The sequence below is a fragment of the Hyperolius riggenbachi genome, chromosome 12 (genome assembly GCF_040937935.1).
Source record: "Hyperolius riggenbachi isolate aHypRig1 chromosome 12, aHypRig1.pri, whole genome shotgun sequence".
NCBI classification, from domain to species: Eukaryota; Metazoa; Chordata; class Amphibia; order Anura; family Hyperoliidae; genus Hyperolius; species Hyperolius riggenbachi.
This window is the reverse complement of record NC_090657.1, coordinates 211,673,431-211,745,519: the sequence shown is the minus strand read 5'-3', so window position 1 is coordinate 211,745,519 and position 72,089 is coordinate 211,673,431. Positions and strand designations below refer to the sequence as shown.

At 45.9% G+C, this 72,089-nt stretch overlaps 1 protein-coding gene across 1 annotated transcript; it reads right to left on the bottom strand.

Moving 5' to 3' along the window:
* Positions 1–24,980: 24,980 nt before the first annotated feature.
* CHMP6 (charged multivesicular body protein 6) lies at positions 24,981–67,956 on the bottom strand. Its single transcript, XM_068263958.1, has 9 exons — positions 67,793–67,956; positions 52,630–52,739; positions 45,219–45,306; positions 39,577–39,663; positions 34,488–34,553; positions 30,779–30,859; positions 27,871–27,925; positions 26,351–27,126; positions 24,981–25,760 (listed from the first exon to the last, which is right to left on the bottom strand). Exons 1-8 carry the CDS (start codon positions 67,853–67,855, stop codon positions 27,074–27,076), a joined length of 603 nt encoding a protein of 200 aa, XP_068120059.1. The 5' UTR covers positions 67,856–67,956; the 3' UTR covers positions 24,981–25,760; positions 26,351–27,073.
* Between the last annotated feature and the right edge of the window lie 4,133 nt (positions 67,957–72,089).

Here is a 72,089-nt window from a genome sequence, read left to right as displayed (position 1 = left end):
AACATCGCATAGACCATCCCTAGTTGGGTAAGTGGGTAGCAAAGCCTGAACTACTCTACTGATCAATGGCTAGCACAGACAAGGCCAGAAGACCAACAGGGCACTCTAGGCGGGTGCCTAGGGGCCAGTAGGTGTTCAGGAGCCTAGCTGACAACTCCACTAAACCCTGTCCCCCAGTGACAAATTCCAGGGGACTGGTTTTAATACATCCTAATTCATCTTTACCAATGTGGAACATAAACAGATATTCTGCTTTCTAGGTAATAAAAAAATTCAAAAAAAATCCCTTTAATAGAATGTGCTGGAAGCAGTGTGAGCTGTTATTGGCACTGCGCTATACATAATACTGTACATTCAGGTGAGAGGCCTGCGGCTCAAGGCTGCCCTCTGCTGGCTGAGCTGGAAGGAGCAGACACCTATAGCAGGGGAGGCAGCACTGTGACAATGCAGCAGCTGCTGATGTTGTGCATCAATAGAGAACTAGAGAACAGTGCTGGGCGAGGGCGCCTCTTCTCAGCATCCCACACAATAAGGGGGGGGGGGGAGTGAATCACGGAGGGTGAGAAGCAGCTGAGTCAAGGAGAGCAGCCCACGCTGGCGCTACGTGGGAGAACGACAGGCAGCAGAATCAGCACCGCCGCCTGGCACAGCGACGCTACCGTGCAAGCGCTGGGCATCCACGCCGCTGCTAGGCTCATCACAGTGTTACTGTACGTGTGTTATTAATCAGCGGCCACATCCCTGTGTGATAATGTGTTTATTATGTGGTGCTGATTATTCATCCCCCTCCAGTGCATGTTTACATGTACTATGGCATTAATACCCAAACACCCCTGTGGTCACCCAGCCCCCTGTGACACCCCTGTGGCCCCTCAGCCTCCTGTGACGCCCCTGTGGTCACTCAGCCTCCTGTGACACCCCTGTGGTCACTCAGCCTCCTGTGACACCCCTGTGGTCACTCAGCCTCCTGTGACACCCCTGTAGCCACTCAGCCTCCTGTGACACACTTGTGGTCACCCAGCCTCCTGTGATACCCTTGTGGTCACCCAGCCTCCTGTGACACCCTGTGGATCCTCAGCCTCCTGTGACACCCCTGTGGTCACTCAGCCTCCTGTGACACCCCTGTGGTCACTCAGCCTCCTGTGACACCCCTGTGGTCACTCAGCCTCCTGTCACAGTCCTGTGGTCACTCAGCCTCCTGTATCATGCCTGTGGTCACTCAGGCTCCTGTCACACCCCTGTGGTCACTCAGCCTCCTGTCACACCCCTGTGGTCACTCAGCCTCCTGTCACACCCCTGTGGTCACTCAGCCTCCTGTCACACCCCTGTGGTCACTCAGCCTCCTGTCACACCCCTGTGGTCACTCAGCCTCCTGTCACACCCCTGTGGTCACTCAGCCTCATGTATCATGCCTGTGGTCACTCAGCCTCCTGTCACACCCCTGTGGTCACTCAGCCTCCTGTCACACCCCTGTGGTCACTCAGCCTCCTGTCACACCCCTGTGGTCACTCAGTCTCCTGTCACACCCCTGTGGTCACTCAGCCTCCTGTCACACCCCTGTGGTCACTCAGCCTCCTGCCACACCCCTGTGGTCACTCAGCCTCATGTATCATGCCTGTGGTCACTCAGCCTCCTGTCACACCCCTGTGGTCACTCAGCCTCCTGTATCATGCCTGTGGTCACTCAGCCTCCTGTGATACCGCTATGGTCCCTCAGCCTGCAGTGATGCCACTATTGTCACTCAGCCCCCTGTGACACAGCTGTGGTGACTCAGCCTCCAGTGACACCGCTGTGGTCACTCAGCCTCCAGTGACACCGCTGTGGTCACTCAGCCTCCAGTGACACCGCTGTGGTCACTCAGCCTCCAGTGACACGGATATAGAAAACTAGCAGGGATTTACAGTAATTGTTTTTCATTGATTTTTTTTTTTTTTAACAGAATTGGCCTCAAGACCACTCTTTTTCCAGGGCTGTTCTGTGTCATACCAGGTCTCGAATACACCCCCTTGTAGGTCTGAGTAATAGATAGCATCCTACAAATATCAACAGGAAAAATCGTTAAGTGTATGGCCATCTTTACTGTGCTTACTAAACCATGCCAGGTTGGCTTGCAGACTTTACTTAGAGATAGTGCACACTAAAATCTCTATTGCAAACAATAGTGCTTAGCAATTTTGTGAAGCGATTTTCAGAGCGATTTTTGAATGAAGGAGCATTTTTTGTTCATTCATTCAAGCTGAATCGCTCCCAAAAATGCTACATGCAGCATGTTTGCGATTTTAGAAAAATCCCAACGCTGCTGTGGGAGCACCTTCATAGGGTTTCAGTAGCCAAGCGCTTTTCAAAGCGCCGGTGATCTGAAAAGCACTCAGAAGCGCTCTTGGTGTGCACCAGCCCTAAGTCTGCAAGAAACGTGATCTCATCTAGAGACATGGCATTATGGAAAACTCACAAAAAACACTAGTGCACATAAGAAGCAGGGGCCCTGGGCTCTGCTACCAGCTGGGACCCCAACTCCGCATGCAGCACAAAAGGGCAGCACAGGTGGACCCACCACCACCAGGGAAATCAGCTGCCACAAAATCAGAATGAAAAACACAAGAAGCCAATGCTCAATCGAAGACAAGCAACTTGCCATTTAAATTGGTTCGCAGACAGCTTGTCAGCCAATAAAAAGATGCAAATACACCAGTGTTTGCCATACCAAATCTCGTAGCCGTGACAGCATGCGCATGTACAGAGCACTTCCGGCAATGGGCGTGTGATCAAGAACGGACGCAGCGTCTGCGCAATATTGCCAGGAAGTGGCTGCAGAGGGCATTTACGAGAGGTTGGAAGGGGACGGAGAACGAGGGGGAACAGTGGGCATTTTACTTTTTAATTCAGCTCTGGCATCCTTTAAATAGCACGTTTCTGTCTTGGGGTGAGCCATCGCTTCTTGTATTTGGCATTCTGATTCTGTGGCAGCTGCAGGTGATACCCTTGGTGGTGGGAGCCCCTGCGCTGCCCTGATGTGTTGCATGCAGAGTGGGGGTGCCAGGTGGTGGCAGACGGATCAGTAAATAATGGCGCACAGCGCCTATGCATAGAAATGGCGCCGCATTAAAAAGATACGCTTATCGCTATTTATCGTTAGCACTGCATAATAATGGTGCACAGGGGGGAAAAAAAAGGAAAAACGGCACACAGTAACGTTATTTATCAATAGCGCCCTACGTAAGCCAAACTGCAGCCATCATTTAACTGCAAAACGGTGAATGGATTTAATGTAACACTGTCAAAGTTAGGGTTAGGCACCATCAGGGGAGATTTAGGGTTAGGCACCACCAGGGGGGTGGTTAGGGTTAGGCATCACCAGGGGGGGGGGGGGGGTTAGGTACAGAGAGGGTTCTGTGTGTTAACGCTAAATAACGATAAGCCTTTAATGCTAAATAGCGATAAGTGATAAAACGGATTAGCGGCAACACCGTGTGCCATTATTCGCAGGCACCATTTTCAGATTGATCCGGTGGCAGAGCCAAGAGCCCCAGCTTCTCATGAGCACTAGTGGGTTTTGTTTTATTTTTGTAATTTCTAATTTTACATTTGCAGCTCCTAGTGTCAGTGGTAGGCAGGGGGGGGGGGGGGGGGGGGGGGCTTGGAGAGGGATACCTGCATACGGTGCCCACTGCTGGTCACAATCTACAATTGTGTGTGACTGAGCTCTCTGTCTGTGGACGTCTGTTTCAGCTCTTGCTAGGCTTGGTAATGCAGACACAGCTGCATGTATTTGCATCTATTGGCTGACAGGCTGTCTGCGGACCATTATAAAAGGACGACTGAAGTGAGACGAATATGGAGGCTGCCTTGTGTTTTGCATTATGGAAAACTCCCTTTTACAAAACTGAAGCCATGCAATAAAAGGTTTCTTAAAACTCTACAGATGACCTCTAAACCATGTACAGCAGATTTTCAAGGCTGACACAAACAATACAAATTCCTGTCAGAACGATGGGTCGAATCGATCATTTCCGGCATGTCCGATCTGCTCCTGATTGAGAACGGAATCAATTTTCAGATCAGTACTGCACAAAATCAATCCCATTCTTGATCGGGAGGCGGGAGCAGATCGGACAGGCTGGAAATGATTGATTCGACCAGTTAATCTGACGGGAAATTGATTCGTGGGCACCAGCCATTAAAGGTCCATGTCCAACAAGCGATTTTTCTGAGCAATCTTGCGCGTCAAACAATATTTTCCATGATATTGCGCAACATTCGCGATATCGCGCATCGTCCATTAAACAATGTTCAGTGACAGCCGATTGCGCAAGATAATCGTTCACTTTGAAGACAGATCCAATCATGGACATTAAAAGGACACCCGAGGTGAAAATAAACTGATGAGAAAAACAATTGTATCTGACCTCCTTCTAAAAAATTACTTTTTTTTAGATATCATGCAATTTTATTTTATAATTAACCGGTTCAGCACCACAGTGTCGAAAACCTCATGCATCCGAGTAACGTTCACCTCCCATTCATTCGCCAATAACTTTATTGCTAATTATCACAATTAATTGAACTATATCTTGTTTTTTCCGCCACTAATTAGGTTTTCTTTGGGTGGTACATTTTGCTAAGAATTTTTCTAAATCCATTTTAACAGGAAGATTAAGAAAGAAATGGAAAAAATTCATTCTTTCTCAGTTTTTGGCCATTGTAGTTTAAAATTAATACATGGTACCGTAATTAAAACTCATGTATTTTATTTGCCCATCTGTCACGGTTATTACACTGTTTAAATGATGTCCCTATCACAATTTATGGCGCTAATATTTTATTTAGAAATAAAGGTGCATTTTTTCAATTTGCGTCAATCACTATTTATAAGCTTATAATTTAAAATAATATAATAACATACTCTCTTGACATGCATATTTAAAAAGTTCAGACCCTTGGGTAACTATTTGTTGTTTTTATTTTTTTGTATTACCAATAGCCGAAATCAGACTGCGCTCCACAGATTACAGCACCAAAGATATAGGGGATCGCAACTAAACAAGAGTACCTCACTCCAAACAATTCAAATCCAAAAACCAGTTGCGCGTCAGATCCTGCTTATAGCATACAGCATGAAGATCTCCCTATAAAAAGAACAAAGGTGCGCACATAGTGCGCACATAGTGCCCAATACTGCTATTTTAACAGATCCTGACACCTCGTGCTGCACTCCTGAGGGATGTGCCACCACCTGGGGAATACAATGGGTCGGCCCCCCTCGTGAATTCACTCACCAGCTCACGACTTGCACTTCGCATATAGTATATAATTCTGCTGTCCAGGCGGTATATCCAGGTATAAATCCAGGCTTTATTAAAAGAATAAAAGGCAGTGGGTGACAGACCTCTCCTCTCCCTGGCCGCGGTACACAGGGTAGTGCGTCTCCACGATCCTGCCGATACTGTCCCGGTGACGTCAGCGCGCTCCAGGGCCCCTGAATGAGTCACTGAGACCAAACGCGTCGGGCGGAGCTTAGGAGCGCGCTGACGTCACCGGGACAGTATCGGCAGGATCGTGGAGACGCACTACCCTGTGTACCGCGGCCAGGGAGAGGAGAGGTCTGTCACCCACTGCCTTTTATTCTTTTAATAAAGCCTGGATTTATACCTGGATATACCGCCTGGACAGCAGAATTATATACTATATGCGAAGTGCAAGTCGTGAGCTGGTGAGTGAATTCACGAGGGGGGCCGACCCATTGTATTCCCCAGGTGGTGGCACATCCCTCAGGAGTGCAGCACGAGGTGTCAGGATCTGTTAAAATAGCAGTATTGGGCACTATGTGCGCACCTTTGTTCTTTTTATAGGGAGATCTTCATGCTGTATGCTATAAGCAGGATCTGACGCGCAACTGGTTTTTGGATTTGTATTTTTTTTGTATTGTATTTTTTTTTTTAATAACAAATGTATTTGGGTAATTGTTGGTGTGGGAGGGAAACAGCCAATTTTACATGTAAAATAATATCATTGTTTAATAAAAAAATGTATGTAGGTGCAGTTTACTATTTGGCCACAAGATGGACATAGTCAAAAAAGTCCTGGATGCAAACGATCTCCCATCCAGGAACTACAAAGAGGCTGGGAAACTTTTTTCCGGGCAGAAATACTGCGCTCTCTGAATAGAAAGCGTCTGTATATCTCTGGGGGACTTAGATCGGTGAATGGGAATTATATTCCCATTCACTGATCAGGAGGCTAGCGGCGGGGGCGTGCGCACCATGCAGCGGCAGCAGCAGAGCCTACCTGGACAAGTAAGTTCGTCTAGAAAGGCTGAACTGGTTAAATCTAGTTTTTATGTTTTTACTGTTTCATTGTCTCTGCTCAATGACTCCTTCATTGAAGCATGCCAGAGGTCAAATCTATGAATTATTGACCCTTTTTATCTCTTTCCTGCTCTCAGAAGTCATTTACTGACAGTAAAGTGTTTTGTGGCTGTAATTACTTATTAGTGAGGGTTATTATAGTCTGGCCCAGTGTGACCCAGACAGAAACTGTCACTTGCATACCTGGTGTTTAAAGGGATCCTGAGCGGGGGTGGGTTACATTTAAAATCTGTACTCACCTGGGGCTTCCTCCAGCCTACCATAGGCTGCGAAGTCCCCCAGCGTCCTCATGGCTCCATTCTGGATCCCTCTGGCAGCTCCATTACCGGCGACACTCCCTCTGAGTGTCGGGCCAAGGCTTCCTGATCCGTGACGCTCTTCGTCATCACGCCGTCCGCTACGCATCATCGCAGCAGCTGCCGTGACAGTCCTGCGCATGCCTAGTTTTCTAACTATGAATCGCAGGACTGTCGTGCCGGCCGCCGCGATGACGCATAGGGGCCGGCGTTATGACGAGGAGCGTCATGGATCAGGAAGCCTTGGCCCGACACTTAGCAGGAGTGTCGCTGGTAACGGAGCTGCCAGAATGGAGCCAGGACGATGCCGGGGGACCTTGCAGCCTACGGTGGGCTGGAGGAAGCTCCAGGTGATTTCTTTAAATGTAACCCACTGCTCAGAATCCCTTTAACTCTTTCAGACAGAGAAAAAAAAAAAAAAGGAACACAGCATAGTTATTAGTGTGCTTGGCACTGTACATACCCATGTCTATCTCATCATGTCACATCGGTTGTCCTTTAACCCCTGCACTAAACTGCAATCGGTAAGTTATACGTTTGCACCATCGTTTGTTCCCACATTCACAATTGCGAAAATGAATCAGGGAATGATTGTTTTTCGGATATTAGTCACCGCGTTACCCCCTGATCTATCTACCGTGGTCTTTTGTGGTATTAGTCTTTAGCGTTGCTTTCAGCAGTCAGTGGGCCTGACATCAACACAGGAAGATTTCTCCAGGAGGTGGGCTCAGTCATCTTCTGCAAGACTAGAGACAGGTGCTCTTCAGATATGCGACTGACAAGACAAGCGGAATCAGGCGACAGTCTGCATCCCACATGCAGCAGCTCCGTCTTCTCTCTATGCAGGGAAGGAAGACATATCTATGGAACATGATGTACGGAACACTGTGTGTGTCGCAGGAGACTTGTGAGAGCAGAGGATGACCCAGTGACAGGTGCGGAGAACTCCCACAATTTTTTTTCCTGCAAATTACATAGGGCACGCTTCTTGTAGGGTGACTCAATCTGTTCAAGGGAAATGTACAGATGCCAGGATTCCTGGAAAACGGATGGGGCTGTTCTCATCCGTCCGTGTCTGACTCCCCTCCATCCAAACACAACATCGTTCTGCCTGCTGACTGTGCTGCCTTCCGCTCCAAGATCACGTCTCCGAAATGCCAAGCGCCCTAATGGCAAGGCTTCAGTACCAGGTTATTGCAGAAAATCCCCTCCTATATACTATACCAGTGGCGTAGCTAAGGAGCTGTGGGCCCCGATGCAAGTTTTACAATGGGGTACCAGGGATGAGCAGAAACTACGCCAGTGCGAATTTACGCATCGTAGTTTGCATCTACGCATCGTAGTTCGTAGATGAAGTTGCAGAACTTACGAATTTACACGTAGCGAAGTACTGCTACGCGTAGCTTACTATGCGTAGTTAACATGTGTATTGTGTAGTGAACTATGTATGCATTACTCGCGTCCATTTTTCCGCGTACGATTGTATGCGTACAAATTTACGCATTGGAAAGGGGAATGTACGCATAGAAGAGCTCCCGGAATAATCATCTAAAGAGGAATTAATGCGCAAAATGCATACGTGTAGTTCCAGCGTAGTGAAGTTGGCTGATTACGACCATCCCTGCGGGGTACTCCCCCCCCCCCCCAACACTCTATACATAACAATTGATATAGCGCACCAAAGCCTGCAAAGGACAACCACAGTGTCAGAGCTGCAAAAAAGGGATGGGGAGTAGAGAGTTACTATTCAAAGTATCTATAGAAGTGATTATTACAAGCACAGGACCAATAGAGAGCTAATACTGTGATAGAGGGTGGACCCTTCGGGGCCCCGATGTGGTGGCTACCTCTGCACCCCCTATTGCTACGCCACTGTACTATACAAAGTAACAAGAGCATCCAGTACAAGTCCACCCTGTAACTACTGACTGTTTTAACTGAGATGGATATGGAGGCTGCCATATTTATTTCCTTTTTAAACAATACTGATTGCCTGATTGATCTATTTAGAGCAGCAGCATCTGAATCGCCCACCTGAAACAAGCATGCAGCTAATCCAGCCAGACGTCAGTCAGAAACACCAAACGTGCATGTTTGTTCGGGGCTCTGTGGCTAAAAATATTACAGGGACAAGATCAGTAGGACAGCCAGGTAATCTGTATTGTTAAAAGGAAATAAATATGTCAGCCTCTATGTTCCTATCACTTCAGATGAGCTTTGAATGATACCTGAAGTGACAAAATGAAGTGTGTGTCTGTACAGCCCCAAACTTCCATAGTACTATGCCTGTTTCTCACTGTAACGGTTCAGAATTCAGGTATGTAAATTATATACTCTCGCCAGTCAAACTATAGTGCAACTCTTAGGGCCAGTGCACACAAAAAAGCGCTAGCGCAATCACAAAAGGCTCAGCACCTTTTGTGGTGGTTTTTCTAGGCGATTCTAGGCATGTGACTAGTGATTTTCAAATCATGCCTCGCGATTTTTGGAGCGTTTTTGTGTAGTTTTTTTTATTTTTTATTACAGTAGAGCTGTAACTGGACAGCTTCTGTAACAAAACCGATTGGAAAATCACTCTGATCTGGCGCTTTTCAGAGCAATTTTCCACTTTCCTATAGTTAACATTGAGGCTGAATTGCCTCAGAAATCAGCAGAAATGCTGTAGGACCTGTGTTTGCGTTTAGGAAAAAATGACACTCTGGTGTGATCCATCCCATTCAAATACATTAGCCAAGCGCTTTCGCTGCTCCTGACGAGCTCGCTGCTGTTTTCCCATCTCTATAAGGGCAGAGCCCTGTGAGCAGGTCAGGAGCTGATTTCATTGGCTCCTGACCCTGTCTATCAACGTAACCCGCTCCCATTGGCTTACATTGATAGGCAGAGTCAGGAGCCAATGAAAGCGGCTCCTGACCGGCTCACATGACTCTGCCGTCATAGAGACGGCAGAGTGGGTGGCCCAGGTTCCCGATGTGCGGCGGTGACGGTGATTATCCATCAGGATTCCACCGTTTCTGGTACCAGCGGTCTCTGGTCCTTAAGGACCAAAGTGGTTAAACACACAATAAGACTGTAGGAATCCAGGAAAGTTCTATTTTGGAGTAGGACTTTAGATACAATTATTTATTTACACTGCAGGTTTCCTTTAAGGACAACTTAACCACTTCACCCCAAAGGGTTTTTTAACCTAAAGGACATGAGCGATTTTCACCTTTCAGTGCTCATCCCTTTAAAGGATACCCGAACTGACATGTGACATGATGAGATAGACATGGGTATGTACAGTGCCTAGCAAACAAATAACTATGCTGTGTTCCTTTTTTTCTTTCTCTGCCTGAAAGAGTTAAACATCAGGTATGCAAGTGGCTGACTCAGTCCTGACTCAGACAGGAAGTGACTACAGTGTGTCCATCACTAATAAGAAATTCCAACTATAAAACACTTTCCTAGCAGAAAATGGCTTCTGAGAGCAAGAAAGAGGCAAAAAGGGGAATTTCTTATCAGTGAGGGTCACACTGTAGTCACTTCCTGTTTGAGTCAGGACTGAGTCAGCCACTGATATTTAACTCTTTCAGGCAGAGAAAGAAAAAAAGGAACACAGCCTAGTTATTTGTGTGCTAGGCACTCTACAAACACATGTCTATCTCATCATATCACATGTCACTTCGGGTATCCTTTAATTTGCTAATAGTGAACCGCCAGACTAAAAATCGACTCAGCAGCACTGAAAAGGCCTGGTGTTTCTTTAACAGTTTCACAGCATCAGAACTTTGTTTCTCTTATACAAGCCTCATTTTTAGCTGCACAGAAGAAAACTGCCCGGGCTTTTTTCCCCTGATGCTGTGCAAAGCATGATGGGATTTCTGATGTTGTTGTTCTCATTCTGCTGCTTTGGTGCAATTATTTTTTTTTAACATTTTGAATTTGACATTTGAAGCCTAGCGTGTGCTGCTGGGAGGGGTTATCAGGACACAGGAGAGTTGGAACTGTGTCTCCTGCTCCTTGTCACCTACTTTCAACCAAAAAGATGGCAGCCCCCATGAATCACAAACATTTGCCTGTTCTTTTAAAACCGGGTAGGTAAAAAATTATATTACCTATCTATTGTAACATAACTAATGTAACTTAATGACAGTATGTTTGTTTAGGCTGAAGTTCCCCTTTAATCACTACTAATCACAATGAAATGATCTATATCTTGTTTTTTTTCACCACCAATTAGGCTTTTTGGGGTTGAGATTTGTTTTCAGTAATTACATTATATTCTATGCATTTCAAAGGGGAAAGCAAGGGAAAAAATACACAATTTCTCCAATTTTATCCCCTATAGTTTTAATATAAACACTGCTACCAGAGGCGGACATAGGCCCGTGCATCTGCACAGGGGCCCCACGTCCTCTGGGGCCCATGCAGCTGCACCAGAGCAGGATCATCCACAAGGCAACATAGGTAGGTGCCTGGGGCCTAGTGGGTGTCAAGAGGCCCAACTGCCATCTTTTTTGACCCCACTCTCTTCTTAGCTTACCATAAAAACTATCATAGGGGACTGAAGAAACAACTTACCTTGGGCCCCCATTAAGACCCTGTCATTCTCTGAGCTGCACCACAGTCAAGGCCAGATTATCCTCTAGGTTCATGTATGCATCAGGACCCAGTCAGTACAAAAGCTGCCTCTCTCTTCCTGTGTCACTCCACTTTATGTAGTTGTCTTTCCATCCATGTCCTTTCCCCCATGTGGTCATCTGTCATTTTAACTATGTACTTTTATGTCCTTAAAGCAGATCCGAGATGAAAAATTAACTATAACAAGTAACTTGTCTATATATCTTATCTTGGGCTTGATTCACAAAATGGTGCTAACTGTTAGCACGGCTGTTAGCATGGCTTTGCGTGCGTTTTTAGCGCGTTCTCGCTCAAAAAACGGTTATTGCATGCAAAAATTCGCATTCACGCAATGACGCACATTTATTGTGCGAACGCGTGTGTCAACGCGCAAAAAATTGCGATAATGCGCAAACAGGAGTTTTCTGCGCATGATAACAGTTATCACAAGAAATTTCGCATAGAGCACTTTTCACAGCATGCTAACAGTTAGCACTGTTTTGTGAATCAAGCCCCTAAAGTTTAGATAGTTTACACAGCAAATGTAGCTGCAAACAGCTTCAACAGTCTGATTATTTATTCCTGTGATACAATGAGGGCAGCCATGTTCTGTTTGTCACATTACACACAGGCAAGCTGATAGCATTTCCAGGCCTCAGCCTGTGACAAATTCAGTCCCCTCCCCTCCTCCTCTGAATTCTCTGGCTGGTAACCTCCTACTCCTCCTGCCCAGACTGAGCTCCCATAAGCCCTTGCTACAGTGCCAAGGCACTCTGAAAAAGCTGTGGGCGAGGCTTGTTTAGTTTATAGGGAATTAGAGTATTAAAACAAAAACAAACATACTATATGTAAAGAACACAATTATGAAATGAGTAAAAGTTTATCTCGAATCCACTTTAACAATTTTTGGATCCACCCATGCTCTGTTATGACCACATCCACTCGTATTGGGGCCCACTGCATTTATTTTGCACAGGGGCCCACTGCTGGCTTTGTCCGCCACTGACTGCTACTGTACATAAAACCCACACATTGTATCTGCTTATTTGTCCTGGTTATTACAAGATTTGAATTATGTCCCTGGTACAAAGTATGGTGACAATATATTATTTGGAAATGAAGGTGTATTTTTTTTTACCGCGTGCACATGCACACGCATACGTCACAGCGCTGCTTAACTTATGAAAACGTCCTGAAGCCGCTAAGAGGCTCCAGCAGGATGTTTTAATACGCCTGCTTGTCTTTAACCACTTCACAACTGAGGTGTTTTACCCCTTGAGCATCAGCGCAATTTTCACCTTTCAGCGCTCCTTCCATTCACTCATCTATAACTTTATTATTACTTATCGCAATTAAATGAACTAGCTCTTGTTTTTTTCGCCACCAATTAGGTTTTCTTTAGGTGGGACATTATGCCAAGAATTATTTTATTCTAAATGTGTTTTAATGGTAAAATAGGAAAAAATGTGGGGAAAAAAATTATTTTTCAGTTTTCGGCCATTATAGTTTTTAAATAATGCATGCTACTGTAATTAAAACCCATGAAATTTATTTGCCCATTTGTCTCAGTTATTACACCATTTAAATTAAGTCCCTATCACAATGTTTGGCACCAATATTTTATTTGCAAATAAAGGTGCATTTTTTTCAGTTTTGCGTCCATCCCTAATTACAAGCCCATAGTTTATAAAGTAACAGTGTTGTACACTCTTGACATAAATATTTAAAGCATTCAGTCCCTAAGGTAACTATTTATGTTTTTTGGTTTTTTTTATTGTAATCTTTTTTTCTTTTAATTACAAAAATAAATAAATTGGGGAGTGTGGAAGGTAATGAGTTAATTTATAGTGTAAAAGTATGTATTCGTATATGAAAAATGTTTTTGATGTAGTTTTACTATTTGGCCACAGTCATTTTTTGTTCCTGTAAGCGTCGGAAGTACGCTTACAGGAAGCGCAATGCGGCTGGGAAACTTTTTTTTTTCACAATGATCGTGTTGCTTCTCATAGAAGCAGCCGATCATTGCTGGGGGGCTGAGATCAACGAACGGAAAGTTTTTTCCCGTTCATTGATCTCTGGGCGAGCGGCCGGCGGCGTGCACGAGCGAGCGGGAGGTGCGTATATCTACACTCCTGGTGGGCAAAGGGTGTTAAAAGGAGCATAGATATACGCATGCGTGGTGGTAAAGTGGTTAAAGAGGAACTCCAGTGAAAGTAATGAAATAAAAAAAGTGCTTCATTTTTACAATAATTATGTATTATTGATTTAGTCAGTGTTTGCCCATTGTAAAATCTTTTAAATCCCTGATTTATATTCTGACATTTATCACATGGTCACATTTTTACTGCTGGCAAGTGATGTAGCTGCTGTATGCTGTTTTGGCAGTTGGAAACAGCTATTTCCCACAAGGCAACAAGGTTCACAGACAGGAAACTGCCAGAAGTACCTCGGTACTCAGAGCTTCTTGTGGGAGGGGTTTCACCACAATATCAGTCATACAGCGCCCCCTGATGGTCTGTTTGTGAAATGGAATAGATTTCTCACTACCCTGTTCAACCTCTCCGTATCCACAGGCACCTTCCCCTCAGACTTCAAGCAGGCCACTGTACTACCCCTGCTCAAGAAACCCTCCCTCGACCCCTCGCTACCCTCCAACTACCGCCCTATCTCCCTCCTCCCCTTTGCCTCAAAACTCCATGAGCGTCTGGTTCACAAACGCCTGACCCAGTACCTCAATGCCAACTCACTGCAATCTGGATTTCGGCCTGCCCACTCACCGAAACTGTTCTCACCAAAGTGGTCAACGACCTTGCCTTAGCTAAAGCTGAAGGTAAATACTCCATTCTCCTCCTCCTTGACCTTTCAGCAGCTTTTGACACAGTAGATCATCCCCTACTCCTCCAGTCCTTGGGCATTCACAATCTCGCCCTGTCCTGGCTTTCATCCTAACTCTCCAAACGCTCCTTCATGACCGCCTTCAATGAGTCCTCGTCCACCCCCAACCACATCTCGGTGGGAGTCCCCCTACTGTTCACCCTATACACATCCTCCATTGGCAAGATTATCTCCTCCATGGGTTTTAACTATCATCTGTATGCAGATGACACTCAGATCTACCTCCACACCCCTGACATATCCACCACTACCATGGACAAGGTCTCCTCCTGCCTATCAGCCATCTCCTCCTGGATGTCCGCTAGGTTCCTGAAACTAAATCTAGACAAAACTGAATTTATGATCTTCCCACCCAGGCCATCCACGAACCTCCCAGATGTGCATGTCACTGTTAACCACACTACCATTCGCCCTACCTCTCAAGCCCGCTGTCTGGGTGTCACCCTGGACTCTGCACTCTCCTTCACTTCCCACATCCAAAACCTCACAAAGTCCGGCAAATTCCACCTTCGTAATATCTGTAAGATTCGGCCTTTCCTGACCTCTGCCACCACCAAACTCCTTATCCATGCCCTCATAATTTCCCGCCTTGACTACTGCAATGCCCTGCTGTCTGGTCTCCCTATGACCCAAACAGCCCCACTGCAGTCCATCATGAATGCGGCAGCCAGAATTATCCACTGCTCCCATCGCTCCACCACGGCAGATCCCCTCCTAGAATCGTTCCACTGGCTTCCTATCCAGTCCAGAATCAGATTCAAGATACTGTGTCTGACCTACAAATCTGTCCACAAAACCTGTCCAACCATTTCCGATCTTACTCAGAGGTACACACCTAGCCGCTCACTCCGCTCTTCCAATAAACTTCGCCTAACCGCCCCCCGCATCACCCAGTCCCATGCACGCCTCTAGGACTTCTCAAGAGCTGCTCCAACACTATGGAACTCCCTACCTCCACCCATTAGGGAAGCCCCCTCCTTCAACATCTTCAAGAAAGCCCTCAAAACTCACCTTTTCACTCTGGCCTACTACCACTTACAAGTGCTCTAAACCCGCAGCTGAACTCTGGTCCCCTACCTTTCGTGTCCCTACCTCTCCCTCTAGATTGTAAGCCTTTGGGCAGGGTCCTCCTCCTTTTGTGTCCTACCTGATCATGTACCTCCATTACTGTGAACCCATGCTATGCATCTGAGTGAACCTAACTTGCCTAATCTCCATGCTCCATCCAGTGACTAAGCATTACCTGGTACTCATACTGTGCTGTGTGATCTGGTTTTCTTGTATTCCTGTATTGTCATATTGCTGTATGTCACCCCTAAATATTGTCTGTAACCTAAATTAATGTTCAGCGCTGCGTAATATGTTGGCGCTTTATAAATACAATAAAAAAATAAATATTCTCATGTAAAAGGGGGTATCAGCTACTGATTGGGATTAAGTTCAATTCTTGGTCAGAGTTTCTCTTTAAGTGGTTAAAGTAAAAGTCTTGACTGTCCTCAGAGAAGCTCACAATCTAATCCTACCATAGTCATAGTCTAGTTTCCTACCATATTATTATTATGTATTTATATAGCACTGACATCTTGTGCAGCACTTTACAGAGTACATAATTATGTCACTGTCCTCAGAGGAGCTCACAATCTAACCTTACTATAGTCATATGGCCTAATCTAATTTACTGTTTCTCCTAAGTTTTCTCTTAGGAGATAATTGGCCTCAATTCACTAAGCTTATCTCCTGTCTTTAATAACTCTTCTAGAGTTGTTACCATGGTGATAAGGCATGTAGTATTCAGGAAACATTTTACCTCAGGGAAACCTAAAGTTAACTCTTCTGTCTTTAAGTGAACTCTTTAATCCTTAAAATAACTCCAGAGTTAAAGACAGGCTGTTCATTAACTGCATGTGAAAATAACTACAGAGGAGGTAAATTAACTACAGAAGAGGTAACGTAAGGAATGAAGAAATAAGATAACTCTCTTACTAGTGGAGGTAAGTTTTCTCTTGCCTTATTATCTCCAGCATGATCTTAGTGAATTGAGGCCAATGTTTCATCTTTGGTTTAAAATAACTCTATATTACATCTTCAGCAGCACTTTACAGAGCACAGTCATGTCACCGACTGTCCTCAGAGGAGCTCACAGTCTAATCCCTACCACAGTCATAGTTGAATGTCCTACCGTGTAATTAAGATTGTCCTCAAAGAAGCTCACAATCCAATCCATAATACCATCATCATAGTCTTATATGCCTTCTAAAAAAAAAAAAAAAAAACCCAAACAGCCTCAGAATATTATTCCTTTACTATTTTTCCACCACCAGGGTTTACAGTTGCCACTATGAATGTCTTATTTAATCTTACCAAGACATACTAGACCATTGAGGGATCTCAATCTTCTTTTGTTTTTCTACAAGATATATAAACATAATTTTAACACAACTGTGAAACAAAGAAGAAACAAAGAAATCCTTTCGAAAACAATTATGCATTTATTTTAGAGAAAAGTTTATTCAAAAAGGGGGAGCATTAATCGCATGAAAAAAATAAAAAAAATTAAATATAATATTTTCCAAGGATGTGGATATTGTATCTGTAGCTTTGCTGTACACCTTCTGGTTGGGTCAGTGTATGATAACTCAGATATAGAAATAGGAATGTATATAAAGTTGTTGAATTTGGTAACGCCCGCACTGACATCACAACCGCGCCAGACGAGACTCCACCCAAAGTAACTCATGAGGAGGGGCTTACCAGACAAGGGGGCGGGGAGACACATACACACAGGCGTGTTCTTGATAGCTTCAGAGAATTCACATCATAGTAAAACATACACGTACCCATCGACAATACAATCACACAGACGAGTCATTGCCTGATTAGATTGTTATGATCAATTGATTGTGCTCACTAATGGACAAAAAAATCCTGCTAGCCAATTCCATCAGATTGATGTGATCAATCGGAAAAATGTTTTTAATTGATCATTATGATGAAATCAGATGATCAGTCAGTGGGATTAGAAACCTTCATTATCACCCCAAAAAGTCCCACGTGCACAGCTTATTTCATGTTCACATCAAAGGACACTAGTGCTTGAATTCTGGCTCCATGTACATTATGCGATTTTATAATAATTTTTCAAAAACTCTGTGTCTGTTTCTGCACAGCCCTGTTGTGAATGGCCAGTGAAAGGAGTACAAAAGCCCAAACAAAAGGTGGGCATTACATCTGCGATTCTGTCAGCCTCTGAATGTATATAGCGTGCATGGAGCTTAGAGAATACTTGAAACGAAAATTAAATAAAAAAAGAAATTAGATACTTACCTCACTAGTAGGAAGCCTCTAGATAGTGCTCACCTTCCTGCAGTTCACTGTTCCAGCGATGGGTCCCTTGACGAGGAACCATGCTTCTCATGGCTGTGCTCCTGCCGTGTACGAATTCATCTGTGCTGGGCATGCACAAGCAAGGTCTGCACATGCCCAGTAGAGCAAAGCCACTCATGCCTGGCTTGTGGAGCATGCTTCTCATGGCTGCGCTCCCGCAGTGTATGAGTGCATGCGTGCTGGGCATGCACAAGGTCTGCACATGCCCAGTAGAGCAAAGCCACTCATGCCTGGCTTGTGGAGCATGCTTCTCATGGCTATGCTCCCGCCTTGTACGAGTGCATGTGTGCTGGGCATGCACAAGCAAGGTCTGCACATGCCCAGTAGAGCAAAGCCACTCATGCTTGGCTTGTGGAGCATGCTGATCATGGCTACGCTCCCGCCGTGTACGAGAGCATGCGTGCTGGGTATGCACAAGCAAGGTCTGCACATGCCCAGTAAAGCAAAGCCACTCGTGCCTGGCTTGTGGAGCATGCTTCTCATGGCTGCGCTCCCGCCGTGTTCAAGTGCATGCATGCTGGGTATGCACAAGGTCTGCACATGCCCAGTAGAGCAAAGCCACTCATGCTGGGCTTGTTTCCTATATGCACCTGTGCTTTGTGCTAATGGGCATTTGCAGACCTTGCTAGCATATGTTACCAGCACATGCCTGGTACAGATAAGCTTCTCTGCAGCCAGGAACATGGCCACAAGACACAGATGGTGCCAACACTGGAGGGTTAAAAGAGGATCTGTGAAGCCTCTGGACCAGACTTCCCGTTGCTGAGGTAAGTATACAAATTTTAACCCCTTCCTCTTCACGGGTTTGCTTAAAGTGTCAAAACAAGAAAGGAGTTTTTGTAGAATAAACACCTCGATAATGGCATCTGCCTTGCAATGTTAAGGTGCCCATTAACGGTACAATTTCTTCACCAGATGTGAACTTTCGATACACTTTATGATCAAATTGTACAGAAAACTGTGCAGTATGTGGCAAAAATCAATGCAAAACGATTTTATGGTTGATTGGAACAAAAAATGTTATCTATCCAAAAGTTTGATCTTACGATCATATCTGGAGAGAGAAAATGCCCTAACTGACCCGATTATGGGAACAATCGATAATTTCAGATTACTTACGAATGTAAAAAGTGCGTTACAAGATCGCATTTGATGAAAAAATTGTACTGTTAATGGGCACCTTTCGCCAGAAATGATCAGATCATAGCAGCACTGCTAAATATCATTTATAAGGGCCTTGCTACAAACATGGGCTTAAAGGGAACCTTAACTGAGAGTGATATGGTTATTTCCTGTTAAACAATACCAGTTGCCTGGCAGTCCAGCTGATCTCTGTGGCTGCAGTAGTGGCTGAATCACACCCTGAAACAAGCATGCAGCTAATCCAGTCTGACTTCAGTCAGAGCACCTGATCTGCATGCTTGTTGAGGGGCTGTGGCTAAAAGTACTAGAGACACAGGATCAGCAGGAGAGTCAGGCAACTGGTATTATTTTAAAAGGAAAAATCCATATCCTTCTCAGTTTAGGTTCCCTTTAGTTTAAAGGGACTCTGAGGTGATAAGAAACTTACGATATAATGATTTGTATGTTTAGTACAGCTAAGAAATAAAACATTAGCAGCACAGATATGCACCTCATACGGTTTCCAGTACAGGAAGAGTTAAAGGGACTCCGAGGAGTGCCCGAATTTAAAAGAATACACTTACCTGTGGCTTCTTCCAGCTCACCCGGGCTTGGTGTCGGCCGGGTCTTCCTGGTTAATGACACAATGCGTCATCACGCCGTCCGCTTCGCCGCTTCGCATCATCACGGCCGCCGCATTGCGTCATTAACCAGGAAGACCCGGCCGACAACAGGCCCGGGTGTCGCTGATAACGGGGGGCGGGGGGGGGGGGGGGGGTGGCGGAGGGTGAAGGAGGAGAGACAGGAGGACGCTGGAAGAAGCCCCAGGTAAGTGTAATTGTTTTTAAATTTGGGCACTCCTTGGAGTCCCTTTAAGAAACTTCAGCTATCTATGCAAAAGAGCTTCCCTGAGCTATGACTTTATAAAGTCGTGGACAGCACTGTCTTTTGAAGCACTTATTTCAATTGTTTCTTCTCTGTTTATGGTTTTTCTGCAGAGAAAAGTTCAAAGGGTCAGAAGCCGGCTCTGTGAAATCATTTAAAATGCTGAGTGTATTGTGGAAACGGCAGTTATTAGAGAATGATGCAATGTTATAAAAAGCTATATACCTGAAAATAAAAGTAGGAGACCCTTTTCTTTGCTACTAATGTTCTATTGATTATCCGTACTACACAACCAATTCATTATAGCATGAGGTTATTTTTCTGCTTCAGTGTCACTTTAAAGTCAACATGAACCTATACAGATACTTGCCTAAGGAGAGGGAAGGCTCTGGTCCTATAGAGCCTTCCCGCTCATCTCATGGCCCCTTGTTACATTATATCATAATAATAAATATGCATTAATTAGCAATGCACAAAAATGTGAACACAACATTTTTAAATTATGCAGTGAATGCATTGAAAGTACCTGGCTGGTTAGCCTTGCAACTCCCTGCTGAGAGGACTGTGCAATTTTATTGGACAGACCGCTTTCCTTCCCATGTGTATAGTGCTGACTCCACCCACCTCCTTCTTGTGCTGCTAAGATATTAACGCTCTGTAGCCAGCACTCAGGCTACAGTTCAAAGCCCTCCCTGTTCACTGTAGTAGTGTTTAACCCCTTTACATCTTACCCAGTGTCCTTACAAATCGTTTAGATACAGGAGCAACAATCTTGAATGTTTCCTTATTATGGGCGGGGCAATGAGAGGAACATAAGCTAATATAAACACACTGGGGAGGGTGTGAAGCAGGTTCAGTAGTTTATTACACAATGATCAGAGAGGAAAATGGGCAGCAAGAAGGACTATGTGTGCTGTAGTGCTGGTCAATCGTGTTATTTCCTTAGCAGCAGAGGGAAGATGTGGGAGTGACTAGGTGATCTGCTCTGTGCTGGGAAAGCAACTCAAAGGCTTTTTGCAGCAGGGAGGAACAAGATGCTGACAGCCATGCACTCCAAATATATTTATGCATTGCTTATTATTGAATATTTACCATCATGTGCATTAAAGAAATGGGAGGGTTTAAGTAAGGGGTGCATGGTTAAGACAGGAAGGGGTAGAACTTATATTTTTGTCTTGGAAGTCCAAAGATACAGGGGGGGGGCCTTGTCACATGATCAGGGAATACAAGGTGCTGAATGTTCACATATTTCAAGTAGTGGCCATACATGGGCCAATGATTTTTCTCATCTGATTTATTTATTGATTTACTTAAAGGACCACTGTCTCAAAAATCTTAAAATTTAAAATGCATGTAAACACATACAATAAGTATCTTCCAAAGTTTCTTCCAAAATGAGACAATACTTTTCTCCTATGTTGCTGTCACTTACAGTAAGTAGTGTAAATCTGACATTACCGACAGGTTTTGGGCTAGTCCATCTCTTCATAGGGGATTCTCAGTATAGCCTTTATTCTTTATAAAGCCACTCCCTGAAAAAGATGTATACAAAGATCCTGGCCAGCCTCCCTACTCACCATACACTTTTTTTGGCAGTTGGATGGAGCAACTGACATTCACTAAGTGTTTTTGAAAATAAAGAAAAACCTGATAGCCCCCCATGAGTAATGGGCTAGTCCAAAACCTGCCGGTTCTATCAGATTTCTATTACTTACTGTACAGCAACATAGGAGAGAAGTAATGTATGGCTCATTTTAAACTGGAAGAAACATACTTCTTATTTGTATGTATTTACATATATTTTACATTTTGCGATTTTTGTGACACTGACCCTATAATAGTTATTATCTTATACAGAAAAGAACATTAAAAATAAAGAAAATTGCATTTGGCTGCTTTTAACCAGTTCACCCCCAAGTGTTTTTACTCTAACGGACCAGAGCAATTTTCACTTGTCAGTACTCCTCCCTTTTATTCTCTAATAACTTTATTACTACTTATCACAAGAAAATGATCTATACCTCGTTTTTTTCGCCACCAATTAGGCTTTCTGTGGGTAGTACATTTTGCTAAGAATATTTTTATTCTAAATGCGTTTTAATGAGAAAAAAAAACAAACAAAAAAAAGAAAAAAAATCATTATTTCTCAGGTTTTAGCCATTATAGTTTTAAAATTAAACATTCTCCTGTGGATAAAACAAACACATATTATTTGCCCAGTTGTCCCGATTATTAAACCATTTAAATTATGTCCCTATCACAATGTATGGCGACAATATATTATTTTGAAATATAGGTGTTATTTTTCTGTTTTGTTTTGTTTTTTGTTCTGGCCATAATTACCAGCCCCAATGTAATAAATTAAAATTAATTTTCCCCCATAAAATATAGATTAAAAAAAGCTGAGTCCATAAGGAAACTATTTATTTATTTTAAGCTGAATTTTTTTTTACAAGTGTTTTTTTTTGGGTGGGAGGGTTGTAAGTGTAATTTTGTTAATGATGTGTATGTAATTGTGTATGTATGTATTTTGTATGTGTAATATACTTTTTGGCCACAAGATGGCGCTAGTGAACACTTCGTTATAGGAAGTGATCACTTTTTTTTTTTTTTTTTTACACTTTATTGAAAAGTAACAATTTCCTGTTTTTGTGAATGGACGTAGCCGCTGTTCGCGGACACGTCCATTCACTCCAGGCACTGCGATTGGGTAGAGGACCGTTCAAGTCCTCCTCCCCAATCACTCAGCACGGGATCCTGGCGGAATCGGCGGCAGTAGCGGCGCACACACGGCGGTAGCGACGGCGGGAACGCGCGACGTATTAAAACTTCATGTTGCTGTTAATAGGGTAAAGCATGACGTTTTAATACGTTAGGGTGTCATTAAATGGTTAAAAAATCCTGAACTTAATAGCATAACCTTATGCAAAGGATTATAAACACCTGTTATTGGTTGAAAGCAAGCAATCACATGACCACCGCTGAGTTCTGGAGCTTACAAATGGCAGGCTCTCGCCCTCAGAACATGCCCTCTCCAATATTGGAAGGGTAATTGGGTGACAGCCTGGCCACACTCCCTTCATCAATCTGATTGGAAGCAATGGTATACGGCAATTCAGCCACACCTCTCCTTCCCAGAAGGCAATTCAGACAGGAGGAATGTTTTGCCAGCTTGAAAAAAAAAATCTTGATATCATCACAATCCTTTCTAAAGAGTTTCAGGTATTTACAGCAATTCTTATAAGTTGACACTATTAGTTACATTATTATACACTTAGATGTGTAAGTTTGTGAGGAGGAGAGGTTAAAGGGCACCTAAACTGAGAGGGATATGGAGGTTGTCATACTTATTCCCTTTTAAACAATGCACACCCCCTGGCTGTCCTGCTGATCCTCTGTCTCTAATACTTCTATACATAAACCAAGACCAAGCATACAGATCAGATGTTTGACTTAAAGGGAACCAGAGGTTGACTGATATGGAGACAGACAACAGGCCTGGCTGTCCTGCCGATCCTCTGCCTCTAATACTCCACGTCATTGAAGCTGAACAAGAATGCAGATCAGGTGCTCTGACTTAAAGGACACTTGAAGTGAGAGTGACTAAAGGAGTTAACAGCCAAATTATAAGAAAAGAGCTTTACTCACCTGGGGCTTTCTCCAGCCCCTTGCAGCCGACTGTCCCATGCCGACCTCTCCGCTCTGTGCCGCCGTCCCGATCTCCGTGCACAGTGCGGAAGTCGACTGAGAGGTCGTCTGCACTGCGCCTGCGCGAAACGCCACTGTCAACCAAGCCCACGTTGTGCGCGGCTTACTGCGCAGGTCCAGTATGGTCTGTGCCTGTGCAGTACGCTCCTGGTGACATCAGCGGGAGCGAGGACACGGCAACGCAGGCGCAGTGGTTTTCAGACTTTAAAGTCTAAAATGCCAGAAGTGAACCGGAGGCGGGGCCGGAGCATCGGTGATTGGCTCAGTGGGGGACCATTAGAAGCCCCGGGTAGGTTCAACTCATTTTCCCTCGACCCCCCTACAGTGTCCCTTTAAAACACGTGTCGAACTCCAGGCCTGGAGGGCCAGATCCATGCCAGTGTTTAGGATGGACTGAGAAAGAGAGGAATGAGCTCTACCTGATGGACCACACCTTTCCTGATTCAGAACCATCAATTAATTTGAGCTGTATCAAAAATGTGTGAGGACCTCGGCCCTCGTAGGACCAGTTTGATATACTTGCTTTAAAACAAGAATGCGGTTAATCCTTCAGACTTGATTCAGAGCACCTGATCTGCATGCTTGTTCAGAGTCTATGTCTAAGAGTATTTGATGCAGAGCATCAGCAGGACAGCCAGGCAACGTGCATTGTTTAAAAGGAAATACCGTATTTTCCGGCATATAAGACGACTGGGTGTATAACACGATCCCCCAACTTTTCCAGTTAAATTTTGCGATATACTCGCCATATAAGACTACCCCTCTTACTTTTGGACAATTTTATAATGTACTGATGCTATACTGTATACACAGGTACAGATACTGGTGCTGTACTGTATGTGGTGCCCAGTATACAACAACCAGCCAATCATGGCAAGCGATGTACCTTACCGGCGATTGGCTGGTTATATACAAAGCCTGCTTGGATTGGTCAGCTATCCCTGTCTCCAAGACTATCAGAGCGGTAGCACAAACACGCCTCTTTCATCCTTCTGGCCCGCCCTTGTATACTATTACCTCCTTAACTGCCTCACAGATCTTGCACATGTGCGCCTGCACCGCTTCACTGCAGTCCTCAGGAGTGAGATCTGAGAGGCAGAGAAGGAGGTATGGTAACAGGATACAAGGACGGGCCAGACGTGTGAAAGAGGCGTTTTCCTTTTTTTCCATACCCCAGGTGCCCCGGATCCCTGCAGCTTGCTCCACCCGTCACATACACCTTCCCAGTGAGGTGCCCCCTCACCTCGTCATCGGGACCGCGTTAAGTCACTTCTTTCCAGGAATCCTGGTGAGTGGATTTTCTTCTACCATTCTTGTACAGCACCGCCCTTGCTGCTTTCATGCGGTCGCCACATACGGCAGGGATGCAGCAGCCATAGATGTTTTTGAGCTCCCCCACCATATGCGGCAACCACAGATTCTCCAGTCCGGCTAGGAAGTTTCAGCACCCGCCCTATAAGACGACACCCGGATTATAAGCCGACCCCCAACTTTTGAAAAGATTTTCCTGGGTTAAAAAGTAAGTCTTATACGCCAGAAAATACAGTAAGTATGGCAGCCTCCATGTTCCTCTCATTTCAGGTGTCTTTAAAGGATTTTGTCCAGCCAAACATTCTCCAAGAAGAGAATGAGAATACTACATTTGTCAGGACACAAGCTTTAACTGTACTGTAAAGTAAGATAGATGAATATTTTACTTGTGACGAAATGGACATTTTGCTTTAGATATTTTTTCAATTTATTTATTTTTTACTATTATTAGGAAGAAAATTAAGAAGAAAGATTGCCCCGTGTATGACCACCATTAGCCCCATCACATATTATGACGCAACCCCAAAAATCGACGTCAGTCCATGATCAGATGTATGTAATATGTAAACAATCCAAAGAATCCAGGCTCATATGTAAAAGCAGCAAAATTCTCATGTGCAGAATGCACCAATCACAGCAACAGCCTTCAGAATACCGGTGTGAGGGGAGGAGTAGGGCAGAACGCACCAATCACAGCAACAGCCTCCAGAATACCGGTCTGAGGGGAGGAGTAGGGCAGAACGCACCAATCACAGCAGCCGCCTCCAGAATACCGGTCAGAGGGGAAAAGTAGGGCAGAACGCACCAATCACAGCAACACCCTCCAGAACACGGGTCAGATGGGAGGAGCTATTTGTAAAGTGAGTCTCTATATGAAGAACTGGTAATACTGCTTTCATTTTGCTGCAAATCTTCAATATTCTGCTTAAAAATAGACCGAAATTGGAAGCTGTGATAAAGCGTGGAGTGGGGCATTGTTTTTTTTTTTCTTCCAAAAATACAAAAAACTTTATGAATAAATCCCATTGTCTAATTGCTATCGGTTGAGCTTAAAGTAAAAAACCTGTAGTGAGGGAGATATGGGGGCAGTTATCTTTTAGGAAAAATACCTGTTTCTCGGCTGTCATAATGACCTTCTGGCTATAGTGGTGTTTATGTCATACCTGGAACCAGCATGCACCCAGAGGAGTCACACCTGCAACAAGCGTGCAGCCAGTGGAGTCACACCTGCAACAACAAGCGTGCACCCAGAGGAGTCAAATCTGAAACCAGCGTGCACCCAGAGGAGTCAAATCTGAAACCAGCGTGCAGCCAGTGGAGTCACACCTGCAACAAGCATGCCGCCAGTGACACCTGCAACAACTATGCCGCCAGTGACACCTGCAACAAGCGTGCAGCCAGTGACACCTGCAACAAGCGTGCAGCCAGTCACACCTGCAACAAGCGTGCAGCCAGTCACACCTGCAACAAGCGTGCAGCCAGTCACACCTGCAACAAGCGTGCAGCCAGTCACACCTGCAACAAGCGTGCAGCCAGTCACACCTGCAACAAGCGTGCAGCCAGTCACACCTGCAACAAGCGTGCAGCCAGTCACACCTGCAACAAGCGTGCAGCCAGTCACACCTGCAACAAGCGTGCAGCCAGTCACACCTGCAACAAGCGTGCAGCCAGTCACACCTGCAACAAGCGTGCAGCCAGTCACACCTGCAACAAGCGTGCAGCCAGTCACACCTGCAACAAGCGTGCAGCCAGTCACACCTGCAACAAGCGTGCAGCCAGTCACACCTGCAACAAGCATGCAGCCAGTCACACCTGCAACAAGCATGCAGCCAGTCACACCTGCAACAAGCATGCAGCCAGTCACACCTGCAACAACTATGCAGCCAGTCACACCTGCAACAACTATGCAGCCAGTGACATCTGCAACAAGCATGCAGCCAGTCACACCTGCAACAAGCATGCAGCCAGTGACACCTGCAACAAGCATGCAGTCAGCGGAGTCACACCTGATCTGCATACTGGTTCTGGGCCAGAGATCAGTATGACTGCTCCTTCACATCCCTCCCAGTTGAGTTTTTTCTTCAAGACATCATCATTCTGTGGAGTCAAAACAGGAGCCAACCAATACAACTGATACATAAAGGGCTATGTTTACACCCTGGAGCTAGGTAGAAGACACAGCCAGCTTGTGGAAGGAATAATGGAAACGCCGTAGTGTATTAACCGCTGAAAAAGTTCTTGAGCCATCGCTGCATTCCCATCGAGCCTCCTGCCGCTGCCAGGGAGGAAGTCTATCAGACGACAGGTACGACTGGACAATGTATCCCCCGCCAGGCTGGGGGGCGGTCCTCCTGGATCAGTCTGGGTGGAACAGCCAAAAGCGGGCTGTATAACGAGGGGTCTGGTGATCTCTCCATACGATAGGCTGCAGGGAATAGCGGCCCTCTGTGCACAAAGCACCCCAGAGAGTGGCAGACCACCAGTCTGACCGCGGAGAGCGGTGCGGGGTTAGGACGCGGCCACCAGCTGTGGTTTGGGTTTGTTCTTGACGGCTTCTCTCTCTGATGGAAAACAAAACAAAAAATCCAGGCACCATATTAATACCTTGGCTTCGTTTAACCCCACCCCTAAATTTAAGGGGGTACTTTAAGTCAGACTGTGGATGGTCAACAAGATGCAAATTGATGCAGAATTATGCAAAATGTCGTATGCAAACTTATGCAGCTTGAAAACTGACCAATCAAACCCCACCGAGATGAAATCAGACTGGTCCACTAGCTGCATTAATTTGTACACAGAATTTGAATAATCTTGCATCAACTTGGAATTATTTGCATTTCAACAAACATCTTTAAAAAGTAACTTTACTTAAAATAATGTAATTAATAAAATGGTGTATTTATTACAATATTACTTTATAAATGATTTTAGTCAGTGTTTGCCCATTGTAAAATCTTATCTCGCCCTGATTTACATTCTGACATTTATCATAGGAGGCCACATCTTAACTGCTGACAGGTGCATCACTGTGGAATGCCTGTTTACTGTATGTTCAGAATTGAGTAAAAACACTTGGTCTCCCAGAATGCTCTGGGAGAAGAATTCTTCATAATAAAGAGCCTAGGCTGTGACATCACTGGAAGGGTGGAATTATATACTGATATACAGAGATAGTATATAGTGTTTGTGATGCTGAAACCAGGATAATTACCATAGAAGTGGGTTCCCTGAATAATTTACTGCATTCTACCATATGTCACTACAGGGCCTCTTTAATGCAGACACAATCAGATACGCCAGTTTACCTGGAGTGGTTTCTGGGAGGGGCTCTTTCGGAGCTTCTGGTAATTCCAGATCTTCCTGTAACACAAAACACAAGATACTCCGGGTCACTATCTCAGAGGTCACACACAGGCCGTTCATCTGCATTCGTAAGAACATTATTATAAACTAGTAATAAGGCCTGCCCGTTAAAAAACAGGCACTAGGCTACAGCTGCTAACCCATGCCAACCCCCCCCCCCCCCCCCCCCCAAACAGATGTGTCACAGGTTCCCCACTGCTGTCCGAAGTATATGCACACAGGAAGATGTTGCTTGCTTGGCAGTTGGAAAAAGCTGTTATTTCCCACAATGCAATGAGGTTCACAGACAGCAAACTGTCAGCACGGACACAGGGACAAAGGACGACGCAGGGACACAGGGGTTTTATTATACAGTACTAGTAGACCTAAGCCCATTTAAAAACAGGCTCTAAGTCTGTCTCTCACCGCTGACACCGCCGCATGTCAGTGCGCGCAAGCGCACACCCTCCAAAGCCACGAGCGTACCCATCCGCCCGCGCCCGCCTGGCTAACTGGCCCCATCCTCCTGTCCCAACAGCTGTCCGTGCTGCGCACATGCTCAGTAGCAAAAGGCACGGACCCAAGGACACAGGGACAGTTAGGTGTTATTAGGTAGGATAGGATGAAACTATGCATGTAACACCTTCTGTGAGCAGGCTGCTGCGCAAGAGAATTAAAAACTGTACTCAAGACAGGGCCACATAAAAAAAAAAAAAAAAAAAAAAACATACCTGGGGGTTTCCTCCGGCCTGATGGCTCCAACGCCGTCCTCCTGCAACTTCCCGTTCCCCCGCAACTGGCTCCAACAAAAAATTTCCGGTAGGGGCCAGTCGGCGCAGGCAAAGTACTCTCAAGTCTTGCTCCCGCCGCCAGCAGTGTTGGCTCCTGCGCTGTAGTACGGTGCAGGCGCAGAACACTCCCGGCGATGTGAAGGCGGTAGGAGTGCACGTGCAGTTAGGCCCTGGACCGGAAGACTTTCCGGTGACAATTGCGGAGGAACGGGGAGTCGGAGGAGGACGGCGTGGGAGCGATCTGGTCGGAGGGGGATGGAGGAAGCCAAAAATGTGTATATTTTATTGTTTTATCCCCATCTCAGGTTCCCTTTAAAGTAAACCTGTACTGAAGGGGACAAAAGCCAACACAGATACTTACCCAAGCAAAGGGACGCCTCTGGATGCTCCATGTGTCTTCCCAGCTGCTGCCCAGGACCACACTCATACAGGCGCAGTAAAGCCATGCTGTAGGCGGCGGGGAGCGCAGCCAAACATATCAGACACACTAATTTTTGTCCTGCTTTCAGTACAGGTTTACTTTAACCACTTTTGGTTCTTGGACGAAAGTCTCACATCCAAATTCCAACGATAATAATCCGAACATTTGTATAGCACTTTTCTCCAGTTGGACGCCAAACACTCAAGAGCAGCAGCCACTGGGACACGCTCAGGAGGCCACCCTGCAGTGTTAGGCAGTCTTGCCTTACTGAATAGGTACTCACCCCAGCCATGATTCGAACCCTGGTCTTCCATGTCAAAGGTGGTGCCCTTAACCAGTACACTTTCCAGCCACTGGGGGGAAAAATTAACTACCAGTTCCTGGACGTGAGACTTACAACCAGCACTAAAAGCCGCAGCGGCAATAGAGTGCATGCTAGCAGCAGTCATTCACATAAAATTACAGGGGGAAAAAAGTTTTTTTTTGTTTTTTTTTTATTAAAATGACAGTGTAACATTAAAAAATAGAGGGTATTTTTGTGTGTGAAATTTTAACCCCTACCAAACTAAATTAACCCCTTACATCACCTTGGCATTAAAGAGAACCCGAGGCGGGGTTCTGAAAATAAAATTCCCATACAGAGGCTGGGTCTGTCTAGAGAGCCCAGCCTCTGTTGCTATTTAGATTGCCCCTAAGCCCCCCCTGCGCTCTGCAATCCACCCATAAATAACAGCCGCGCTGCTGACACGCAGCTTGTCAGAGCGGGCTGTGTTTTCCTTTGTAACGTCAGTCTCCGCTCTCCTCCGTCTCCTGCATCGCTCCGGTCTCCGCCCGCGTCCCTTCCCTCCCCGCTGATTGGAGGGAAGGGACGTGGGCGGGGTCCGGACCTCTGCAGGAGGCGGGGGAGAGCGGAGACTGATGTTACAAAAGGTAAACACAGCCCGTGCAGCGCGGCTGTGATTTATGGGGTCTCCCTGAGTGCAGGGAGGATTTAGGGGTGATCTAAATAGCAACAGAGGCTGGGCTCTATAGGCAGACCCAGCCTCTGTATGGGAATTTCGTTGTGAGAACCCCACCTCTGGTTCTCTTTAAGATTTGTGGACACCTGTAATGGGTGCCACCCAATGCGATCGGATGAGATCACTAGGGCGACAGTTCAGGGACCCAACACTGTATATAAGTTATTGCCTAGCAATGCCTCTATACAGCACGGGGGTCCCCACACTGTGCACCCTAGCGATTGCATACTATCAATACAGGTGCACAGGCTGGCCATAATGGTACACTACATTTCCGACTAGCGATGAAATATGGCATGTAGGGTATTGTTTTAATCGAGACGAGCCCAATAATGTATTTTGAACTGTTTTAAAACTGTGACCCTTGTCATGTAAAAGTTAGAAAATGGGAAGCATGAAAAAATGTGTAACTTTTGCGTTTACGCCTAATTTTCCTAAAAAAATTGCCTGTGAAAGTAAATAAAACTTAAAAGAAAAATACCCAAAGAAACAAGATATCTATCAATTTGTTGGCATATGTAATAAAAAGTTATTGCTGTATGAAAAGCAACAGAGCTGATTTTCCGTGGGTGGCGGCTTATCTTCTAGCCAATGTCTGTGCAGCCCATGACCCCGCCCCCCAGGAATACTGTGCACTCACCTGAGTGATCTCCTCCAGCTCCTGCAGTATGGCCTCCTCATCCTCCGAGGTCAGACTTCCCGACAAGAGTTCATCGATTTGCTGCAGGAAGAGAAGTCGTTATTCTGTACATCACATTACATTACAGGGGACATATTTATGTTAAAGAGGGACCCCGGCAGGATGAGATTCAGTCTGGTGGGGGTTATGCAAGTGTAGCAGAAGTCAGGGAGAAGCATGTGATCGGTTTCTGAGGTTATGATTTGCCGGTCGTGGATCATAGGTGGCTGGTTTCCTGTGTGGGAGATTAGTGCAAGGAACGATCACAGCAAATCAAAGCCTTGCAGATCTATTGCCTGATCCAGCTGATCACAAGCTTATCAACAACATCTGCTACACCCAGAGCCAGGACAAGGTCTTCCAGCTCCCAAGGCTGAGACACCAAAGTGCACCCTCCATCCCTCCCACCCCAGCCGTCACACCCAGATTGCTATTAGACTAGGAGGCGCCCCAGGGCCCCCAACACCTTAAAGGGGTTCTCCGGTACCTGTCAAAAAGTGAAAACTGACACTTACCTGGGGCTTTTATCGCCCCCCTGCAGTTGTAATGTCCCGCGCCTTCCTCCTCCGAAGCTCCGTTCCCCCGCGGCCGGTAATCTGCTAATTATTCGTTTAACTACATTAATATAACTGTGGCTGCCTTGCACGGAAGCGAGCCTGCATAGTAAGCGCCGGATGACGTGCATGGAAGCGAGCACAAGCGCTGCCACAGCCGCAGTTCTATTCGTATAGTTAGATGAATAATTAGATTACCAGCGGCGGGGACCGGAGTATCGGAGGAGGACGGCGTGGGACATGACAGCTGCAGGGGGCCGATAGAAGCCCCAGGTAAGTGTCAGTTTTAGCTTTTTGACAGGTACCGGAGAACACCTTTAATCTCTATTTACTTGGCTTGCAGTCACTGCCATGTATCCCCTTTTCTTATTTCTCTCTGCTTCAAACACAATAGGGGAATGATAGCTGAGTGAGTTGTGTGCCTCCTCCTACACTGCGCCCTGAGGCTGGAGCCTCTCTCGCCTCTGCCTCGGCCCTAGCTACACCCGAACACCATTCATCACATCCTGAGACACAAATCATGTGGCATCTTCCTCACACCACTTTTGGATGCAACAAGTCAGAAAGACCCCCTGTGACTGTGTTAACATAACTCCCTCCTAAAGTAACATAACTTGTGTCAACCTCTTTGAAGTCGCCCAGGAATAACAAATCAACTAATTTCGGTGCGCCGCCATATGCGTATAAGGTGTAACCATAGGCGTATAAGGCGTAACCATGGGCGTATAAGGCGTAACCATGGGCGTATAAGGCGTAACCATGGGCGTATAAGGTGCAACGAGAAAATCATCTATATACCATAGGGGTATAAGGGGTAACCATAGGAGTAATGAGAAATTCCAGTAGCATCCCCAGGTGTATCTATCCAGCTAAAGAGGTCTTTGGAACTGATACATACAAATCTCTGCACAGTATGAAGCTAATAAACGGCTTACTGCTGTCCTGAACGAGTCCCGGCGGCGTTAATAACTATTCCCCCTCCAGGCCGCCACGGATAGTGGGGGAAGGACGTAATTCAGCTGCCAGCTATGGCTTGTGGAAAAATTCCACTGTTTTTAAGCAATTTGGGCTCAGTCTTTCGCCGGCGCCCAAATTAGCTTCTGAGCACTGTTATAGCCGTAATTCACATTACGGTCTATGGTGCGCTCAAATTTGCCGACGCCGAGGTTGAGGACATCCCTTCTGCGCATGCACAGACTGGACTCTTGCGCATGCGGGGATGAGCTCATCCTTGGAACTGCTATAGGATGTGAGTAGTTCCAAAGAACTCTTTGGCCTGGCGGGTCAAATAATAACACCTGGGGACAGCGCTGGAACGCACGGGCCGGATGGAGGAACAGGAAGGCTCTATGCTATCCTCAAGCCTTCCCTCTACTACCATATCAAACCTGAAAAGGATTCCTTAAAGAGGAACTCCAGTGAAAATAATGTAATAAAAAAAAAAGTGCTTCATTTTTACAATAATTATATATAAATAATTTAGTCAGTGTTTGCAAATTGTAAAATCTTTCCTCTCCCTGATTTACATTCTGACATTTACCACATGGTGACATTTATACCGCTGGCAGGTGATGTCACTGGAAGTAGCTGTTGATTGCTTTTTTTAGCAATTGGAAACAGCTGTAAACAGCTATTTCCCACAATGCAACGAGGTTCACAGACAGGAAACTGCCAGAACCATGGTCCTCACAATTTCCTGTGGGAGGGGTTTCACCACTAAATAAGCCATACAGAGCCCCCTGATGATCCGTTTGTAAAAAGGAAAAGATTTCTCGTGGGAAAGGGGGTAGCAGCTACTGATAGGGATGAAGTTCATGGTTTCTCTTTAAACCTCAGAGAAGCTCTGTTTTGGTTCCGCAGAGTTGGTGGGGGACAGAGGGAGAATCGGTACTGGCCTGGGAAGAATATTCAGTATTGGGAATGGAAAGGATGGGAGGGGTGGAGGAAGAAGAGCCTAAGGCCACATACAGACATCAGACCATAGTCTTTGGAAAATGAAAGATCACAGACCAATCTTACCACCCTTCCTGTAGTATAAGAGCCATACTCTACACAGTCTTTTCTATGGAGCTGAACTCCGCATCAGACAGAAATCTTTGCAAGATGCTGCACACACAGATGCTGTACAGACACAAAAGATCAGTATCTGCAAAAGATCTGTTCCTGCCAAAAATCCATTCCTGCAAATTGCAATGATAGTCTATGAGATCTGCAGATCTTCATACACACATGATTTAACTGACATTCATCTGCAGATCTGAAAATCCATCCTGGTGGATCTGATCTGCAGATGAATGTCAGTTAAATCATGTGTGTATGATGATCTGCAGATCTCATAGACTATCATTGCAATTTGCAGGAACGGATCTTTGGCAGGAACAGATCTTTTGCAGATACTGATCTTTTGTGTCTGTACAGCATCTGTGTGTGCAGCAGCCTGCAGAGATTTTTTTCCTGGTGTGGAGTTCAGCTCCATAGAAAAGACTGTGTAGAGTATGGCTCTTATACTACAGGAAGGGTGGTAAGATTGGTCTGTGATCTTTCATTTTAGTCTGATGTGTGTATGTACCCTAAGTCAGGACTGGGTAGACTTTACGTGGTATATCCAACATATGTTCCCTCCTCCCTCCCTGCAGAATTGCAAGCTGGGTGAAAGCGAACAGTCACCTATTCGCGGTCGGGTCGCCATGTGACACACCGTTAGGACGTGCCGGCGTAATACACCTATAATACACTGGCACATCCTAACGACATGTCACATGATGCAGCTGTGGCCGTGGAGACCAGACACTAGAATCCCATATGGCCCTGGCCTAAGCTCGCATGTGGTCCCCTGTTGCTGACCGTGGACCCACCAAAAATGACCAACAACAGCTTGTCGGTAATCTGCTTGAGACCACACTCTTCAAGCACAAGCTCGTGTGCCTGTGCGAGTATGGCCATGCCTGTGGTTGCGCCTATGCAGTAATCCAATGCAGCCATGATCAGCAGGAGGGTCCTGGGCAGTAGCGAGGTCCGAAAGGCTTCTCTCTCCTTAGGTAAGCATGGGTTTCTGGACACCAGCTTTGGCGCAGGTTCTCTTTAATTGAGCAGATACAGATAGTGTCAGGACTTACCCGCTGGTATTCGATGCCTTCCTGTGTCTCGTCCATAATCCTCTCCACTTCCTCTATGGACATTACCTGGGAAAAGAAAGACAAAGTCACCTGAAACAAGACCTGTCTTCGCGTATCTTACAGTACAATTACTTCACGCATCCATCTCTTCATTCTTTACATGCTGCTTATGTATAATCCTCCCTTAATCTGATGTTTTGGGAGTCTGGGGACGAGACACTAATAAAAACCGTCTGGCAGTTCTGCTGTGTACGATTCTTCTCTCCTGAGGCTGCTGTAAGTTGCACCTTACCGGCAGTCAGGGTCACTTAAGGACGATTCCAGCAGCCGCTATTCATTTTGTACATAAACATTTCATAGCGTTTCTCTGAGCAGAAATACTAAAATGTATTTTTTCAGTTCCAACTCTGCAACTGTTCAGAATTCAGCAGAGAAAGGGGGCGGTCTCACACAGTCAGTTTCTTGGCCTCAGAAAATACCCCAGTTGTCTGAATGGCCCTAGTGGCACAGGCATGTGGTGTTCAATGGACAAGATTTGATCTTTTGATTGGTCATAGGGCGTGGCTTGGCTCCTGATCATTTTAAAATGGGAACTCCTTGCTTGCATTACAGCATCAGAGACTATAGAGCTATCTTTAAAGACAGAAAGGATGTTTGGGATCTGCCTGAGAGTAGCTACATTGCTAACACGACAGGGTGTGTGAAAAAGTCTCTAAAAGCGCATTTAACTAAAAGGTGGCCACTAACGATCCAATCCTTTTCATCCAATTTTACCAAATCTATGTAGTATAAGAGGGAATTGAGTGAATCTATTGAATGGATAATTCAGGCAGTTCCCTTATATTACATAGAAATGGTAAGATTGGATGAAAAAGAGTGGATCATTAGTGGCCACCATAATTCTCTGGAGCATATTGTGGACAGGAGAAAAAAACAAAAAAAACACCCTTTCTACAAAGGTGGTGAAATCTCCTTTCCTCCATACACAGTTTTCTTGTCCTTTGTACAGACTTAAAGAATAGCTGTTAGCCATACAATGCATTAATAAAAAAAAACATAAGCAAGTAGATAATTACTTGCTCTACTTACTTAACAGATGTATTGCGCTGTCCACGGTTTAATTCAGATTTTACAACGTTTGTAAAATCCAGTGACTTCTGGTTCTGGCCATCTTGGATCCCATATGCTTAAGTATTCCCCCTGGCATCCCCTCTCCTCCCCGCACTATTACAGAGCAGAGCGGGGAGTGATAAAGGCAGTGCAGACCGACTCACCTACTAATAGTTCCAAGCACTAAAGTTCCCGTGCATAATCTCTGCACTACCACTGGAGGCAGTGCAGAGAGTATAGACGGGAACTCCAGCACGTGGAACCATAAGGAGGGGAGTCTGTGTGTGTTGGCTTTATCCCTCCCCTCTCTGCTCTGTAATAGTGCGGGGAGGAGAAGGGATGCCGAGGAGGCATGCAAGGGGTGAAAGATGCGGCTGGAGCTCGGACACGGCACACTGCAGGAGGGGGCCCAAGGACAGTGTCAGGGGACAGCTTCTGGCCCCCCTTCCTGCGCCCTAGCAGCTGGCAGTGACGAGAGTGACAGAGACTTCAGCCAATCAAGGCTGAATTTGCATGTGACATCACTTCTCTTTTGCGGCTGCTACTCTGCATACCACATTAGAGCCAGGGGGCATGAGGAATAAAAATCAATCAGCAAAAAGGGGAGATTGATTTTTATTGCCTCTTTAGCATCCATTTTACTTGTAGAGCAGCTACTTATAGAGAATTGATTTTAGATTTTATGCCTAACAGTTACTCTTTAAAGATAAAAAAGCTCATCTGTCAAGCTTGTGTATTGCCCTTGGGTGCATTTATATATGTTAAATCAGGTCACCCTTAAACTTTTTTTCCCCCAAGCTAAATAAGCCCAGTTAGTCCAACCTGTCTTGGTAAGCATGACCTTCCCTCCCTTTGATTATTTTAGTTGCTCATTCTTGCGTCTGTTCTATCTAAAAATATCCTTCACATAAGGTGGTGCCTCACAAGTGATTTATACAGAGGGAGCAGTATAACAGCATCCAAGGTTTTTTTTTATCTTCCCCATTTCATGCTTCCCAGACTTTTATTTGCTTTAGCGGCTGCTGTTTGGCATTGGCTACAGCTGCATAACTTCTTCTCAACCAGTATTCCCAACCCCTTCCCTCAAGTCTGGTGTTCCCAGCTGTATGCCATTTATCTTATTTGTTGCTCTACCTTTGGCACATCCAAGGTACATGACTTTACAGTTATCAATATTAAATTCCATCTGCCATGTGACGGCTCATGTAGCCACATTGTCAAGAGTTTTTTGTAGGTCACTATTCTGCTTAGTGTTGCTAAGTCTACATCATTTTGTATCATTGGTGAAGATACAACGAGCAACTACAGGTACCTGTATCACTGCGGGACGCAGCAGTGCACAAGCTGTATCCAGTCTGAAGATCTTCAGGAGGTAATATTGAACGCTGTGCGGAGAGCCAGTGGTAGCACACTGGACAGTTGTAGTAGTTAAACAGTTAGCGGGTATATTACCAGGAGTAAGATGCTGTGCCTGGAAGCTTACCTGCAGTTAGTGTGAAATGCGCATATAATTGGACTCTGCCAAGAGGAGTAAGTTGGAGTCAGAGAGCACGTGGAATTGCATCTGAGTGAGGGAGGGTGCTCTGTCATACAGGACTTTAGGTGCTCTTATAAGAAGGCCCAATTGATACTGTACGCCCAGCGGACTTGTATGGCCTAACATGATTCACACAATTTAAAAAGTACTTGACGTCCAGGATATACAGTGGAGGAAATAATTATTTGACCCCTCACTGATTTTGTAAGTTTGTCCAATGATAAAGAAATGAAAAGTCTCAGAACAGTATCATTTCAATGGTAGGTTTATTTTAACAGTGGCAGATAGCACATCAAAAGGAAAATCGAAAAAATAACCTTAAATAAAAGATAGCAACTGATTTGCATTTCATTGAGTGAAATAAGTTTTTGAACCCTCTAACAATAAAAGACTTAATACTTAGTGGAAAAACCTTTGTTTGCAAGCACAGAGGTCAAACGTTTCTTGTAATTGATGACCAAGTTTGCACACATTTTAGGAGTAATGTTGGTCCACTCCTCTTTGCAGATGATCTCTAAATCCCTAAGGTTTCGAGGCTGTCTCTGTGCAACTCTGAGCTTGAGCTCCCTCCATAGGTTTTCTATTGGATTAAGGTCCGGAGACTGACTAGGCCACGCCATGACCTTAATGTGCTTCTTCTTGAGGCACTCCTTTGTTGCCTTTGCTGTATGTTTTGGGTCATTGTCGTGCTGGAACACCCATCCACGACCCATTTTCAGTTTCCTGGCAGAGGGAAGGAGGTTGTCGTTCAGGATTTCACGATACATGGCTCCGTCCATTTTCCCGTTAATGCGATTAAGTTGTCCTGTGCCCTTAGCAGAAAAACACCCCCAAAGCAAAATGTTTCCACCCCCATGCTTGACGGTGGGGACGGTGTTTTGGGGGTCATAGGCAGCATTTTTCTTCCTCCAAACACAGCGAGTTGAGTTAATGCCAAAGAGCTCTATTTTGGTCTCATCAGACCACAGCACCTTCTCCCAGTCACTCACAGAATCATTCAGGTGTTCATTGGCAAACTTCAGACGGGCCTGCACATGTGCCTTCTTGAGCAGGGGGACCTTGCGAGCCCTGCAGGATTTTAATCCATTGCGGTGTAATGTGTTTCCAATGGTTTTCTTGGTGACTGTGGTCCCTGCTAATTTGAGGTTATTCACTAACTCCTCCCGTGTAGTTCTAGGATGCTTTTTCACCTTTCTCAGAACCATTGACACCCCACGAGGTGAGATCTTGCGTGGAGCCCCAGAGCGAGGTCGATTGATGGTCATTTTGTGCTCCTTCCATTTTCGAACAATCGCACCAACAGTTGTCACCTTCTCTCCCAGCTTCTTGCTAATGGTTTTGTAGCCCATTCCAGCCTTGTGCAGGTCTACAATTTTGTCTCTGACATCCTTGGACAGCTCTTTGGTCTTTCCCATGTTGGAGAGTTTGGAGTCTGCTTGATTGATTGATTCTGTGGACCGGTGTCTTTTATACAGGTGACTAGTTAAGACAGGTGTCCTTAATGAGGGTGACTAATTGAGTAGAAGTGTCTAACCACTCTGTGGGAGCCAGAACTCTTAATGGTTGGTAGGGGTTCAAAAACTCACTTCACTCAATGCAATGCAAATCAGTTGCTATCTTTTATTTAAGGTTATTTTTTCGATTTTCCTTTTGATGTGCTATCTGCCACTGTTAAAATAAACCTACCATTGGAATGATACTGTTCTGAGACTTTTCATTTCTTTATCATTGGACAAACTTACAAAATCAGTGAGGGGTCAAATAATTATTTCCTGCACTATATATATATATATATATATATATATATATATATATATATATATATATATATATATATATATATATATATATATATATATATATATATATATATATATATATATATATATATATATATATATATATATATATATATATATATATATATATATATATAGTGTGGAAGGGAGTGTGCATGTTCATAGGAGCGCTCCTTATGGAAACCAGTGTGTCTGGGGGATTATAATGGGTTTGGGAAGGGTGTGGGGAACCAGTTTATATCCACTGCAAGTTTAAAGTAATAAAGATTTGTATGTTTATAGTAGATGAGTGGCTGGTTCTTTGTACCACATCATTGGGGAAGATGGCAACTTTACTTTGGCAAAGTTCACACTGTCCCGGATAAAAAAGTGCTCCGTTTCCCCCCAAAAAACGCAAACGGATCATAAACGTATGCTGCAAAAGGGCAGCATGGATCAGTTTGCTTTCAGGTTTGCCAGGATCACGGACCGCGAGCTCCGTCCTGCAACCGTGCCTAGTGTGCACCCAGCCTTATCACAATTGTCTGCAGTCTGAACACAATATTACTGCCCACAAGAGCTCTGCATAGAGAGCCGGCAGAAAACAACAATATCTGGATATGGAGATTGGCAGGACGTCCTCAGAAATCACCGGGTCACTCACCTCGTGCATCTTCTTCAAGCAATCGTTGCCAATTTTTAGACCTTCTATAACTTTCAATTCAATCTGGGCAAACTCGATATCTTCCACCTGGAAAGAAGAGTATTAGGTATGAGCACAGAGCTTTACGTACAACTCCCGGTGTAAAGAGGCACGCTATAATACACCACACACAAAAAGATAACAGGCAGATCACATAAGTGATTGATAGATTCCAGATGTTTATTGAATATCAACTGTATGACACGAGAATGTTACTCTTTCTCTTTAAAGTGGGCCTGAACTCCTACACAGGACAGAAGGAAAATAGTATGTATGTATTTAGAGTTTAGCCTGTTCAATTCCACTTATTTTTTTACTAATCACAACTGTAATTTGATCTCTCAGCTGTCAGCTAAGGAATCTCATCAGCCTCTGCAGAATAGCTAATTTGTAAACACAGGCTGTTAACCCTACGTCTGCTTCCATGAAAGCAGGATGTAGACCCACAGCAGATTTGTATCAGCGGCAACAAAGAAACACTTTACTTTAAAGGTTATTATGCTGTGGCTTATCATTTTAAGCCTGAGCCCACTGACGTAGTTGTGTCCGCTTTTCAGTTATCCATCAATGTTACAGATGGTGAAAAGCGGATAGAAGCGGACACAACTGCGTTAGTGGGCTCAGGCCTTTAGAGCAGAGAGGAAGTTCTGAGTTCAGGTCCACTTTAAAGTGATTTGTTTTTTAACTTGTTTTTATTAATAATAATAATAATAATAATAAAATATATTGTTTTCACAATGAGACTTGTGCAGTTTTGCAGTAGGAACTTTATTGTGCCCCTTTCTTGTTTATCTACACTTTGGCAACCAGTATGAGGTACTTAATATCCTTCTAGTTGTTTAGTACGCGACAGTCATGTCTAGGAGAACTCATGGAGAAGCATGTGACCAGTTTGATCAGTTGATAGATTTGTAAGGTTCTGATCTGCTGGCTATGATCGTGTGTTAAACCAGGAGCTACACACTGAAAATCAAAACCTTACAAATCAGCTGATCAAATTGAACACGTTTCTCTGCGAGTTCTCCTAAGCAATGCCACCCATATTATTCATCTTCCACATATTGGCCGTTCTCCTGGTCTACCACTTGACTATAGATTAAAGAGGAACTTCAGCCTAAGCAAACATACTGTCATTAAGTTTCATTAGTTATGTTAATTAAAATAGATAGGTAATATAATCTCTTACCCAGCCTGTTTTAAAAGAACACGCAAATGTTTGTGATTTCATTAGGGCAGCCATCTTTTTGGTTAAAAGAAGGTGACAGGAAACCTGAGACACAGTTCCAACTGTCCTGTGTCCTGATCACCTCTCCCAGATGCTACAAACAAGAACAACATAGGAAATCCCATCATGCTTTGCACAGCATCAGGGGAAAAATGCCTTGGCAGTTTTCTTTGATGGGGCGGAGCTTAGCTTTTGCGCAGCTAAAAATAAGGCTTAAAGAGACACTGAAGCGGAAAAAAAATTATGATATTATGATTTGTATGTGTAGTACAGCTAAGAAATAAAACATTAAGATCAGATACATCAGTCTAATTGTTTCCAGTACAGGAAGAGTTAAGAAACTCCAGTTGTTATCTCTATGCAAACAAGCCATTAAGCTCTATGACTGTGGAGAGGGCTGTTATCTATATATATATATATATATATATATATATATATATATATATATATATATATATATATATATATATATATATATATATATATATATATATATATATATATATATATATATATATATATATATATATATATATAATAGGCTGAGTGCCTCAACCTTCAAGCAAGAAGAAGAAGTATCGCCCCGCCCCCAGGGCCGGTCCAAGCAAGAAGAAGAAGAAGTATCGCCCTGCCCCCAGGGCCGGTCCAAGCAAGAAGAAGTAGTATCGCCCTGCCCCCAGGGCCGGTCCAAGCAAGAAGAAGCTAAACACTGCATTCCAGCAGCTCTGGAGGTGTGTTTAGCTTCTAAAGGCAACAATGGTTAATTTGCATATATTCAGCAGTGGTGCACTGGGAGACATCTCAAGCTCACTCTAACCTGAATTATCGCAAATTCTTTCTGTTCTAAGAAAGCAAACTTTTGTTTTCCATAGTGTTTTAGTAAGGGGGCTTTTAAGACCATTGTAGCCCCTCACACACTCCAATGAGTTCTGGGTCACCATGAGCTTGCTGGTTAGTCTGTACCTCTCGGTGTTACAAGCCTTACTCCATAGAGCCAAGTTAATCCATGCCATGCACTGATTAGATTCAAACAATCTGAAACAGTCTGTATGTATGTTGGATTATTATGGCTCATCATTGAAGTCCAGTGTATCTGGAGGTGTGTTTATCTTCTAAAGGCAACAATGGTTAATTTACATATATTCAGCAGTGTTGTACTGGGAGATATCTCAAGCTCACTCCAACCTGAATTATTGCAAATCTATCTTCTATCTATCTATATATAAAATAGAGTAAGTGCCTCAACCTTCAAGCAAGAAGAAGTAGCGCGCTGCCCCCAGGGCCGGTCCAAGCAAGAAGAAGAAGTAGTGTCATATCAAACCAAGGGCAAAGAGGGATAATTTGCATATTTAGTAGCAGTGTGTTGTGGGTAACCACAAATGTTCACTTATAGCTGAATTATTGCAGATTTTCTACTGTTTTAAGAAAGAAAATTACACCAAGCTTTGTTTTTTCTTGTAGGAGGGATTTTTGGTCTCTTTTATTCTCCTATACATTCCGAGTGGTTTGGGTCACCCTGAGCTGCTTGGTTACTCTGTTGTACTGGTCCAAGCCCTATCTCATACAGCCGTATCAATCCCTGCCATGTGCTGATGAGGACTAAATGGCTGAAACAGGCTGTCATATGTGGGTTTGATATGACTGTGTAAAACTTAAAGCTATAGGCTTGCTTGGCTTTCCAAAGGTGAAAAGGAATCATTTGCATATTTAGTAGCAGTGCATTGTGGGTAATCACAAATATTCACTTATAGCTGAATTTTTGCATATTTTCTACTGTTTTAAGAAGGCAAATTACACCAAGCTTTGATTTTTTTAGTATAAGGTCTTTTTGGTCCTTTTTATTCACCTATACATTCCGAGTGGTTTGGGTCACCCTGATCTGCTTGGTTACTCTGTTGTACTGGTCCAAGCCCTATCTCATACAGCCGTATCAATCCTTGCCATGTACAGGTGAGGACCAAAAGTCTGAAACAGGCTGTGTAAAATTTAAAGCTATAGGCTTGCAATACACCAGTGGTTCTGGATGCTTGCTTGGCTTACCAAGAGTGAAAAGGAATTATTTGCATATTTAGTAGCAGTGCATTGTGGCCGTAACCACAAATGTTCACTTATAGCTGAATTATTGCAGATTTCCTTCTGTTTTAGGAAGGCAAATTACACCAAGCTTTGCTTTTTTTAGTAGGAGGTCTTTTTGGTCCCTTTTATCCCCCTATACATTCCGAGTGGTTTGGGTCACCCTGAGTTGCTTGGTTACTCTGTTGTACTGGTCCAAGCCCTATCTCATACAGCCATATCAATCACTGCCAAGTACTGATGAGGATCAAAAGTCTGAAACAGGCTGTCTACATGTGGCTTTGATATGGCTGTGTAAAATTTAAAGCTATATGCTTGCTTGGCTTACCAAGGGGGAAAAGGGGTAATTTGCATATTTAGTAGCAGTGCATTGTGGGTAACCACAAATGTTCACTTATAGCTGAATTATTGCAGATTTCCTTCTGTTTTAAAAAGGCAAATTACACCAATACAGTGTGCGGCATTGCAGGAAGTGACGACAGTGGAACGCACGATGGAACACTGAAGAGGTGAGTCATCCCCACCCGCTGCCTCTTACTAACAGTGGCGGCTGCTACTGTGCTTAAGCAGGAGGGGGAGCGCACATGGGGGACCAAGGGGGGGGGGGGGGGGGTGTCCAACCCCCCTCCCAGCCGCTGTGCCCAATACCCCCTTCCTGCCACTCTACCCTCTTATGTGGCGTATGCTACGCCACGGGTCGGCTAGTCTGACTTATTATCTCAACTGTTCCTGAACTATTTACTTTTTCTCTGCCAGAGGAGAGGTCATTAGTTCACAGACTGCTCTGAAAGAATCGTTTTGAATGCTGAGTGTTGTGTAATCTGCACATATTAGAGAATGATGCAATGTTAGAAAAAAACACTATATATCTGAAAATAAAAATATGAGAATATTTTCTTTGCTGCTAATCTTCTAGTAATTATTCATAGTACACAACCAATTCATTATATCATATATTTTTTTTCACTTCAGTGTCTCTTTAAGTAAGAAAAAAAAAAGTTCTGATGCTGTGAAACTGTTAAACACCAAGCCTTTTCAGTGCTGCTGGGTAGATTTATAGTCTGGAAGTTCACTGTAAAACACACAATTTGAACAGTAATCTCATCAAACATTGGGCACACTACCACTCAATCCCATACAAAACTACGTGAACACGACTTATGTGCCTCTCCTGCCAGCATCGGCTGGGCAAAGAGCAGGCACATCTGATTACTACTGCCATTTATAAAAGGCTTCTGTTAGATTCAATGTTTACACTGATTCGGATATCTAATCTATTAAAAATTGAGTTAGTATGATTGAAGCGAGCCAATGTGAAAGCCCATAGGGAAGAGTTCTCCAATCAAAGCATCGCCTACAACTTGAAGCAATTTAATTACTGAAACCTATCTGAAATCTTGGATGGAGCACACCAGAGCGATGAGCTTTTTTCCGCAAACGCGGGTCCTGCAGCATTTTGAGATTTTTGAGGCAATTCAGCCTCAATGTTAGGTATAGGAAAGTGGAAAATCTCTCTGAAAAGCGCTAGATCAGAGCGATTTTCCAAGCGTTTTTGTTAAAGAAGCTGTTCAGTTACAGCTCTACTGTAACAAAAAATATACTACACCAAAACGCTCCAAAAAGCGCAAGTCATGATTAGAAAATCACTAGGCACATGCCTAGAGTCACCTAGGAAAATCACTTTAAAAAGCGCTAAGCGTTTGCGATTACCCTAGCGCTTTTTGGTGTGCGCTGGCCCACTGACAAGTCCTACCTCATAGAGCCATATTAATCCATGCTATGCACTGATCAGGACCAACAAATCAGTCTGTATGCATGTTCGGTTTACCCACCTAAGCCACCTCCTCCCTTCAGATGCAACCGCTCTGATGCAAACCGGAACAACAGTTCTGAGGGCGAAAGTGTAAAAAAGATGGAAGAAGGGAGGTGGTGGCTTAAAGGACAATTGTAATGAGGTGGAAATGGGAGGATGTTTGTTTCTGGTGTGATTCAGACACTATCGCAGCCAAATAGATCAGCAGGGCTGCTAGGCAACTGGTATTGTTTAACAGAAAATAAATATGGCAGCCTCCATATTTTTCTTACTTCAGTTGTCCTTTAAGTGAGTTAACCCTTGCATACACAGCTCACACATTGCAAGATGATTTTGTGAAATTGTTCTGGTTCATCCCTACCTATCAGCCACCGAATGGTGTACCTTTAATGAAGTCTCGGCTTCAGGAAATCCCTCTCCCGTCACAGGAAGTAAAGGAAAAAAATCAGTCATCTCTATGCTTTATACATCACAAAAACACTGTGGCCTCACCATTTTCTCCAGATTACTGATCTGGTTATCTGTCTTCTCCAGCAGCTGCTCCTGGTATCTCTTCTTCTTCAGAAGTGTCTTGGCTTTTCTGAAAGGGAAGAGGATTGGGGATCAACAAGTGGAACAAGCATGAGAAAGATGGTAGGAGGAGGCTATTAGCACAGGACGCTATTGCAGGCAGAAACGCAAAGAAAGATACAAGTAACCCAGGGCATGCAGGCGATTGCCACGTTGACGGTAACGAAACTACCTGGCGGCGGAACAACGGAGGCTCGTGGAAGACCGTCACAGGACAGGAAAGCTGTAAGGGGCTAGCAGCAGCCCCAGGCAAGTGAAACACTTTTTTTTTTTTTTTTTTTTTTAATATTCAGTTCTGCTTTAATTTGCTGGGCGTTTCAATTCCTGCGGCCGCATGGCCACGGGAAGGTTTTTTTCTTTTTTTTCTTATCATGTAGCTAGTCTAGCGCTAGCTACATGATTCTCCCCTTCCTCTTCTCTCCTTCCCACCCTTCTGATCGCCGCCGGCGATCACGCCCACAAGGAAACGGGATTTCCTTTATGGCTTCCCCCGTCGCCATGGCGACGACGTCGTGACGTCGCTGGGACTCCCGATCCACCCCAAAGCGAAGTTTATTGGATTTACAGAAAGTGTGCAATAATTGTTTAAATAAAATTAGGCAGGTGCATAAATTTGGGCACTGTTGGCATTTTATTGATTCCAAAACTTTAGAACTAATTATTGGAACTCAAATTGGCTTGGTAAGCTCAGTGACCCCTGACCTACATACACAGGTGAATCCAATTATGAGAAAGAGTATTTAAGGGGTTCAATTGTAAGTTTCCCTCCTCTCTTAATGTTCCCTGAATAGTCGCAACATGGGGGTCTCAAAACAACTCTCAAATGACCGGAAGACAAAGATTTTTCACCATCATGGTTTAGGGGAAGGATACAGAAAGCTGTCTTAGAGATTTCAGCTGTCTGTTTCTACAGTTAGGAACATATTGAGGAAATGGAAGACCACAGGTTCAGTTCAAGTTAAGGCTCGAAGTGGCAGAACAAGAAAAATCTTGGATAAACAGAAGCAGAATGGTGAGAACAGTCAGAGTCAACTCACAAACCAGCACCAAAGAAGTACAACATCATCTTGCTGCAGATGGAGTCACTGTGCATCGTTCAACCATTCGGCGCACTTTACACAAGGAGATGCTGTATGCGAGAGTGATGCAGAGGAAGCCTTTTCTCCGCCCACAGCACAAATAGAGCTGCTTGAGGTATGCTAAAGCACATTTGGACAAGCCAGCTTCCTTTTGGAAAATGGTGCTGTGGACTGATGAAACTAAAACTGAGTTATTTGGGCATAACAAGGGGCGTTATGCATGGAGGAAAAACAACACAGCACTCCAAGAAAAACACCTGCTACCTACAGTAAAATATGGTGGTGCTTCCATCATGCTGTGAGGCTGTGTGGCCAGTGCAGGGACTGGGAATCTTGTCAAAGTTGTGGGACGCATGGATTCCACTCAGTATCAGCAGATTCTGGAGACCAATGTCCAGGAATCAGTGACAAAGCTGAAGCTGCGCCGGGGCTGGATCTGTCAATAAGACAACGACCCTAAACACTGCTCAAAATCCACTAAGGCATTAAAGCAGAGGAACAAGTACAATGTTCTGGAATGGCCATCTCAGTCCCCAGACCTGAATAATAATTGAAAATCTGTGGTATGTGTTAAAGAGAGCTGTCTATGCTTGGAAGCCATCAAACCTGAATGAACGAGAGATGTTTTGTAAAGAGGAATGGTCCGAAAATACCTTCAACCAGAATCCAGACTCTCATTGGAACCTACAGGAAGCGTTTAGAGGCTGTAATTTCTGCAAAGGGAGGATTCTACTAAATATTGATTTCATTTTTTTTGTGGTGCCCAAATGTATGCACTTGCCTAATTTTATTTAAACAATTATTGCGCACTTTCTGTAAATCCAATAAACTTCATTTTACTTCTCAAATATCACAGTGTGTCTCCTATACGATATATTTAACTGAACATTTTTTTTATCATAACAACCAACGATTTATACAGGAATTATCATGACGATTAATAAGGTTGCCCAAACTTTCGCATCCAACTGTAGTACAGTCCAGATGTGTATGATTGTTTGTGAAGGCCTGAAGAAGGGGTCCTACCCGAAACAAGTCGACGTTATCGACTTAAAGCTGAACTTAAGAATCCTGGAAAAAAAAAAAAGAAAAGAAAAAAAAAAAAGTAAGATTTTCACTTACCTGGGGCTTCTGCCAGCCCCCCCTCCCCTTTTTTTTCTCATGTTACAGTATACTACAAGTTTGTATTACATAGTGAAATGATCTGCACTCCAGGCTGGGATTAGTCACAGTTTGCTTGGGACATGGCAGCTACTCCTTCCCCCTCAACCTCAAATACCGCAATAAACAAAGCACACAGAGCCTGGAGGGGGCATGCAGGGGGCGTGCATAACTTGTGCCTATCACAGCTGAGGCAGCTCCTTCCTCCCTGGGTCGACAAAGCTTGACAAAAGATGATTAGATATATTACAGAGACAGTGCAACTAGAAAAGGCTGCAGTAATTCAGACCACATTAGAACAGGTATATGAACTTATAGGATGGGAAGAAATAAGGCTGAAAATTGTTACAGAGTCTCTTTAAGGATATGGTTTTTGTTCTCTCAACTCATTTAAAACATAGGAACAGGAAGTCTGTCATCAGTGGCGTGCAGAGAATCACAATAAAGCCTTTCCTTTGAAAAGACGCTTCAGGAATATTTACAAAAGCGGTTTCTGGGAAAGTAGCATTGAGTTTTGACATCTATGAACCCTCTCGCTAGGAGCGTTCGGATGCAGACACACGGCGTCCGCGCTCCCCCTCCCCCACCTATTATTCTTGCTTCTGACGAGGACAGAGCGATGAAGGCCTAAGACAAAGGCCTTTACCTATTCTACTCTCTGTGTACTAATACAGTGCGTTTCCAGCTAACAAGGTATTGCTGGAAGTACATTTTGCAGCACTCAGACTTTTTTTTTTTAAAATACCTATTGCATGGAATGTACTGTAATCTGTATTGCACAGAAACTATTTCACATTAGTCATTCTATTATTACCTGTCTGGTTGGCTTTGTAATACTGACTTCCCGTGTTAACCCTTTAGGAGCCAGTAAGTAGTGGTGTCTGGCCGCACTCCCCTAGTCGTATGTAAGGTGCAACGATCCAGCCACCGGAGCACCAGGTGGCAATTCGACAATTTGTACAGCAAAAGGATCAGCACTCAGTAATATGTTGCAAAACTTCAAGCTCTTTTAATAAAAAAAAAAAAGTTTCCATAAACACCGTGTTCAACAAGAACCAGCAACTTGCAGTAGATAGGCGCCAGAGACACCCAAAGTCCATCAAATGCCTGCTGGCCGACATGTATAAAAAGTCTGTGGGGGAATAGAGTCCAAGATCCACACTTTTATCGGCTTGAAGACGGGCTGCTGCCCGAAACAGCATTAGGCCAGTGTCAGTAGCTATGTTTTGAGACACATTTTTCCTGGGAAGTGTGGATCTTGGACTCTAGTCCCCCACGGACTTTTTACACAAGTCGGCCAGCAGGCATTTGATGGTCTTTGGCGCCTATCTACTGCAAGTTGCTGGTCCTTGTTGAACATGAAGTTTATTTATGATACAAACCCTTTAGGAGCCAATTTATTTAGAGGCTTGCAAATGCTTTGGGTTAAATTTACTTTAGCACTTTTTATTAATTTATTGTGTTACATTTCCTGGTTTCTAATTAGTACTGCTATAATTATGGCCACTTGTCACTAAGGGGCAGTGTGAGACATTAACAGCCAACTTCTGCTTTCAGTCTCTATATCCTTTGCTAGTAGAGAGAGATCAAAGCATTCCAAGAATTTACAGCACAATAAGTTCTGCCGACTGAAGCCAAAAGTAGTGCACTTATCTCAAATGAGATAATGCTATTGAAGTTGCTAATGAGTTAAAGCAAACCAGGGGCTAACTTCAGGTCAAAATACACATGATAACCTGAGAACAGGGAGGACTTCAGACCAGTGTTTCTGAACCTTGTCCCCTGGAGGAACCCTTTTAAATAATTTATGGAGTTCAGGGAAACCCTGTATTAGCGGAAGGGGTTGAGATTGATTCTGTAGGTGATGCGGTCTTTAAAGGAATGTGTGGCTAAAAATGTGTTTTTGAGTTTCAAAAGTTTTTGTTGTTTTTCAACAAGTAACTTACAAGAACAAAAGTCTTGTTCAAGTTACAGATACATTAATCACTAGGGATGATCAATGAGATGCAAATACTTCCAAAATTATGCAAATATATGCAGCTTGAGAAAGGACTAATCAATTTAGACCTGGGTTTAAACTGATTGGTCCATTTTCAAACTGCATACATTTGCATAAAAATTAGCATCAACTCGGAATAATTTGCATATCAGTGATCATCCCTATTAAATCACCAGTAAAGAGAGAAGGTAAAGGTGGCTATACATCTATAGCGATGATGGGCAGACTTGACTAGGGGACAAATTTCTCGCTGTTTAAATCTGACGAGAGAGAGAGAGAGAGATCTTTCAGCCGCCCAATCACCGCAAGCCTATCCGTGATCGATTTCAGCATGACATTTCTCAGTAATTGATCAGGGCCGAGTCCCCGCCCTTCCATTAGTGGTATACACGACGCCGGCGTATAACATGCAGCGTGGGTGACCCCACACACACGCTAGCGGGGATTACGAAGACGGGTGGCCGCACAGGACAGATAATGTATAAATGAACACACAGGAGGCACCTTTATAAACAGAACCTGGGGGACAGAACCTGGGGTTTCATCGCTTGTCCCCATATCATTCAACGTTACCGCAGAGCACACGATCGACTACAGTGGCCCAACATCTTGCAGCATGTACAATCGATACATACGGCCAATTTCGGTCTGAAAATAGCCACAAGGTTGATTGGGCATGCACTTGGTGGCACCGATTCTCATCCGATAATATTTTACGAATCGGATGGTCGATCGGCCGCCAAGTCGAGAGATGATTGTTTAACACAAACAGTGATTAGAACGGTTCGGCCAATGTAGGCTCAGCTAGTGCTTCAGAAGTGTTCGACCGACTTTCTGGGCCACTTATCAAATCAAGTGAGGAAAATTAGTCCAGAGAAAAGTGGACTGGAGAATTACAGAAATTTGTATTTTGCCGCCTGGGAACAAACATAACCCCAAGGAGAGAGAGGGTCAAGTCTGTTGGTAAGATAGCAAGAGAAAGTGAGAATGAGAAAAGGGCCGGTCTCAGAGCGTCCTCCAATGAGGGGACTTCGTGCTGGAGAGAGAGAGAGAGAGAGAGACCCCACATCTTATGAAATTACTTATGGGCATCTTTCAAAATACTGGTCAGTTTTTTATTAAGTGATTTTTTTTATTTAAACTGTTAGAGCTTGTTCACACCTAATGGCGTTGTTGACCATTTTTTAAGCGCCAAAAGCTTGTGCAATGATTCCCTACGAGAGTGTTCTCATCTGAGCAGTTTGTTTTTCGATCCGCTCACCACAGCGCTGCCTGTACTATTTTCTGAGCGTTTTGGCTCAATGGCAGGTATAGGGAAATAGCGAAGTGCTTGAAAAAGCGCTTTGTATAGCGATTTCCTCACTTCCGAATCATGAGTTCACTTCCTGACTTTAGTCAGGAAGTGAAACAAGCCGAATCACTCTGTAAAAGCACTTTAAATCAAAACAGCAGCACCGGGAGGGGAAAAAAATCGTCCTCAAAAATCGCTGCCATCAGCATACTGACCCCTAGTTAAGCCCGTTTTTCTATAGAGGAGGCAAAGGGGTACCCTTTCACCCCGCCAAGGACAGTCTCACTGGAGGGAGAAATGCAGGAAAACCTCTGCAATGTCCTCAAGGAACCCTGGTTGAGAAATCCTGCTCCCAGGGGCCGGATCTACCATAAGGCACATGCCTACAATCGCCTGATGACAGAAAGGCGGCTCCCTCCCCTCCCTCCTTCCCTGTGCAGCATCGCTAGCAGAATGTAAATGAGAGGTTACTCACCCTGCTCTCTGCATTCCACTGAGCAGATCTCCCATCTCTAGCTACCTAATACTAAGGGACACGTGTAGCTATCTATCACGGGCAGAGGAAGTAAGTGACAGCTGGGCCAGACAGCACACTTGCAGTGCAGTTTAGCACTTTTGTAGGTTCAAGGAGGGCAGAGTCTAGGGTGCTGTGAGGCAAATCTGGGCATGTCTGCCCCAGAGTCTATACACGTCCTTCTCCGGACCACCCCAGTCACCTGGGACCCTCCTGAAGATTGTGACCGCGCTTCTCTTCATGGGCATTAGCACGAAGCTGTGGTATTAAGGCTCAACACACACCATACAATCTAGGTTGTTCAATCTTACCTCTTTCATGTAGTATAAGAGCTTTTACAATCAGTCATTCAAGGTATTTTCAATCTGTTGGCCCTTATACTACATAGATTTGGTAAATCTGTACAACCAAGATTGTATGGTGTGTGTTGAGCTTGAGTCTCTGGGGGCCCGATGCACGAAAACCGGTAAATGTGGTTAGACTGGACAAGATTGTACAATTAAGACTGTATGGATAAAGGCAACTTTTAGATTGCGCTGCCAAGAGATTGGCAAGGGGGCGTGGCTTACTGCATTCCCAATAAGAACCCTCCATGTGATTTTCTGTCATGATAGCAGACGGGTGTGGTAGGCGGGGAGTCAGAAGTCACCCTATTGACGGCTGCTGGGATGACCTCAGAAACCCCGCCCAGTAAGCAGGGCTGTGGAGATGGAGTCGGGAGTAATTCTTGGGTACCTGGAGTCGCTGGTTTTATAAACGGAGGAGTTGGAAGATTTTTGTACTTACGCCACAGCCCTGGTAAGTATTAGACGAAGGGGTTAGAGCAATTTTGGATACCAGGAGTTGGACGTTTCATAAACTGAGGAGTCAAAGGACTTTTTTACACAGCCCTGCCTGTAAGTATGACAGAAGGGAGAATTTTTACAGCAGCTCCAGGTTACCATTTACTCTCCTCTAAGGATAAGAGAACTGTTATTGAGCCTTTTCTGTTCCCATCCCATGCGGGGTCATTTCATTGCTTCACTGTGATAGTTTCCCCATTTTCTGATGCGCATATTACTACCCCTTCACTAGAGAGAACACAGAGCAGCTCTGAACCTGTGATGCAGGATGTGGCTGATATGAGGGCTCCTGACCAAGTACATAGACCCGATCTCTGTGATATTGGCGAATCAAGGAGCTTCATAGATAAAAGTTCCACCTCTTGTGCCGCCCATGGCCAGAGAAGGGCGGTGAAAGGTGCAGGGGTAGGCGAGATCTGCATGCAGCGGCAGAGGATTAGGACTCACTCTTTTTTGCCATCATGGAGAAGCTGTTTGGCCAGTTCTCTCTCGCGCTGCAGCTGTAGGGTGATCTTCTTCTGGTATTGCTTTAGCTTGTCCCTCTGCTGCTTCAGTTGCTGAAACACAAAACAGAAGAAGCAGTGAATAACTGAGTCGCATTTCAGTAAACAGGTCCTCTTTTTACCCTGTACGGAGAAAATTAATTGGCCAAAGACTGACCCTGGATACAATCCCAGATTTTAAATTGGGATGAACCTCCAATTCCGTATTATTGGTTTCCTAGATACGAGAAGGGTTGATACTCAAACTTTTCACTTCACTTACAAGCTACGGTAATTGACAAGATTGCCTTTGCGGTACAAAATTATCAGATTATGTTGAGCTGTAATTCCTTAAAGGAATACTGTAGGGGGGGGGGGGGGGGGGGGGGTCGGGGGAAAATGAGTTGAAGTTACCCGGGGCTTCTAATGGTCCCCCGCAGACATCCTGTGCCCGCGCAGCCACTTACCGATACTCCGGCCCCGCCTCTGGTTCACTTCTGGAATTTCAGACTTTAAAGAGAATCTGTATTGTTAAAATCGCACAAAAGTAAACATACCAGTGCGTTAGGGGACATCTATTACCCTTTGTCACAATTTTGCCGCTCCTCGCCGCATTAAAAGTGGTTAAAAACAGTTTTAAAAAGTTTGTTTATAAACAAACAAAATGGCCACCAAAACAGGAAATAGGTTGATGTACAGTATGTCCACACATAGAATATACATCCATACACAAGCAGGCTGTATATAGCTTTCCTTTTGAATCTCAAGAGATCATTTGTGCGTTTCTTTCCCCCTTCTGCTCTCATGCACTGAAGTTTCAGGCTGCTCTTTTTTCTCCTGCAAACAGCTTTGCCCTTGTCTGTAATTCTTCAGTATGTGAAAGCCCAGCCAGCTCAGAGGACGATTTATCCAGCTTGTAAAAGATAAGAGAGAAGAGAGAAGCTGCTCTAATCTAAATAATACACAGGCAGTGTGCATAGAGGGGCCTGGAAGGGGGAATTCATAGCAGAACCACAACACTGAAGAACTTGGCAGCCTTCCAGACACAGGCTGACAAGTCTGACAAGGGAAAGATACATTGATTTATTACAGAGACTGTGATAGCAGAAAGTGCTGCAGTAAGCCAGAACACAGAATAGCTTTTGGAACTTGTAGGATGATAAAAAACAGGATGCAATTTTTGTTACGGAGTCTCTTTAAAGTCTGAAAACCACTGCGTTGCCATGTCTTCGCTTCCCCTGATGTCACCAGGAGCGCACAGCGCAGGCACAGACCATACTGGGCTTCTGCTATACACTCCTGGTGACATAGCAACGCAGGCGCAGTGGTTTTCAGACTTTCAAGTCTGAAATTCCAGAAGTGACCTGGAGGGGGGGCCGGAGCATCGGTGAGTGGCTGCGCAGGCACAGGATGTCTGCGGGGGACCATTAGAAGCCCCGGGTAACTTCAACTCATTTTCCCCTGACCCCCCTACAGGGTCCCTTTAATGAAAAGTCAATCTGATCATTTGTCCCGAGACCGGCAACGTTATCAATGAGAAACAGTAAAGTGTAAGTATGCCTTAAAATGACATTAAACCAGTCTAATGCTGGGTATACACAGTATAACTCACTGTCCGATCGACACGGGTCGAACTGATTATATCCGACATGTCCATTCAGCTCCTAATCGATAATGGGCTCAATTTTGGGAAGGTATCATCGGGAAAATCGATCCAGTTATCAAGCAATTCGGAAATGTACACATGATGCAACTTTGGGCCAGATTAACCGTCGATCTGACAGGAAATTGCATCGTGTGTATTTGGCATAATGCCTGGTACACACCATGTGATTTCCCATCAGAGACGGGTTGAAATGAATATTTCCGATTGTTTTTCTGATTTGACCCGTCTATCTGATGGGAAATTGCATGGTGTGTACCAGGCACAAAGCTGGCCATACAGTATACAACGGTGCAATCGACAGCACCCAAAACAGCCATTGCATTATGTCGTTTGCGAGTCAAATCAGGGAAATTGGAGAACAAATTTGGCCCAGTTAACCATTTTTACCTAATTCATTTATTGTATAGTGTATAGCTAGCTTTAAGCCTGCCATACACCGGCAGACTTCTTCCGACGTGCCCAAAATATAGATCCCTCTCTAATTGACATCTGATCAGAGAAGGATCTATCACTGCCATCAATTTTTAATAGATTTCAGCATGGAAGAGACACTGAAGGGATTTTTTTTTATATAATGAATTGCTTGACTGTGTAGTATTGATAATTACTAGAACATTAGTAGCAAAGAAAATATTCTCATATTTTTATTTATATAGTTTTTTTTTTTGTTTTTTTTTTACAACATTGCATCATTCTCTAATATTTGCAGTCTACACAATACTCAGCATTCTAAATGTTTTTACTGAGCAGCCCAGTGAACTTTTGAACCCTTCTGTGCAGAGAAAAAGAAATAGATTTACAGACAGTTGAGATAATAAGCTTCAGAAGACAGAGCTCTCTGCCACTTTGAAAGTCGTGGAACTCAATGGCTCTATTGCATAGATAACTGGAGTTTCTTAAAGGACACCCGAGGTGAAAATAAACTAATTAAATAAACTATTGTATCTATCTTTCTTCTCCTAAACATGACTTTTTAAGATATTCCAGTTTTATTTTATGTGTAAACCTACTTTTTGTATTTTAGCTGTTTTATGGTGTTTGCTCAATGACACAGTATGCCAGAGCTAAAATCTATGAACTTTTGACCCTTTTTATCTCTTTCTTGCTCTCAGAAGCCATTTTCTGCTAAGAAAGGGTTTTATAGTTTGAATTTCTTATCAGGGAGGGTCACACTGTTGTCACTTAATGTCTGAGTCAGGACTGAGTCAGCCACTTTCATACCTGATATTTAACTCTTTCAGGCAGAGAAAGAAAAAAAAGGAACAAAGCAAGCATAGATATTTGTGTGCTAGGCACTGTACAAACACTATCTCCTCATGTCACCTCAAGTATCCTTTAGCTCCTCCTGTACTGGAAACAATATCAGACTTATGTCTCTGCTCCTAATGTTTTATTTCATAGCTGTACTAAACATACAAATCATCATAATTTATTTTTCCGCTTCAGGTGTTTCTTTCAGTGTCTCTTTAATCAATAGCAGCCGCTCGCACAGGTGTCCCCCCAGTACTAATGCTTTCCCATAAGAACTCAGCCCTCTTGTCAACCTCCTACCTTCTTTAAGGTCTGTACACATGCTGGATAATTGTCACCTGAAGCAGTCATTAAGCAACTGTTTTGGATGACAGTTTTTCATAGTACACCTGAAGTGATTATGGTGGCAAGTGTTGCAATGGTATGAAATTCCACGGTATAACAGTCTAAAAAAGATGTGCCCTCCTCCACCCTAGTGGGGGATGCCCCACTCCCTCGGCATACATATGATTAAGCCGCCGGGAGATTTGGGTGCCGGGTAAAACTGTAAAAAGGCTCACCCTGCTCCTGCAAAAGTCCTGGTGGCGTTAGAGACAGGTGCAGCCAGTAATACGTGGCCGCAGCACAGGTAGCCAGGGATAGGTGTAGCCAGTAATACGTGGCCGCAGCACAGGTAGCCAGGGATAGGTGTAGCCAGTAATAAGTGGCCGCAGCATAGGTAGCCAGGGATAGGTGTAGCCAGTAGTAGGTGGCCGCAGCATAGGTAGCCAGGGATAGGTGTAGCCAGTAGTAGGTGGCCGCAGCATAGGTAGCCAGGGATAGGTGTAGCCAGTAGTAGGTGGCTGCAGCATAGGTAGCCAGGGATAGGTGTAGCCAGTATTAGGTGGCCACAGAATAGGTAGCCAAGGATAGGTGTAGCCAGTAGTAGGGGGCTGCAGCATAGGTAGCCAGGGATAGGTGTAGCCAGTATTAGGTGGCCACAGAATAGGTAGCCAAGGATAGGTGTAGCCAGTAGTAGGGGGCTGCAGCATAGGTAACCAGGGATAGGAGTAGCCAGTAACAGGTGGCCGCAACACAGGTAGCCAGGGACAGGTGTAGCCAGTATTAGGTGGCCGCAGCATAGGTAGCCAGGGATAGGTGTAGCCAGTAGTAGGTGGCCGCAGCATAGGTAGCCAGGGATAGGTGTAGCCAGTATTAGGTGGACACAGAATAGGTAGCCAGGGATAGGTGTAGCTAGTAGTAGGTGGCTGCAGCATAGGTAACCAGGGATAGGAGTAGCCAGTAACAGGTGGCCGCAACACAGGTAGCCAGGGATAGGTGTAGCCAGTATTAGGTGGCCACAGAATAGGTAGCCAGGGATAGATGTAGCCAGTAGTAGGTGGCCGCAGCTTAGGTAGCCAGGGATAGGTGTAGCCAGTATTAGGTGGCCACAGAATAGGTAGCCAGGGATAGGTGTAGCCAGTAGTAGGTGGCCGCAGCATAGGTAGCCAGGGATAGGTGTAGCCAGTAGTAGGTGGCCGCAGCATAGGTAGCCAGGGATAGGTGTAGCCAGTAGTAGGTGGCCGCAGCATAGGTAGCCAGGGATAGGTGTAGCCAGTAGTAGGTGGCCGCAGCATAGGTAGCCAGGGATAGGTGTAGCCAGTGGTAGGTGGCGCAGCATAGGTAGCCAGGGATAGGTGTAGCCAGTAGTAGGTGGGCGCAGCATAGGTAGCCAGGGATAGATGTAGCCAGTAGTAGGTGGCCGCAGCTTAGGTAGCCAGGGATAGGTGTAGCCAGTATTAGGTGGCCACAGAATAGGTAGCCAGGGATAGGTGTAGCCAGTAGTAGGTGGCCGCAGCATAGGTAGCCAGGGATAGGTGTAGCCAGTAGTAGGTGGCCGCAGCATAGGTAGCCAGGGATAGGTGTAGCCAGTAGTAGGTGGCCGCAGCATAGGTAGCCAGGGATAGGTGTAGCCAGTAGTAGGTGGCCGCAGCATAGGTAGCCAGGGATAGGTGTAGCCAGTGGTAGGTGGCGCAGCATAGGTAGCCAGGGATAGGTGTAGCCAGTAGTAGGTGGGCGCAGCATAGGTAGCCAGGGATAGATGTAGCCAGTAGTAGGTGGCCGCAGCTTAGGTAGCCAGGGATAGGTGTAGCCAGTAGTAGGTGGCCGCAGCTTAGGTAGCCAGGAATAGGTGTAGCCAGTATTAGGTGGCCACAGAATAGGTAGCCAGGGATAGATGTAGCCAGTAGTAGGTGGCCGCAGCATAGGTAGCCAGGGATAGGTGTAGCCAGTGGTAGGTGGCGCAGCATAGGTAGCCAGGGATAGGTGTAGCCAGTAGTAGGTGGCCGCAGCATAGGTAGCCAGGGATAGGTGTAGCCAGTATTAGGTGGCCACAGAATAGGTAGCCAGGGATAGGTGTAGCCAGTAGTAGGTGGCCGCAGCTTAGGTAGCCAGGGATAGGTGTAGCCAGTAGTAGGTGGCCGCAGCATAGGTAGCCAGGGATAGGTGTAGCCAGCAGTAGGTGGCCGCAGCATAGGTAGCCAGGGATAAGTGTAGCCAGTATTAGGTGGCCACAGAATAGGTAGCCAGGGATAGGTGTAGCCAGTAGTAGGTGGCTGCAGTATAGGTAGCCAGGGATAGGTGTAGCCAGTAGTAGGTGGCCGCAGCATAGGTAGCCAGGGATAGGTGTAGCCAGTATTAGGTGGCCACAGAATAGGTAGCCAGGGATAGGTGTAGCCAGTAGTAGGTGGCCGCAGCTTAGGTAGCCAGGGATAGGTGTAGCCAGTAGTAGGTGGCCGCAGTATAGGTAGCCAGGGATAGGTGTAGCCAGTAGTAGGTGCTCGCAGCATAGGTAGCCAGGAATAGGCGTAGTCAGTAATAGGTGGCCGCAGCATAGGTAGCCAGGGATAGGTGTAGCCAGTAGTAGGTGGTCGCTGCATAGGTAGCCAGGGATAGGTGTAGCCAGTAGTAGGTGGCCGCAGCATAGGTAGCCAGGGATAGGTGTAGCCAGTAGTAGGTGGTCGCAGCATAGGTAGCCAGGGATAGGTGTAGCCAGTAGTAGGTGGCCGCAGCATAGGTAGCCAGGGATAAGCGTAGCCAGTAGTAGGTGGCCGCAGCATAGGTAGCCAGGGATAGGTGTAGTCAGTAGTAGGTGGCCGCAGCATAGGTAGCCAGGGATAGGTGTAGCCAGTAGTAGGTGCTCGCAGCATAGGTAGCCAGGAATAGGCGTAGTCAGTAATAGGTGGCCGCAGCATAGGTAGCCAGGGATAGGTGTAGCCAGTAGTAGGTGGTCGCTGCATAGGTAGCCAGGGATAGGTGTAGCCAGTAGTAGGTGGCCGCAGCATAGGTAGCCAGGGATAGGTGTAGCCAGTAGTAGGTGGTCGCAGCATAGGTAGCCAGGGATAGGTGTAGCCAGTAGTAGGTGGCCGCAGCATAGGTAGCCAGGGATAAGCGTAGCCAGTAGTAGGTGGCCGCAGCATAGGTAGCCAGGGATAGGTGTAGTCAGTAGTAGGTGACCGCAGCATAGGTAGCCAGGGATAGGTGTAGCCAGTAGTAGGTGACCGCAGCATAGGTAGCCAGGGATAGGTGTAGCCAGTAGTAGGTGGTAACAGCATAGGTAGCCAGGATAGGTGTAGCCAGTAGTAGGTGGCCGCAGTATAGGTAGCCAGGGATAGGTGTAGCCAGTAGTAGGTGGCCGCAGCATAGGTAGCCAGGGATAAGTGTAGCCAGTAGTAGGTGGCCGCAGCATAGGTAGCCAGGGATAGGTGTAGTCAGTAGTAGGTGGCCGCAGCATAGGTAGCCAGGGATAGGTGTAGCCAGTAGTAGGTGGCCGCAGTATAGGTAGCCAGTAGTAGGTGGCCGCATCATAGGTAGCCAGGAAGAGGTTTAGCCAGTAGTAGGTGGCCGCAGCATAGGTAGCCAGTAGTAGGTGGCCGCAGCATAGGTAGCCAGGGATAGGTGTAGTCAGTAGTAGGTGACCGCAGCATAGGTAGCCAGGCATAGGTGTAGCCAGTAGTAGGTGGCCGCAGCATAGGTAGCCAGGGATAGGTGTAGCCAGTAGTAGGTGGTCGCAGTAAGTATAGGTAGCCAGTAGTAGGTGGCCGCAGTATAGGTAGCCAGTAGTAGGTGGCCGCATCATAGGTAGCCAGGAAGAGGTTTAGCCAGTAGTAGGTGGCCGCAGCATAGGTAGCCAGGGATAGGTGTAGCCAGTAGTAGGTGGCCGCAGCATAGGTAGCCAGGGATAGGTGTAGCCAGTAGTAGGTGGCCGCAGCATAGGTAGCCAGGGATAGGTGTAGCCAGTAGTAGGTGGCCGCAGCATAGGTAGCCAGGGATAGGTGTAGTCAGTAGTAGGTGGCCACAGCATAGGTAGCCAGGGATAGGTGTAGCCAGTGGTAGGTGGTCGCAGCATAGGTAGCCAGGGATAGGTGGAGCCAGTAGTAGGTGGCCGCAGCATAGGTAGCCAGGGATAGGTGTAGCCAGTGGTAGGTGGCGCAGCATAGGTAGCCAGGGATAGGTGTAGCCAGTAGTAGGTGGCCGCAGCATAGGTAGCCAGGGATAGGTGTAGCCAGTAGTACGTGGCTGCAGCATAGGTAGCCAGGGATAGGTGTAGCCAGTAGTAGGTGGCCGCAGCATAGGTAGCCAGGGATAGGTGTAGCCAGTAGTACGTGGCTGCAGCATAGGTAGCCAGGGATAGGTGTAGCCAGTGGTAGGTGGCGCAGCATAGGTAGCCAGGGATAGGTGTAGCCAGTAGTAGGTGGCCGCAGCATAGGTAGCCAGGGATAGGTGTAGCCAGTAGTAGGGGGCCGCAGCACAGGTAGCCAGGGATGGGTGTAGCCAGTAGTATGTGGCCGCAGCATAGGTAGCCAGGGATAGGTGTAGCCAGTAGTAGGTGGCCGCAGCATAGGTAGCCATGGATGGGTGTAGCCAGTAGTAGGTGGCCGCAGCATAGGTAGCCAGGGATAGGTGTAACCAGTAGAAGGTGGCTGCAGCATAGGTAGCCAGGGATAGGTGTAGTCAGTAGTAGGTGGCCGCAGCATAGGTAGCCAGGGATAGGTGTAGCCAGTAGTAGGTGGCTGCAGTATAGGTAGCCAGGGATAGGTGTAGCCAGTAGTAGGTGGCCGCAGTATAGGTAGCCAGGGATTGGTGTAGCCAGTAATAGGTGGCCGCAGCATGGGTAGCCAGGGATAGGTGTAGCCAGTAATAGGTGGCCGCAGCATGGGTAGCCAGGGATAGGGGTAGCCAGTAATAGGTGGCCGCAGCATAGGTAGCCAGGGATAGGTGAAGCCAGTAGTAGGTGGGACACAGCGGCGGGGAGTACAAATACTCACTTGCCAGTGGGTCCTGCATGCATGAACTTGCTTCTTTCTTCTTCCTGTTCTTGCGTTCCATCTCCTGGTAACAGCGCCCAGGGAGTTTCAGGGAAATGGGACGCAAGAACAGGAAGGAGGAACAAGTAATTCACGCACCCAGGACCCGCCAACAAGCATTTATCCCCGCCGCTGCTCGTGCGCCCACCGCTGTGTCACCCCGCCCCCCGAAAACCGGTAAACCGTGATTGTGCGATGGTATGATTACTATGCCCAAACAAACCGCAGTATACCATCATACCGCGGCAACCCTAATGGTGGCTGTCACATTTATTTCCTTGTACACAATACGAGTTGCCTGGCAGTCCTGATCATCCTGGCATCAGTAGTGTCTGAATCACACACCTGAAACAAGCACGTGGCAAATGCAGTAAAAGCACCTAATCTGCACGCTTGTTCCGGGTCTATGGTTAAAGGCTCGTACCTACGTCCCAACAATCTGCCCAACTACCATCTAAACTTGGTCTGCTGGAAGACAATTGGGTGTGCGTACAGCTGGCAAACAGCCAACCGATAACAGGTTGTTTGCCAGATCCAACTGGTGGATCAACTTGCCCAACTATCATGCAGGTTAGAACCCGTGTACAAGTCTTTTGAACAATGTGATGTTTTAAATGCGATCATGTTGGGCAGTTTGTCGTTTAGCTTGCACGCATTGTATTTACATGAGTTGGTTGGTGTGTGTATACATACTTGTCAGGTAAACAACTTGTCGTGCGGTTGGTTGTGCATTATGTTGGACGTGTGTATGAGCCTTTAAAGTCTTATGCAGGGTATACACGGTTAGATTTTCCTTATCAATCGAGCCGCTGATGGCTCGATTAATAATTTCCGACATGTCCGATCACCGCGCGGATCGATTCCCCGCTCGATACCCGCGGCCGGACAATAGCGGAAAACAAGCGGAAGGTAAGGAAGCGCCCGCGGGGACGAGCGGGATTCAATCCAGGCGCACGCGGTGACGAGCGGGGACGTGGCGGAGGTCGATCCGGCGGCTAAATCGAGCCGCAGAAAGGGTTCGTGTATGCCCAGCATTAGAGACAGAGGCCTGGCAGGACAGCCAGGAAATCCGCATTGCTTAAAAATAAATGAATATGTCAACCTCCATATCCTTCTCACTTGAAGTGTGCTTTAGGGCTTGTTCACACTTGTGTGTTTTCAGAGAGATTTCAGCATCGCTGAACATCGCTAGCGGTTTAAAAAAACCACGTGTACAATGAAAGTATGTGAAAGTGTTCTCATCTAAGCGATTTGCGAATTGCTGAAGCGCAAACTTGCTGCCTGCAGTGTTTTCTGAGCGATTCCACAAGGCTTACTTGAACTAGAAATAGCAAAACGCTAATCGCTGGAAAAATACTTTCTATATACAGTGAAAAAAAATCACTGGGAAATCACTAGGAAAACACACCAGAAAAATCGCTCAGCGTTTGCGTTTAGCGATTTCTAGTGTGTATGGGCCCTTGAAAAGACACGGAAGCGAAAAAAAATTATGATATAATTAATTGGTTGTGTAGTACAGATAATTACTAGAGCATTAGTAGCAAAGAAAAAAAAAATCTAATTTTTATTTTCAGTTATATAGTGTTTTTATTACACTACTCAGCATTCTAAATGATTTTACAGAGCAGGCCAGTGAACTTTTGAACCCTTTTCTGCAAAGAAAAAGAAAATACAATGACTGACAGTTGAGATAACAAGCTTCAGAAGACAGAGCTCTCTGCCACTTTGAGGCCCCGTTCAGACTATATGCGTTCCTAGCCGTTTTGACAGAACGCATACGGGCAAACTTTGCGCATAGAAACGGCTACTAATGTTTTCTAATAGCCTCGTTCACATGTATGCGTACGAGACGCATACGTTTCTCATCCGCATTGCGGCACGCAGTTCTGTGCGTCACGCACAGAAATCGACGCAATGAAAGTCTATAGATGCGTATCAAAAACACGTGCTATTGCGTTTTCAGTGTACGTTTCCCATCATTCTTTTCTGTTTCCTGTGTGACGTGTGTGTGCAAAACGCAATAAAAAACACATTTGAACGCATAGAAAACGCATACAAACGCATGCGTTTTTTACCTTGCGTTTCTTTAAATTTATACGCATTCTGCAACTGACGACAGTCTGAACAGGGCCTGAAAGTGGTGGAGCTCAATGGCTCATTTGCATAGATAACTGGAGTTTCTTAAAGGGATACTGTAGGGGGGGGTCGGGGGAAAATGAGCTGAACTTACCCGGGGCTTCTAATGGTCCCCCGCAGACATCCTGTGCCCGCGCAGCCGCTCACCGATGCTCCGGCCCCGCCTCCGGTTCACTTCTGGAATTTCTGACTTTAAAGTCAGAAAACCACTGCACCTGCGTTGCCGTGTCCTCGATCCCGCTGATGTCATCAAGAGCGCACAGTGCAGGCCCAGTATGGTCTGTGTCTGCGCAGTACACTCCTGGTGACATCAGCGGGAGCGAGGACACGGCAACGCAGGCGCAGTGGTTTTCTGACTTTAAAGTCTGAAATTCCAGAAGTGAACCGGAGGCGGAGCCGGAGCATTGGGGAGTGGCTGCGCCAACACAGGATGTCTGCGGGGGACCATTAGAAGCCCCGGGTAAGTTCAGCTCATTTTCCCCCGACCCCCCTACAGTATCCCTTTAACTCTTCCTGTACTGGAAACAATATTAGACTTCTGTCTCTGCTCTTAATGTTTTATTTCTTAGCTGTACTGCACATACAACTATTATATCATAATTTTTTTTTTCGCTTCAGTGTCTCGTTAACTACTGCCATACAGTTCTGGAGAAGGTACATCAAGATGAGGCACCCTGCTGCACAAACAATATTGTATACAACAGCACACATTTGTCGTTTCATGATCAAACACCACGTGACAGTCATGTCATTAGTCACACCTCACAAAGAGGCCCACTCTGTGTTTCGTATTACAAGAATCTGGAATTTACTGTCAGAAAAATGCAAGACAAATGTACAGATTTAGAGAGAACGTCCTTGTGTTTATAATAACTAGCATTGTGTTGTAGGGGTGAGAGTATTCCCGATTCTGGGATCCCAGCGCCAGACTAAATCAGATTAGTGGCGGTTACCAGAGGTTGGTTGTCAGGGATTATCTCCCATGGATCTACACGTGAGTGTCACTTCCAGACAGAGGGATTAGCTGTCACCATCCCCACCAGGGACATACATCCTGTAAGCATTACTGTGGCTTCATAACTTCCCGGTGGCTGCAAACTTTCATGCCTGTTTTCCACAAACAACTCTCCTCCTGGTGGCTGCTTGGAAATCAGGCAGTGCAGCTGGTGTTGGGGGTACAGCAGTGACAGGAGGGTGTATTGTTGTACAGCAGTGATAGAGGAGTACATCAGTGACAGTGGGGAGTACAGTAGTGACAGGAGGGAGTATTGGGGTACAGCAGTGACAGTGGGGACCACAGCAGTGACAGGAGGGTGTATTCGAGTACAAATGTGACAGTGGGGAGTACAGTAGTGACAGGAGGGAGTATTGGGGTACAGCAGTGACAGGAGGGTGTATTGTTGTACAGCAGTGATAGAGGAGTACATCAGTGACAGTGGGGAGTACAGTAGTGACAGGAGGGAGTATTGGGGTACAGCAGTGACAGTGGGGGGTAGAGCAGTGACAGGAGGGTGTATTGGGGTGCAGCAGTGACAGTGGGGACCACAGCAGTGACAGGAGGGTGTATTCGAGTACAACTGTGACAGTGGGGAGTACAGTAGTGACAGGAGGGAGTATTGGGGTACAGCAGTGACAGGAGGGTGTATTGGGGTGCAGCAGTGACAGGAGGGAGTACAGCAGTGACATGAGGGTGTATTGTTGTACAGCAGTGATAGAGGAGTACATCAGTGACAGTGGGGAGTACAGTAGTGACAGGAGGGAGTATTGGGGTACAGCAGTGACAGTAGGGGGTAGAGCAGTGACAGGAGGGTGTATTGGGGTGCAGCAGTGACAGTGGAGAGCACAGCAGTGACAGGAGGGTGTATTCGAGTACAACTGTGACAGTGGGGAGTACAGCAGTGACAGGAGGGTGTATTGGGCTACAGCAGTGACAAGAGAGCACAGTAGTGACAGGAGGGTGTATTGGGGTACAGCAGTGACAGTGGGGGGTAAAGCAATGCCAGGAGGGTGTATTGGGGTACAGCAGTGACAGTGGGGAGTACAGCAGTGACAGGAGGGTGTATTGGGAGTACAGTAGTGACAGGAGGGAGTATTGGGAGTACAGTAGTGACAGGAGGGAGTATTGGGAGTACAGTAGTGTCAGTGGGGAGTACAGCAGTGACAGGAGGGTGTATTGGGGTACAGCAGTGACAGTGGGGGAGTACAGTAGTGACAGGAGGGTGTATTGGGAGTACAGTAGTGACAGGAGGGTGTATTGGGAGTACAGTAGTGACAGGAGGGAGTATTGGGGTGCAGCAGTGTCAGTGGGGAGTAAAGCAGTGACAGGAGGAAGTATTGGAGTGCAACAGTGACAGTGGGGAGTACAGTAGTGACAGGAGGGTGTATTGGGGTGCAGCAGTGAAAGTGGAGAGCACAGTAATGACAGGAGGGTGTATTGGGGTACAGCAGTGGCAGTGGGGAGTACAGTAGTGACAGGAGGGTGTATTGGGGTACAGCAGTGGCAGTGGGGAGTACAGTAGTGACAGGAGGGTGTATTGGGGTACAGCAGTGACAGTGGGGAGTACAGTAGTGACAGGAGGGTGTATTGGGGTACAGCAGTGACAGTGGGGAGTACAGTAGTGACAGGAGGGTGTATTGGGTGTACAGCAGTGACAGTGGGGAGTACACTAGTGACAGGAGGGTGTATTGGGTGTACAGCAGTGACAGTGGGGAGTACAGTAGTGACAGGAGGGTGTATTGGGGTAGAGCAGTGACAGTGGGGGGTAGAGCAGTGACAGTGGCGAGTACAGTAGTGACAGGAGGGTGTATTGGGGTACAGCAGTGACAGTGGGGGTTACAGCAGTGACAGGAGGGTGTATTGGGGTACAGCAGTGACAGTGGGGAGTACAGTAGTGACAGGAGGGTGTATTGGGGTAGAGCAGTGACAGTGGGGGGTAGAGCAGTGACAGGAGGGTGTATTGGGGTACAGCAGTGACAGTGGGGAATACAGTAGTGAAAGGAGGGTGTATTGGGGTAGAGCAGTGACAGTGGGGGGTAGAGCAGTGACAGGAGGGTGTATTGGGGTACAGCAGTGACAGTGGGGAGTACAGTAGTGACAGGAGGGTGTATTGGGGCACAGCAGTGACAGTGGGGAGTACAGTAGTGACAGGAGGGTGTATTGGGTGTACAGCAGTGACAGTGGGGAGTACAGTAGTGACAGGAGGGTGTATTGGGGGTACAGCAGTGACAGTGGGGAGTACAGCAGTGACAGGAGGGTGTATTGGGGTACAGCAGTGACAGTGGGGGGTAGAGCAGTGACAGGAGGGTGTATTAAGGGTACAGCAGTGACAGTGGAGAGCACAGTAGTGACAGGAGGGTGTATTGGGGTACAGCAGTGACAGTGGGGAGTACGGTAGTGACAGGAGGGTGTATTGGGAGTACAGTAGTGACAGGAGGGTGTATTGGGGTACAGCAGTGACAGCAGGGAATATTGGGAGTACAGTAGTGACAGGAGGGTATATTGGGGTACAGCAGTGACAGTGGGGGGTAGAGCAGTGACAGGAGGGTGTATTGGGGTGCAGCAGTGACAGTGGAGAGTACAGTAGTGACAGGAGGGTGTATTGGGGTAGAGCAGTGACAGTGGGGGGTAGAGCAGTGACAGTGGCGAGTACAGTAGTGACAAGAGGGTGTATTGGGGTACAGCAGTGACAGTGGGGGGTAGAGCAGTGACAGGAGGGTGTATTGAGGTACAGCAGTGACAGTGGGGGTTACAGCAGTGACAGGAGGGTGTATTGGGGTACAGCAGTGACAGTGGGGGTTACAGCAGTGACAGGAGGGTGTATTGGGGTACAGCAGTAACAGTGGGGAGTACAGTAGTGACAGGAGGGTGTATTGGGGTAGAGCAGTGACAGTGGGGGGTAGAGCAGTGACAGGAGGGTGTATTGGGGTACAGCAGTGACAGTGGGGAGTACAGTAGTGAAAGGAGAGTGTATTGGGGTAGAGCAGTGACAGTGGGGGGTAGAGCAGTGACAGGAGGGTGTATTGGGGTACAGCAGTGACAGTGGGGAGTACAGTAGTGACAGGAGGGTGTATTGGGGTAGAGCAGTGACAGGAGAGAGTATTGGGGGTACAGCAGTGACAGTGGGGAGTACAGTAGTGACAGGAGGGTGTATTGGGGTAGAGCAGTGACAGTGGGGGGTAGAGCAGTGACAGTGGAGAGTACAGTAGTGACAGGAGGGTGTATTGGGGTACAGCAGTGACAGTGGGGGGTAGAGCAGTGACAGGAGGGTGTATTGGGGTACAGCAGTGACAGTGGGGGGGGGGTAGAGCAGTGACAGTGGTGAGTACAGTAGTGACAGGAGGGAGTATTGGGGTACAGCAGTGACAGTGGGGGGGTAGAGCAGTGACAGGAGGGTGTATTGGGGTGCAGCAGTGACAGTGGGGAGTACAGTAGTGACATGAGGGTGTATTGGGGTAGAGCAGTGACAGTGGGGGGGGGGGTAGAGCAGTGACAGGAGGGTGTATTGGGGTGCAGCAGTGACAGTGGGGATTACAGTAGTGACAGGTGGGTGTATTGGGGTGCAGCAGTGACAGTGGGGAGTACAGTAGTGACAGGAGGGTGTATTGGGGTAGAGCAGTGACAGTGGGGGGTAGAGCAGCGACAGGAGAGAGTATTGGGGGTATAGTAGTGAAAGGAGGGAGTACTGGGCTACTTGCGGGTGTAAAGCAGCTCGTCGTGACCCGTATCTCACCAGCACAGCCTTGTCCTGTTCGGTGACCCGGCTCCGCTTTTTCCTCCCGAATATGTTGCCCATAACGGCGCCCGGCACTCCTTTCCGCCACTTCCGCCTCCCGGACGGCGGGGGGAGGCAACTCTGGTGACGTCACAGCGCAAGGCGCGCCGGGAAGTGGAGTCCTGAGCTACCCCCCATCACAACGAGGCGAGGTTCCAGGGGGAGGAACTCGCGATAAAATCACTGCCTGGAGAGGAGGTGTTCCCACTCGGGTAGAACCTGCCCGCGCTCCGCCCAGCCCCGATTACGTGGGCAGGTCTATGCTGTGAGGCGAGAAAGGGAAACTTCATGACACACGCCTGTCACATTTCTAACCACGCCCTCACCACACCCCTCACCGTGCATAGTCCAAAGAATTCAGGAAAAAAAGATTAGTTTTTAGCATTTGACAATAAGAAACATATTAATGTAACCGAGGGGTTTTACCCCTTCAGCATCCAAGGAATTTTCACCTTTCAGCGCTCCTTCCATTCATTCATCTATAACTTTATCATTACTTATCGCAATGAAATGAACTATATTGTTTTTCTCGCCACCAATTAGGCTTTCTTTAGGTGGGACATTATGCCAAGAATTATTTTATTCTAAATGTGTTTTAAGGGGAAAATAGGAAAACATTTGGGAAAAAAATCATTATTTTTCAGTTTTCAAATAATGCATGCCACTGTAATTAAAATCCATGAAATGTATTTGCCCATTTGTCCCGGTTATTACACCATTTAAATTATGTCCCTATCACAATGTTTGGCACCAATATTTTATTTGGAAATAAAGGTGCATTTTTTTTTCAGTTTTGCGTCCATCCCTAATCACAAGTCCATAGTTTATAAAGTAACAGTGTTATACCCTCTTGGCATAAATATTTAAATAATTCAGTCTCTAAGGTAACTATTTATGTATTTTTTTATTGTATTTTTTTTTTTTTATTACAAAAAAAGAATTGGGGAGTGTTGGAGGTAATAAGTTAATTTATAATGTAAAACTATGTATTTATATATGAAAAATGCTTTTGGATGTAGTTTTACTATTTCACCACAAGATGGCCACAGTCATTTTTTGTGAATGCGTCCTGTAAGCGTAGGAAGTACCCTTACAGGAAGTATAATGAGGCTGGGAAACTTTTTTTTTCACAATGATCGAGCAGCTTCTCACGGAAGCATGCCAATCATTGCTGCGGGGAGTTAGATCAACGAACGGGAACAGTTTTCCCGTTCATTAATCTCCAGGCGAGCCGCCGGCGGCGTGCAGGAGTGCGCGCACGAGTGAGCAGGAGCGTGGTCAGCTGCGGGGGTGCGTATATCTACGCCCCGGGTGGGGAAATTAACCAGCTGAGCGGTCTGGACGAGCTCAGCTCGTCCAACACCGCCAGCGGCTGCCGCTCAGGCCCTGCTGGGCCGATTTTAATGAAATAAAAAGCAGCACACGCAGCCGGCACTTTGCCAGCCGCGTGTGCTGCCTGATCGCCGCCGCTCTGCGGCGATTCGCCGCGAGCAGCGGCGAAAGAGGGTCCCCCCAGCCGCCTGAGCCCAGCGTAGCCGGAACAAAAAGTTCCGGCCAGCGCTAAGGGCTGGATCGGAGGCGGCTGACGTCAGGACGTCGGCTGACGTCGATGACGTCACTCCGCTCGTCGCTATGGCGACGATATAAGCAAAACAAGGAAGGCCGCTCATTGCGGCCTTCCTTGTTTATTCTGGGCGCCGGAGGCGATCGGAAGATCGCCTCCGGAGCGCCCTCTAGTGGGCTTTCATGCAGCCAACTTTCAGTTGGCTGCATGAAATAGTTTTTTTTTTATTTAAAAAAAACCCTCCCGCAGCCACCCTGGCGATTTAATCAGAACGCCAGGGTGGTTAAAGAGAATCTGTACTCTAATATTCTTACACTAAAAAGCATACCATTCTATTCCTTATTTTCTCCTGTGCCCCTCTGTGCTGTTTCTGCCACTCTCTGCTGCAATCCTGGCTTGTAATTAACAGTTTTAGGCAGTGTTTACAAACAAACTAACCAGCTTGTGATAGGCTCACATAAACAGAGTGTGTGAGTCATACAGAGTGTGCAGGGGGCCTGCAGAGGGTGTGTATCGCTTCTATCCAATCACAAGCAGCCCTGCACATTCCACACATTCAAGCCCGACATTCTTAGCCCGACAGACACGACAGAGGAAAGGAGATTTATTACAGAGACAGTGCAATTAGGAAAGGCTGCAGTAAGCCAGAGCACATTAGAACAGGCATAGGAACTTATAGGATAGAAGAACTGAGGCTGAAAAATTTGTTACAGAGTCTCTTTAAGTTACAAGGGGTGTAGATATACAGTACCTTGGTGGCGAAGTGGTTAATTGATGGGAAAGAATTTTATAGTTTGTTAAACACATTTTACAGTAGAAAAATACATATCTATCTATCTATCTATCTATCTATCTATCTATCTATCTATCTGTACATCAGTTTATTTTCACCTCAGGTGTCTTTTAATACCTTGTCACGTCACCACCTCAGGGAGGCATTTCTTATGAGGGATAGAGATGGCCCGAACGGTTCGCATGCGAACGCGAACACGCGAACTTTGGTGGTTCGCGTTCACGGTGAACCGCGAACTATATGCGAGTTTGACCTGCCCCCTATACTACAGTCAGTCGCAGCTGGCCCTTGGCCCCTTGCTAATTCCTACTGTGCCACTTCCAGGCCCAGCACATTCAGTGCCTACCTTTTCACTGCACGTGTGACAGGCAACTGCACATTTGTAATACCAATCACTGCATACCTGTTCACGTTTACTGCAGCTGCATGACAGAAGCACGCAATGTTATATACCAGTCACTGCACCTGTTCACGGTACCTGTGTGTGTGACAGCTGCACATTGCATTGATACCAGTCACTGCATACCTGTTCAGTGCACCTACGTGACCGCACGCAGTGTTATATTATATAACAGTCACTGCATACCTGTTCACGGTACCTGTGTGTGTGTGACAGCTGCACATTTATAATACTAGTCACTACATACCTGTTCGTGTGTGTGTGTGTGTGTGTGTGTGTGTGTGTGTGTGTGTGTGTGTGTGTGTGTGTGTGTGTGTGTGTGTGTGTGTGTGTGTGTGTGTGTGTGTGTGTGTGTGTGTGTGTGTGTGTGTGTGTGTGTGTGTGTGTGTGTGTGTGTGACAGCTGCACATTTGTAATACCAGTCCGTGCATACCTATTAACACCTGTGTGACAGCTGCACATTGTATTGTAATACCAGTCACTGCATACCTTTCACTGCACATTGTATTAGTCAAGTCAGTGCATACCTTTCACTTCTTCCCCCCCCCTCTCCCGATATGGACAAAAAAACAGGCAGAGCCAGAGGCAGACCCAGAGGAAGGCCACCCGGTAGGTCTGTTCGAGGTTGTGCTGACGTGATTTCATGCGGCCCTGGTCCAAAGTACAGTGCTCAGAAGAAGGCACGCCCCATCAACTCCCAAGACTGTCAGGACGTGGTTGTCTATTTAACACAGAACACCTCATCTTCCGCAGCCACCAGCGCTACTCCAAGCACCACATCTGACACTTAGCAGGAGTTATTTGGTGGGAAATTCACCGATTCACAGCCATTATTGTTACAACAAGATGAAGGCGCTAAGCAAGTTTCACCACCTCATATGTCTGAGTTAGGCGACACTATGGACGTAAGGTGTGAGCAGGAGGATGATGAAGTACCTGCTGTTGGTGCAGCTTTGGAGATGTCTGATACAAGCGAAGCTGGGGAGGATGAATATGATGATGATGATTATGATGATACGGATGTCATGTGGGTTCCCAATAGAGGAGATGAACAGGGGGACAGTTTAGAGAGCGAGTCAGAGAGGAGTAGGAGGAGACGAGTTCCTGAAAGAAGCAGGAAACTCGTCGTCAGAAACAGCTCGTGGCAGTGTCCGGCGCCACGTATCGCCACCTATGTACAGCCAGCCAACATGCCCTTCAACGTCAGCTGCTGATGCCACCATAGTGCCATCACCCAAGGGCTCTGCAGTGTGGAAATTTTTTTGTGTGTCTGCCTCAGATGAGAGCAATGCCATCTGTTCTCTCTGCCACCAAAGATTGAGCCGTGGAAAGGCCAACACCTGTGTAGGGACAACTGCCTAAGGCCCCATTCACACTTGCGTTTCTCTGCCAAACGGACCAGATGACCTGACCGGAACCGTGCGGTTCTGATCCGGATCCGATCCGGTCAGGTTGCATCAGGTGTACATCAGGATGCGATCCGGAACCGTTTGGCAAA

Coding starts and splice junctions, on each gene's coding strand:
- CHMP6 (XM_068263958.1), bottom strand. CDS start 67,855: ATGGGCAACATATTCGGGAGGAAAAAGCGGAGCCGGGTCACCGAACAG. Junction 52,740..67,792: donor AACAGGACAAGGCTGTGCTG/GTGAGATACGGG, acceptor TTTGTGTTTCAG/CAACTGAAGCAGCAGAGGGA. Junction 27,926..30,778: donor AGCTGGAGGAGATCACTCAG/GTGAGTGCACAG, acceptor TTTGTGTTACAG/GAAGATCTGGAATTACCAGA.